At 36.9% G+C, this 72089-nt stretch overlaps 2 long non-coding RNA genes across 2 annotated transcripts; both read right to left on the reverse strand.

Annotated features, from left to right (window-relative positions):
- Nucleotides 1-4910: 4910 nt before the first annotated feature.
- Nucleotides 4911-7293, reverse strand: LOC129893501 (uncharacterized). Its single transcript, XR_008767503.1, has 3 exons — nucleotides 7045-7293; nucleotides 6505-6581; nucleotides 4911-4955 (listed from the first exon to the last, which is right to left on the reverse strand). It is a non-coding gene; the product is annotated as an uncharacterized LOC129893501 (long non-coding RNA).
- A 27606-nt stretch (nucleotides 7294-34899) lies between these two features.
- On the reverse strand, nucleotides 34900-39372 carry LOC129892733 (uncharacterized). The gene is made up of 2 exons (XR_008767368.1): nucleotides 38987-39372; nucleotides 34900-38776 (listed from the first exon to the last, which is right to left on the reverse strand). It is a non-coding gene; the product is annotated as an uncharacterized LOC129892733 (long non-coding RNA).
- Between the last annotated feature and the right edge of the window lie 32717 nt (nucleotides 39373-72089).

Raw genomic sequence — 72089 nt, forward strand, 5'->3', positions numbered from 1 at the left:
CATTCAAGAGTCATTTTAAGTCATATTTCACAGCGGGCCTCGATATTAGTCCGGAAGTCTCAAAAAGCGAACGAAGGGTCGTTCTAGACTAAAATCAACATTCCGGAACTAACCGCGCTGTCAGAATTTTTATTCGAGCGCATTTTCCAAGAATGTTGACCAAAGTCAACTATAGGCTAAGTTTCAAAGTCAAAAGCGCCAAATAGCCCCAAACTCGTATCGATTGACTCGATAGTCATTCCAACAGTGTTATTAGCCTAATTTGGTCATTCCGGAGCTGATGGAATCATCAAAATTTGAATTCGAGATTTCGTTAGCCCAAAACTCAAAAAGTCGCAACTAAACTAACTTAGGCCTTTAAAATACCAAAATGGACTCGGGACCTCTAAAAATTCAACCAACACTTCTTCTAGACCAAAAACCATCTCCTGAATCCAACGGAGTTGTCGGAATTCCATTCCGAGCATCAAAACTCCAAAAGTTGACCAAAGTCAAACCTTGCCTTAAAGTTCTTCAAATTCTCAACTCAAGGCCTCAAATCTTCGTTACAGCTCCAAAACTGATTCCGTAAAGTCTCCTAAGCCTATTTCGACATTTCGGAGCTGCTGGAATCGACGGAATTCCATTCTGAGACCCGTAGCTCTAATTGACCCCAAATACCACTTTTTAACACTTAAAGCTTATGAAACTCAAAATTTCCAAGGACTTAACTTTTCATAGGATTTTCTAAAAATCAACACCCGATAACAATTAGAAATGACTCGGGGCATCTAAATGGAGGGGTAAAATAGTCATTTTACAAAATTCCAAAAATGACCTTGAGGGTCATTACAATATCCACTACTAAAAGAACTTTCGTCCGCGAAAGTAAAATTACAATCACTCTCTAGAGGCACGAAAGGACGAGGGTTTTGGACCTGCATGCTTTGCCTAAATTTTAGACACCCTCTCGAGTTGAACAACGCCATCACAGAACTTAGGCTGAGAAGAAAATCCTCAATTTCACTTCCAACTCCAAAAACTCCTTCAGTCCTTTCTTGGGCTCCAACTCTCACTCGTTTAGCTCGAACTTGACTCAAAACACTGGATTTCAATTGAGGACAACCAAAATAAACCAAAACCACCGAATTGAGTAATACACGACCATGGCAGATACAACTCACTCAAAATTTCAAGTATTTGTCTTTTGTTTCCAAATCCTTTTCTCCAAGCCACTAAGGGCGTTCTACCAATCCTTACCTATCTCAAAAACCTTCAACGCAATTCGAAAATTGCCTATCAAACCATACAACACCAACCTCTAAGGAGTTACATACTCTACCTGAACATATGAGGATGAAAACAATCAAAACAAGGACACCCCGCGCAAAGCCCCAAATCCCAACCTCAACTTGAAAAACCAAGAACTCAAAATGAAACTAATGTTCTGGAACTGAACACTTCTTAAGCTTCCGAAAGCTTGACTCACACTCCTCGGACCACACAAAGGGATCATCCAGGCGAGTCAAATGGATCAATGGTGATGCAATGGTGGAGAAACCCTCGATGAATCATCGATAATACCCAGCCAATCCAACAAAGCTCTGAATCTCTGTAACAGATGTGGGCCTAGCCCAACCACGAATAACCTTAATCCTTGTCGGATCCACCCTGATACCCTCTCTGGACACCACGTGTCCTAGCAAATGCCACAGACTCCAACCAAAACTCGCACTTTGAGAATTTAGCATAAAGTTGCTGGTCTCTCAAGGTCTGGAGCACAACCCTCAAATATTGCACGTGCTCCTCTCTACTCCGTGAGTATACTAGTATATCATCGATGAGTACAATCATAAAAGAGTCAATATAAGGACTGAATACTCGAGTCATAAGGTCCATAAAAGTTGTTAGGGCATTAGTAAGTCCAAAAGACATCACAAGGAAATCGTAGTGGCCATAGCGAGTCCAAAACGCAGTATTAGGAATGTCGGCTTCTCTAATCCGCAACTGGTGGTAGCTAGACCTCAAGTCAATATTAGAAAACACGGTCGCACCCTGAAACTAGTCTAATAGATCATCGAAACGAGGCATGGGGTAACGGTTTTTCACTGTCACCTTGTTCAGCTGCCTATAATCAACACACATCTGCATAGTCCCATCCTTCTTCTTAACAAATAGGATGGGTGCACCCACAGAGACACACTCGGGCGAATAAATCTCTTACCTAAAAGATCCTCAAGCTGCACACTGAGCTTCTTGAGCTCTGCGGGGACCATACGGTAAGGTGGTATAGAAATAGGTTTAGTGCCCGGCTTCCAAATCTATGGCAAAGACAATATCTCTCTCTGGGGGTAGGCCAGGTAGGTCAGTGGGGAAGACATCAGTATACTGTCTAACCATAGGGACTGAATCAATAGTAGAAGCCTCGCTGGACACATCACAGACATATGCTAAGTACGTCAAGCACCCAGACCTAACTAGCCGTTGGGCCTGCATAAAGGATATGATCCCAGTTGGTGAGCGAATATAAACACCCTGCCACAAGACCGGGGGAATACCAGGCATGGCTAATGTAACGGTCTTGGTATAACAGTCCAAAACCGCATGATGAGGGGATAGCCAATCCATGCCCAGAATAACATCGAAGTCCAGCATATCAAGTAAAATAAGATCTGCTCGAGTCTCATGCCCCTGAATAGTCACTGCACAGGATCTACAAACCTGATCCACTACTAAAGAATCCCCTACCGGGGTCGAAACATGTAACGGGACCTCAAGTGACTCATAAGGAATACCCAAACGTGAAGCAAAATATATAGACACATAGGAATACGTGGAACCTAGATCAAATAAAGCTGAAGCAATCTGCTGACAAATAGGATAGTTCCTGTGATAACATCATCTGATGCCTCAGCCTCTGCCCTCGCCGGAGCAGCAGAGAAGTGGCCCTGTCGGCCTCCCCCATGAACATTCACCCTACCAACTGACCTGCCTCCTCGGGAACCTCCTCGAATACCCTGCTGACCATCGTCGTGGCCGTGACCTTGATCTATACCTCCTAATGGTGGTGCTACTACCAACGATCTAGGACAGCCGGTACATTCCCTAGCCTAATACTCTAGTGAGCCACAATCGAAGCATCCTGAAGCTGAGCGACCCTTGATAACTCATCCGCAGTAGGAATAAAGCAGACTTGATCCCCTCGAGCTCTGCCCTACGGTGGAACTCCCCGAACGGGGCTGACTACCCTCAACTGCTGGCAGGGTGGCCTGAATCGGCCGGTTGGACTGACCCTGCTGGTACCTATCCTGCTGGAATCATTGAAGGGGCCTGTCATAACTAACATGGCCCCTAGATTGGGACCCACTGTAGCTACCCTGATGCCTGGGTCTCTTATCGCTTCCCCCTTGGGCCTGACGATGAATAATATCGATCGTGTGGGCATGATCCACCACATCCAGAAAAGAGCAACCCACAGAAACCAAGTGCTCAGTCCCCACCCTCAGGTAAGGTCTCAATCCGCGCAGAAAAACATCATACCCGCTCCTCCTCAGTGGGTAGAATCATAGTGGCATGTTGGGAAAGCTGATGAAATCTGGCCTCGTACTCCGTAATTATCATGTGACCCTTCTCCAACCAAGTAAACTGATCCAGGAGTCGGTCCCTAACACTCCTAGGGATGTATAGAGCCAGGAAAGCCTCTGAGAACTGGGCCCATATCAATAGTGGTGACCCAGCTAGCCTGGACTGCAAATAAGAGCGCCACCATTGTCTAGCTGCCCCTCTGAACTAGTGAGCAGTGAAGTCGGCGCCTCTGGACTCCACAAGACCTAAGGAATGGAGTTGCTCCTGACAGGTAGTCAAGAACGCTATGGCATCCTCGCCAATAGCTCTAGAATATATCGGGGGTGACAGCCTTCTAAATACCCTAACATCTTCTGATCCTGTAATGACATCACACCCTCCAAAACTATTGGCGGGGGTGCAATAACTGGTGGAGGCGGCTGAACCTCAGGTGCTGACTAGGTGGACGGATCCCGCGGTGCCAGTATGTATGTTACTGGGGTCGAGGCCTGTGGTACAACCCCTATAGCTGTGAGGAGCTGCACAATCGCTACCTGCAGTGCTGGGGTCATAACTGGTGCAGCTGGGGGCTGTGCTGGTGGTGGTGGTCCCTCTGGCTGAGTAGAAATAGAAGCGTCCTGATGCTCCTTTACTAGCTTTGGCTCTATCTCTGGGTCGGGAGCTAGTGCTGCTCCCCTGCCTACTCTACGAGGCCGGCCTCAAGGCCTACCCAGAACTGGTGGGTTATCATCTCCAATAGTACCGTGCGTACGAACCATTCCAATGAAAGAGCGAAACAAATGAGATTTCAGGAAACCAATAAGACACAAGAATGCATGAAATGAAGCAACATAGAGATCGTTCCTAATGACATCCTGTAGCCTCTCGAAGATAAGTTACGGACGTCTCCGCACCCATCCGCGAGACTCTACTAGACGTTAGCTCTGTACAAGTGAGACCAACGAACCTGGGGCTCTGATACCAACTTGTCATGACCCAATTTTGTAAGTCATGATGGCACCTACTATAACCCTCTAGTAGGTAAGCCAACCCGTCAACCCAGAACTTCAAGTAATGTGTTTGAAGGCTAAAACTATATAAGAGCATTGAATTATAAAAGTAAACAGAATGAATAAGCGGAAGTAAACCAAAACATGTTTTAAATAACTAAAGATCCCTCCCAGAACCTGGAAGTCACAAGTACAGAGCTGCTATAAAATAAAAGACGAGTACAAGTCCCGAAAGTGGACCAGACATATATATACAATAACTGGCTAGTCTCAAAAGGCAAAAGACGGGCCATCCATTCTGAAGGAGACAGAAGTGATCCAAAAACGCCAAGTTATCACCCTAGTCTCTGAATCTGACTGCAACAAGCTCGATCTATTCGTGACAGTAGCTGGTACTCGGTCCTGCATCACGAAAGTAGATGCAGAGTGTAGTATGAGTACCAAGACAACAGGTACCCAGTAGGAATCATAGGCCAACTGAGCAGAAAAGGTGAAAACAATATGAAAAAGAGGAATAAGCCTAAATAGGAATCAACATAAGCATCTAAAGTGAAAAGAGTACTATCTACGAGAGCTACAGCTAACTATACCCAACTGGGCCCCCATAAGCCCAGCCGGGACACTCGTACGCAAGTTAAATAAAAACCCGAACGAACCCCCATAAGTTCGCCGAGTACACAGAATAGCTACAACTACCAAGGCTAGGAACCAAGAATATGCGATGTCAGGAACCGAAGTACTGTATCATTTCCAAAACCCAGAATCTCCAAGAGTCAATCGATCTAGGGGTGAGTTAGGGGTCGAGGCCGGAACTGGGACCCAGATGCTCGCCCGAATGTTCAAAGTGGCTAAGGCCGGGACTGGGTACCCGGATGCTTGCCATAATACATAAGTGCGGGACTAGGTACCCGGATGTTCGCCGTAATACATCGGTGCGGTCGAGGCCGGGACTGTATACCCAGATGCTCGCCGTAATACATCGGTATGATCAAGGCCAGGACTGGATACCCGGATGCTCGTCATACTAGCAAGTCGGCAGAGGCCGGGACTGAGTACCCGGATGCTCCCCGATAATTCAGAACGGAGGCCGGGACTGGGTACCCGAATGCTCATAGATAATTTATCCCATGGTTTCGAATATATCCTTTCCAACTAATCAACAACAGTACCGAGAATTTCCTCCCCAATGTGTCAACTGATAAGCCGCCAAAACTTGAACCGGAGCCGAAGCCAAACGATCACGAATTCTAGTATTGCCAACGCATCTCAAAAGTTATGACTATACCGAGTTATGGGTGGGAGTGTTATTAAGAGCAAGGGTATCGCCTAGCTAAGGCCAACTACTAGGCACTAGCCCGCTACACCATTCTACAGGGATCTAAGTCCACCGGAGCGACGCCGGGCATATAAAGCAAGTTTACATCCTATACTAAGGCCAACATACTCCACAGTATTAACAACATGCTCATTCAACTCTCCTTATAATACTAACAAATAACGATAGATACACATGCTTCTAAATACTTGAAAAACCTGATAACAAGCCTAAAGCATGATTTCTAACACCTATACTAAGGCCAACATACTCCACAGTATCAACAACATGCTCATTCAACTCTCCTTATAATATTAACAAATAACGACAAGATACATCTGCTTCTAAATACCCGAAAAACCCGATAACAAGCCTAAAACATGATTTCTAACACCTATACTAAGGACAACATACTCCACAGTATCAACAACATGCTCATTCAACTCTCCTTATAATACTAACAAATAACGACAAGATACATCTGCTTCTAAATACCCGAAAAACCCGATAACAAGCCTAAAACATGATTTCTAACACCTGAGATATAAAATTAAACTACCCAACCAAAATCCCAACTATTTCAACATGCTTTCACACATTCCAACTCAATCTAAAGAAAGGTAAACCGTAGCCTACCTGTAGGCTAAACACGCGAGCTTCAAATCACTGTGCTGGAGCTTTTCCCTTTCGAACGACCTCGGAACGCTGCCAAACTGTCAAAAATAGAACCACAACGTCGATACGGTCGTTTAGACACTAATTTCATAATTTTTGGAAATGGACCAATTTTTGGGTCAAAAACGGGAATTGTGGGACCCACATACGAAATTCCGAATTTGACCCCCAAAACAGGTTCTAAACGTCACCCCAAGCTCAAAAATCAGATTTATAATACAATTCGGAGTGGGAAATTATGCAAGACGATCAAACAACCAAAACTCATAAATTCGGACTAAAGGACCAAAAATGGCAGCATCAAAATCAGTAGATTCTGGAAATACGAGACTCTTTCAACCCAAACAAATTATACTATGATGATCCTTGCGAAAAACCCCACAATCTAGCCTCAAGAATTACTCAAAACGAAGTTATATTGACCAAGATACACTCTTTCAAAATTCAATAAAATTTCATTCCGAAAATCACTAAATCTGCAGCTAAAAATCAATTTATTACCTCGAACGACGTGCCAAAAACAGATTCTGAAACTTCCACGATGTTCTCCTTAAATTTCCACGCAAGATAGCCTCTGGAATCACCCAAATCGGATTTATATTGGTCAAGAAATAACTTGTCAAAGTTCTTCAAAAATCCATTCCAAAAATGGATACTGCTGCAAATAAAATCACGATTTTTACCTGAATCGAATGCTCCAAATCAGTTTTCAATCTCTCCAATGCGTTCTCCACGAAAAACCTCACAATTTTGCCTTTTGAATCACCCAATTTGGAGCGCTAGAACTCAAGAAATGAGGGTTCAAAGTTGAGGAGAAAAATCTGAAAATCTGGTGCAAAATCTGCACTATTGCACCAGATTTTTCTGGTTTTCCATTATTTAAAGTCTCCGAATGGACCCTCGGAATTCGTTCGGAATCCGATAAAGATAAACCAGATATGCTACCCTACTAAATTCGATATTTCGGACTCAATGACGCATTCAGAATTCTCATACGAGGTTATTATAATAAAAAGTGGGTCCCACATTCAAGAGTCATTTTAAGTCATATTTCACAGCGGGCCTCGATATTAGTCCGGAAGTCTCAAAAAGCGAACGAAGGGTCGTTCTAGACTAAAATCAACATTCCGGAACTAACCGCGCTGTCAGAATTTTTATTCGAGCGCATTTTCCAAGAATGTTGACCAAAGTCAACTATAGGCTAAGTTTCAAAGTCAAAAGCGCCAAATAGCCCCAAACTCGTATCGATTGACTCGATAGTCATTCCAACAGTGTTATTAGCCTAATTTGGTCATTCCGGAGCTGATGGAATCATCAAAATTTGAATTCGAGATTTCGTTAGCCCAAAACTCAAAAAGTCGCAACTAAACTAACTTAGGCCTTTAAAATACCAAAATGGACTCGGGACCTCTAAAAATTCAACCAACACTTCTTCTAGACCAAAAACCATCTCCTGAATCCAACGGAGTTGTCGGAATTCCATTCCGAGCATCAAAACTCCAAAAGTTGACCAAAGTCAAACCTTGCCTTAAAGTTCTTCAAATTCTCAACTCAAGGCCTCAAATCTTCGTTACAGCTCCAAAACTGATTCCGTAAAGTCTCCTAAGCCTATTTCGACATTTCGGAGCTGCTGGAATCGACGGAATTCCATTCTGAGACCCGTAGCTCTAATTGACCCCAAATACCACTTTTTAACACTTAAAGCTTATGAAACTCAAAATTTCCAAGGACTTAACTTTTCATAGGATTTTCTAAAAATCAACACCCGATAACAATTAGAAATGACTCGGGGCATCTAAAGGGAGGGGTAAAATAGTCATTTTACAAAATTCCAAAAATGACCTTGAGGGTCATTACAGATACCTACTCAGTAGATGTTGTCCTGTACTGACCCTACTTGTATTCTTCTTTATTTTATTTTGTGGAGTGCAGCGAGTGTTCCATCGACTTCGAATCGCCCTCAGCTCTAGCCAATCTCTGATATATCAGATTCTAGGGTGAACTATCCTCCTAACTCTAGTTGGATTCTCTTAGTTATGACATGATGTCTTTAGTTTTCGGACACAAACTAGTTTATTTATCTATATTTGTGTTTGACACTCTTAGACTTGATATTCTAAGATTAGATGTCCTTAATGTGATGACTTTTAGATTTTGGAAATGATATGTAATAGACCCTACTGGATTGTTGTTTCTTATTTCCATAAGTTGGGCTTCTGCATTATTATCGTATTTCATAAGTTGAACAACTAATATAAGTTGGGGGTTGTATTGTTGGTTCTCCTACCTAGGAGGTTAAGTGTGGGTGCCATTCATGGACTATTTTGGATTGTGACAAACTTGGTATAAGAGCTTTAGGTTTAGTGATCTCATCACACAAGGACAGGTCTAGTAGAGTCTTGCGGAATTGTATAGGGACACTTTTACTTTTCTTCGAGAGGCTACGGGACCTTAGGAAAACTTCATTTCTTCTTTCTTTTGTTTTATTACCTGAATCCAATTGGAATCTAGGTGATACAAATTTGTATATGACCTTCTTTACTGTATTTAACAAAAGATCAGAACTAGAGCAACAACAATGACCGAGCCATTCGTTAGGGCTTACACTAAAGTGGAGTACTGTAAGGAGCATGTGGGATTTGATAAATCTAGTATATGTACGATTGTAATGGGGATTAGAATGGTTGATTGTGGATAGCAAATACTCGAAGAGATGTAGTCAGATAAATGGAAATGTTTGATATGGGCACTATTAAAGGAGTATCTTATGTTATTCGACCTTGGTTTCATACATTCTTATATGACCACCTACTTCATTTAGGATATGTATTGGATTATGACTCGCTACATATGCCCGAATTTGTTTCCATATCTATAATTGATTCCTTAGTGGTGGACTAGGTGTACCAATCCTGTGATTGTCATCTTGGTAGGGTGACATCCTTGGGAAAACTTGGGCATTTGAGTTATGGCACATTTGGTGTTGTTTGGGATAGTTGAAGTATACCAATGGTTCTATAAGCACCACTTTTCTTATAGGAATATATAGAAGAGCTATCATATATCCTTACAGTTGTCCTAGAGTCTTAAGATTCATCTAGTTGTCGGGGTCACATCTAGGTTATGTGTGATTGAATGTAGGGACCATTGAGTCTAGTTTTGTCACTCTTAAGGGTTGTTTACAATCATAGATACTGATCTAACATTTTTGATAGTGTTGTTAGAGGTTCTGTATGACTTGGGTAACGTCTTCTGACTTCTTCATAGAGAAGTATATCTCCCAGACCTTGAGGGACTAGAGGGGAGATGAGTTCCTGAATATAGAGCAAGCAAAGATGTCTGTTGCAACCTATGAGGCCAGGTTTTGTGCCTTATCCAATTATGCTACTCAGTTTTGCTTCAGTCCAAAAGAGCAGATTTCTACGCTTTATGTAAGGATTGAGGTCAACATCTCTACTGTGGTTTCATAGATTGAGTGTATATCAAAAAAGATCATGATATGACTATTACAATGATATCGATACTTACTTGGTTAGAGTTATGAATTGTGTTACTTCTGCTAGCAACCTAATCTATGCAAGAATATATATCATTTTGGCTAGAGATGAAACAAATTAGATTTGGTAATGTTTTACAGTTATTCAATCGGTAGAAATGTGTGGGCTATTTGGGTACGATATTCTCAATAGGTATAATGTGTTTTAGTGGTGGATCTTTGATACGATTAATGTATTTAGGTTGTTGAGTGTATCCCAGAGATTTTAAATGAGACCTATGATTTCATCATAAGATCCAAGTGAGTGGACCGATATAGGAATGACAAGATTATGGGTAAAGAAAGTCCCAACAAGTAGACTTAGGTAAAGGCAACTAAAAATTTTAGTAAGAAAGTGCGTGTAAAACTAGGTTAGTCCTTTGAATTTAGTTGGTGTACCTGGGTTTCAGGTGTCATGTCGATGACAAGGTTGACTTGTGGTGATGGAAAGGGCTACTGAGCATGATGGCTACAAGTTTAGTAATAGATTACGATTGTGATATAACTATATGATAAGAATTTTTGGTTAAATAAATTTAGTATGGTAATAACGACTTGCGGGAGTATCTAAAGTTGTGGTTTTCTACTATTTGGTGAGTATTGATCGTATAGAAAGTTATAGGATGTGCTTAGACACCGCTCGAATAAATTTGAAAAGAGATAGAGTCATAAATGAAAATAATTAGTGGGATGTAGTTTAACCTTCATAAGGAGGCGAGAAAAATGATAGTTACTCTGACTGCAAGGCCAAAGATGTATCTTCAGAAAGAGTGGATAATTGAATTCAAAGACAGGTGGTTCCATTTGTTTTTCTCTGATTATGGTAATAGTGTTACGTGTCATTTATATAGGTTAAAAACTGATGGATAAGGTTCGAGAAAGAAGTCTACAGGCGTTCGACTAGAGTATGGTGATAAGTTTTTTTTGTGGTTTTGAGTTTGGTAACTGGTACAATTGGGTTTTTAACGAAGGATATAGTAAGGTCAATGGAGAGGTGATCAATGATAATCTAAGATACGTAAATTCATAAAGATCTTCAAGGTGTGAGCTAATGTTGATAGATAAGAGAATTAGGTGACACAGTTGGAATCAATATATTCAAGCTTTTCATTGTGAGTCTACGTTCATGGTAGTATATTTTTTCAAGGTATGGATTGATAAGGTAAGAAATGATCGATCACATCGGGTACTGAATATTTAGAAGGACTTCTCATGGCTTGGAGTGTAAATTTGGTTACTTCTGATTGTTAAAAAACCTAAGAGGGGTTTCACTTAAAGTTTTGGTGTAGAGGATGAGGTAAAATATCATGGGTTGTTGGTTAAAGTATAACGTTGGTAACCGAGTTAGCAAAAGGAACGAGAGTCTGGCATTTGGAATTCACATCATGGGAAAAATCTAAGAAAGTGAAGAAATAAGACATCTCGTATAGACCCTTGGTTCGAAGTTGAAGGTTGTATGGATTTTTGCCTTTGAATTCAGATATGACCATGCAATGTGAACTAGTTCGGCACAGACTTACTAAGGCTTTATCAATGACTTTTATGAAGTTGGGTTTTGATTTGAGTGACACGCAATGATGTGTGGAAGAAGCTGCATTTTATGTTGGTTTGGATTGTTTGAATTATGCTAGATGACTTTATGAGGCTGGAAGTTACTGAGAAAAGGGAAATATTGGCCCATGTGGAGGCGAGATCTTCTTTTCTTGACGAGATTACAGGAAAGCAGTTTAATGATGAGAAGCTAAGCCGAATTTGTGATATGGTCTTGCAAGGAGAGGCCAATGAGGCTGTTATTGATGAGGAAGATGTACTGAAGATTAAGCGGCGGATATGTGGTCCCCGTGTTGATAATTTGATTCAACCCATTCTTGCAGAGGCTTACAGTTTGAGATACTCTATACATCCTGGTGCAACCAAGATGCATCATGATCTGAGACAACATTATTTATGGAGTAGAATGAGGCATGACAAATTGATTTTGTTGCCCAATGTCTGAATTGTCAACAGGTAAAATATGAGCACTAGAGGCTTGGAGGGACGCTTCAACTAATGCACATTCCTAAATAAAAATGGGAAAGGATTGAAATGGATTTTGTGGTTGGTATTCCAAAGACATTAGGTAAGTTTGATTCAATATGGGTGATTGTTGACAAGTTAACTAAGTTGTCATGACCTGACCTAGGGCCTAGTCATAACACAACGATTGGGATGCGAGGACCCCAACCATAAGCCATCTTAGAATTCATTTCATACATAAGGTAAAGATCAATATAAAGATAAGACGAAGTAATCATAAGTGGGTAAGGGACTTAGGAAACCCAACTCTATAAATATCCCAACCGGACTACACCAATACATCGTCTAAACATTCCTCTAGTTTAACCTTCGATGGGGGCTTAGAACAAGCTCCTAGCTCACCCTAACAATAGGATAAATGTCTAAGCAATAGAAACATGAAATAAAGTCTTGTTCTCGGTAGAATGACGACTCACCAACTCCTTGGAGATCTAAAGAAAACTCTACCCATGAGCAGGGTAGTCATGAGTGTCATCCGTCCCTAAATTATGAGACAATGTAGGCAAAATATGCATTAGTACGTTTGAATGTACTAACTATGTAAGGTATGCATGAAAAGTAATAGAACATAATCAATATGCCATGAGTATAGCTTGAAAGCAATTTCAAAACATAAGAAATTCATGGTCAATGCATATCATAAAACTTCAACTTTCAACTCATAACTTGATATCTTAAATCTTAACTTGAACTTGTGTGGGATAAGACCTTTAACCGACAACTAAGACCATGCTACCTACAATATGGAATCCAATGATTCCTACATTGAGAAGGGTTGATGACTCCTACATCAAAACAAGAGAGGCTACCATGATAGGGTATACTCAAAAGATAACTCAACTAAACTCAATTGGGTTATGTGGATCCACTAGCTATGCCATGAAGGCAATCTACGTGGGCAACGTAGTTTGAGACTTTAGGTTGCTACTAGGATTCCCTTGGATAACCAACTGTGTTATCCGACCGAACCCTATTTAGAAGTATTCTCGGTGCTTAGTGAATAACCTAATGAAAACTCATAAAATAGTAGGAAAAGATAGTAACAACCTATCAATCCATCTTTAAAACATTAGGAATAGCTCATCTAACTTGGTTATTCATAAGAATATATAACTTCGGTGATAATTGTACTTATCACCATCTTTAAACATCTAATGATCTTAACTTTGATCATTATCTCAACTTTAACTTAAGAAATCATAGTCTCAGTTGTAACTCATAAAAAGCTATCTTTATAAATCATTTAGTCATGATTAACTCATAAGATCATCTTTAACTTGATCATCATGGTAACTTTCATTATAGAATCATAATCGCAACTTTAAACCATAAAAAATTTACTTAAAGATCATTGAACTCATAATCTATTCATGAAAATCATCTTTAACTTTATAATCTTAACTTGGAGTTAGCTTCATGCATGGGCATTCATAATTCAACTTAAAATCATGCAATTCATATGAAAACATGCATCTAATGATCATTGACATCATCTAAACACAGAATTATATCAGTCCAATGCAATTCATCAAAACTAGGGTTCATAATCAATTGAAATTGAAAGAAACTATGATAAAATTTTAGGACTTCATGGGTGAAAGGAACTGATAAATCAATCCCTACATACCTTTCTTGAATTCACTAGGAATTGAAGAAAAACCTTGAAGAAATTTGGAAACCCTAGCTTGGATTTGGAGAGAAACCGTGAGAGACCTTGTGAGTTCTTACCTTGGAATATTTTGAGATAATAAATTGATTAGGAAGGGGTTTTGCATAAAAGAGTATTTATAGACTTTAACTTGGCCATAAAAGTGTCTAGGTTCATTAAACTAAATTTGGAAAAGACACAATTGCCCTTCATTAAATCTAGAAAATTGAACCTATGGACACCCTTCTACAAGTCGTCGAAGTAACGATGAGTCGTCTAAATGACTCATCCTGCAGGCCTGAGAAAAGAGCCTAAAAACATAGTCTTTGAAGTTTATGAACGACCATTGTTTACGACCCGTCATCTCAGGAATGATCCATTCTCAACACTTGTCCTGTAGGTCTAAAAACCTACAATTATACTAGTCTTTGAAATTTTAGGACGGGTGTTTCTTACGACCCGTCATTTGTTCTACGAGCCCTCCTGTCAAGTCGTCATCTTGGCCTTAGGGAAACTTTGAAAAAAGCTTACAAACTTTTGGTTGACAAGGGGTTTCTACGACCCTTCTTCTCGGAGATGACTTATCCTAAAAGGTCGTAGAACCTCTCCTGAAGGAAACTTCAACTTTCGTTCGAAGGGTCACTCTACGACCCAACCTTACGAGCCGTGGAAAGCTCTACAAGCCATAGCGAGACTCGTTCATACGGATGGGTTCGAAATTTTGAGACTTTTCTCCTTGGTTCCAACTTTCCAACTTACGAGGTCTTATAATATATCCCCTTTGGAAACATTCATCCACGAATGAGATTAACTTATCAAACCAAGGATATGGAAAGAGGACTAGCAACCCAACATGAAATAATGACATCTTAAAATGCATGGAACATGAAAACTTCAATGTAACATAAAATCATAACTTTAAAATCAACTTTTTCATGAACATGCATGCACTGAATGACATAGGAGGAACTGAATACTTAGGAGTTCAACTAGTTTGAACAAGAATAACTTACTACTTTAGGCTTGGGTAGAGGGAAAGAGGTTCGGGTATCGTTTTATCATATCCGCCTCCGCCTCCCAAGTAGAACTTTAGACTTGTTGATTCCTCCATAACACCTTTGACGGACACAACCTCTTTGTTCCTTAACTTCTTGTCTTGTCGGTCTAAAATTCCCACTGAAACCTCTTCATAAGTCAAATCTTCCTTAACACTAAAATCTTTCAATGGCATAATGGAGTTTGGATCACCCACCTATTTCCTCAACATCGACACATGAAATACCGGGTGAACCATAACTAACTCAAGTGGAAAATCTAACTCATAAGCAATCTTGCCAACACCTCTCAATATCTTGTAAGGTCCTAAGTATCTAGGACTCAACTTCCCTTTCTTGCTGAAACGCATTACACCCTTCATGGGTGAAACTTTCAAATAGACCCAATCGTCCACCTCAAATTCAAGCTCTCTTTTCCTCACATTGGAATAGGACTTTTGATGACTTTGAGCCATCTTCAACCTCTCTCTTATCATATTTACCTTTTCCATAGCATTGATAACCAGATATGGAATAATAAAGGCCATTTCACCCACTTCAAACCATCCCATTGGGGATCTACATCTCCTCCCATACAGTGCTTCAAGAAGTCATTTGGATGCTAGAATGATAACTATTATTATAGGCAAACTCAATCAATGGCAAATGTTCATCCCAACTCCCTTTAAAATGAATAACACATGCCCTTAATATATCTTCTAAAGTTTGGATCGTTCTTTCGGCTTGACCGCCGGTTTGAGGATGAAAAGAAGTACTTAACTTAACTTTTGCACCGAGACCCCTTTGAAATGACTTCCAAAAGTGTGAAGTGAAATGTGTACCTCAATACGATATGATGGACAAGGACACACCATGAAGTCTTACCAACTCTTGAATGTACAATCTTGCATAATCTTCAGCACCATAGGAAGTCTTAACCTATAAAAAATAAGCCGACTTGGTTATTCGATCTACAACAACCCAAATAGATATATGTTGCTTCTTAGTACGAGGCAAACCCATTATAAAATCCATATACACATCTTCCCACTTCCAAGTAGGAATCTCGATGTCTTGGGCTAGACCTTCTGGTCTTTGATGTTCAACTTTAACTTGTTGACAATTTGGACACATAGCTACAAATTCTGCTATGTTTTTCTTCATGCCATTCCACCAATACACTTCTCTCAAGTTACGATACATCTTGGTGGAACCCAGATGAATCAAGTATTGAGAACTGTGTGCCTTATTCAATATCAACTCTCTTAGACCATCAACATTAGGTACACACATACGACCTTGGTAACATAGTACACCATCTCCCCCTTGAGAGAAAGCCTCAACGACGTTTTTGGCAATCGACTTCTTTAACTCAACCAACATTGGGTCTTGGTCTTTCTTGGCTTAACATATACTACGAGAGATGATTCTGAACCCTTACGAACAAGAATATCTCCGTCATTGGAATCAACCAAGAGCACACCTAAGCATGCCAATCTATGAAAATCTTTAATTAATTCTTTTTTATCTTCTTCAAATTATGCCACACTACTCATGGGAAATCTACTTAGTGCATTGGCAACCACATTAGCTTTACCCAAATAATACAACACACTCATATCATAATCCTTTAGCAACTCAAGCCATCTCCTTTGACAAAGGTTCAAATCGTTTTGCTTAAACACATATTGTAGCCTCTTGTGGTCGGTAAACACATACACATGGACACCATAAAGATAGTGTCTCCAAATCTTCAAGGCAAACACAACCACCGCTAGTTCAAGATCATGCATTAGATAGTTTTGTTCCTGCACGTTAATTTGCCTAGAAGCATAGGCTATTACCTTACCATATTGCATCAATACACAACTAAGACCAACTCTTGAAGCATCACAATGTACCACAAAACCATTTTAACTTTTTGGTAAGGTCAAGATAGGAGCAGTAGTGAGATGATCGTTCAACTCTTGGAAACTCTTTTCACATGATTCCAACCATTGGAACTTCGCCTTCTTTTGCGTCAACTTGGTCAAAGGTGACGAGATCAATGAAAACCCTTCCACAAATCTCCTATAGTATCCATCTATGCCTAAGAAACTCCTAATATCCGAAGGAGATAATGGTCTGGGCCAATTCTTAACCACTTCAATTTTCTTAGGATCAACCATAATCCCTTCACCGGACACAATGTGACAGAGGAAAGCCACCTCCCTTAACCAAAACTCATATTTTGTTGAACTTTGCAAATAATTATTTGTCTCTTAGAGTTTGCAACACAATCCTCAAGTGATTTGCATGATCCTCCTCATTCTGAGAGTATACCAAAATTTCATCAATGAATACAATCACAAACATATCTAGGTATTTCTTGAACACCCTATTCATTAAGTCCATGAAAGTCACGGGACCATTGGTCAAACCAAAAAAACATGACTAGAAATTCATAATGGACGTACCTTGTCTGAAATTCCATTTTGGGAAGGTCAGCCTCCCTCACCCTCAATTGGTGATAACTGGAACGAAGATGTATTTTGGAGAAGTAACTTACCTCTTGCAATTGGTCGAACAAGTCATCTATTCTCAAAATTGGGTACTTATTCTTGATGGTTACCCTATTCAATTGTTGGTAATCAATGCACATATGTACTGAACCATCCTTCTTTTAAACAAACAATACGAGAGCACCCCATGGAGAAATACTTGGCCTAATGAACCCTTTATCTAATAAGTCCTTCAATTGATCCTTCAACTCCTTTAATTCCACCAGATCCATCCGGTAAGGATGAATAGAAATAGGATGAGCATCCAGAAGAAGGTCTATACCAAAATCAATTTCCCTTTCAGGAGGGACACTAGGTAAATTATCAGGAAATAAATCAGGAAACTCATTTACAATAGGGAATGACTCTAAGATAGGGGCTTCAGAATTCTCATCCTTAACCCTCACAAGATGATAAATACAACCCTTGGAAATCATCTTCCGAGCTTTAAGGTACAAAATGAATTTGCCCTTAAACTTTGAGTTGCTACCCTTCCATTCTAGGACTGGATCATTTGGGAATTGGAACTTAATCACTTGGGTTCTATAATAAATAGAAGCATAACATGTATATAGCCAATCCATCCCATAGATGATATCAAAATAGGTCATCTCAAGCTCAATTAGATAACATAAGGTAACTTTATGGAAAACCGTAACCAGACAACTTCTATAGACTCTTTTAGCCAAAACCGACTCACCTACGGGAGAATAAATAGAGAAAGGCTCTAATAATGTCTCAAGACTAACATCAAATCTCATGGCTATATAAGGGGAAAAAAAGATAAATTTTCACCCGGATCTAGCAAACTATAAACATCATAGTGAAAGATCGTAATATACTCGTAACAACATCGGGCGTCTACTCCACCTCTTGCCTACCATGAAGAGCATAGAAACTATTATTGCGTTGACCACCCTTTGGTTTCACTTGGTAACCTTGAGTAACTTGGCCTTGAGGACGAACATCTTTATCGTTACATTCCTTACCATGATGACCCGGCTTACCACAGTGGTAGCACACATTCAACCAGGCTAGGCATTCACCTTTGTGGTTCTTACCACACTTCTTGCATGCGGGAGTAGCTTGGCCAATGGAAGCACCTCCTTGAGGTTTAGGGTTGGGCACCCTATCTTTGTCAAATCTTGGAGTATTAACATTAGAATACACTTGGATAGAGTACCTTTGGCGAGAATGAGAACGTCCACCACTTCCATACTTAGCACGAGAGAATTCACTATCATCGGTCCTTGGCCTCTTAGACTTTCTATTCTTTAATTTTAACTTCTCACTTTCTACTTGATCCGCATAGGTCATAAGTCTAGATATATCAATCTCTCAAATTAACATAGCCATTTTGCACTCCGTTGTAACTATATCCAACACACCTGATTAAAATTTGCTCATACAAGCTCTTGAGTCAGTGACCATGAATGGAGCATATTTTGAAAGTTGAGAAAACTTGAGGGAATACTCCCTCATACTCATACCACCTTGCTTGAGGTTAATGAACTCTTTCAGCTTAGCCTCCCTCAACTCTATTGGGAAAAAGCAATCACGAAACACCCATTTGAACTCATCCTAAGTCACGAGCTCTACCTCTCTGGCCTCTCACTTTTCCATTGATCAAACCAAATTTTTGAAACACCCCTAAATTGGTATGTAGCCAACTCCTCCCTTTCAACTGGACTAATCCCCATGATCTCAACAATCTTATGAATAATATTAACAAACTCTTGGGGATTCTTATCAACTTTAGAACCCCAAAACTCTGAAGGATTCATCTTTATGAATTCACAACCTTTGTTGCAGCCATGCTAGCATTCAGATTCATGAGATCAACCACTTCATGATTCACTTGAGCCGTAACGGCTTGAGCAAGTCCTTGAAAGGCCTGTCGGAACTCGGCATTAGAAAATTTATCATTCATAGGGTCATTCAGATCTTGTTGCTCCTCTTCAACCTTGCTCCTTCTAATAGGGTATCTTCGTGGAGGCATATTATAAAAATTACAAAGAACAAGCATTAGAGGGACTTAACCACTCTACCGCTCGACATATATCATGAAAGAAGTAAGACCTTTCCTAAAAGGTTTCATAGCCTCTTATCCATGGATGTTGCGCACTTCATGCCAATCAATAAGACTCTACTTAACGCGGCATGTTAGACTCCCTAAGACTCCTCTAAACCTTATGCTCTGATACCAAGTTTTTCATGACCCGGCCTAGGGCCTAGTCGTAATACGACTATTGGGATGTGAGGGACCCCAACCATAATCCATCTTAGCATTCATCGCATATATAAGGTAAAGATCAATATAAATATAATTGAAAGTAATCATAAGTGGGGTAAGGGACTTAGGGAAACCCAACTCTATAAATGTCATAACCGGATTACACCAATACATCATCTAAATATTCCTCTAGTTTAACCTTTGACTGGGGCTTAGGAAAAGCTCCTAGCTTACCTTGCAATAGGAGAAATGTCTAAGCAATATAAATATGAAATAAAGTCCTGTCCTTGGTAGAATGAGGACTCACCATCTCCTTGGAGATCTAAAGAAAACTCTAGCCATGAGCGGGGTAGTTGTGAGTGTCTTCCATCCCTACATTATGAGACAATGTAGGTAAAATATGCCTTAGTACGTTTGAATGTACTAAGTATGTGAGGTATGCATGACAAGTAATAGAATGTAATCATTATGCCATAAGATGCATGACCAATCATAATGAGCATAAGTATAGCTTGAAGTAATTTCTAAACATAGGAAATTATTGGTCAATGCATATCATAAAACTTTAATTTTCAACTCATAACTTGATATCGTAAAGTTAATTTGAACTTGTGTGGGATAATACCTTTAATCAAAAACTAAGAACATGCGAGCTACTATATGGAATCCAATGACTCCTGCATTGAGACAGGTCGATGACTCCTTCATCAAAATAGGAGAGGCTACCTTGCAAGGGCATACTCCAAAGATAACTCAACTCAACTCAACAAGGCTATATCGATCCACTAGCTAGGCCATGAAGGCATCCTACATGGGAAACGTAATTTGGGACTTTAGGTTGCAACTAGTATTCCCTTGGATAACCAACTACTTTATCCGACCAAACCCTCCCTAGAAGTTTTCTCGGTGCTTAGTCAATATTCCAATGGAAACTCATAAAATATACTCATAACATAGTAGGTAAAGATAGTAACAGCCTATCAATCCATCTTTAAAACATTAGGAATATCTCATCTAACTTGGTTATTCATAAGACTCTATAAATTTGATGAAAATTGTCCTTATCACCATCTTTAAACATCTAATGATCTTAACTCTAATCGTTATCTCAACTTTAACTTCAGAAATTATAATCTCAGTTGTAACTCATAGAAAATTATCTTAATAAATTATTTAGCGATGATTAACTCAAAAGATCAGCTTTAACTTGATCATTATGGTAACTTTCATCATAGAATTATAATCTTAACTTTAAACCAGAAAAACTTTACTTGAAGATCATTAAACTCATAATATATTCATGAAAATCATCTTCAACTTCATAATCTTAACTTGGAGTTAGCTTCATATATGGGAATTCATAATTTAACTTAAAATCATGCAATTCATATGAAAGCATGCATATAATGATCATTGACATCATCTAAAAATGGAATTATATTAGCCCAATATAATTTATCAAAACTAGAGTTCATAATCAATTGAAATTAAAAGAAACTTTGATAAAACTTTAGGACTTCATGGGTGAAAGGAACCGATAAATCAATCCCCACAAATCTTGATTGAATTCACTAGGAGTTGAAAAAGAACCTTATAGAAATTTGGAAACCCTAGCTTGGATTTGGAGAGAAACCTTGAGAGACCTTGTGAGTTCTTGCCTTGGAATATTTTGAGTGAATGAATTGATTAGGAGGGGGTTTTGAATAAAAAAGTATTTATAGACTTTGAACTTTGCCATAAAAGTGTCTAGGTCATTGAACAGAAATTTGAAAAAGACACAGTTGCCCTTCATTAAATTTTGAAAATTGACCCTACACACACCCTTCTATGGGTCATCGAAGTAATGATGAGTCGTCTAAACGACTCATCCTATAGGCTTTAGAAATGACTCATCTGTTCTCTAGGCTTGTCCTGCAGGTCTGAAAAACTACATATATACTAGTATCTGAAATTTTAGGACGGGTGGTTCTTATGACCCATCATTTCTTCTACGAGCCATCCTGTCAAGTCGTTATCTTGGCCTTAGGGAAACTTTGAACAAAGCTGATGAACTTCTGATTGAAAAGGGGTTTCTAGGACCCGTATTCTTGGAGACGACTCAGCTTAGAAGATCGTAGAACCTCTCCTGAGGGAAACTTCAACTTTCATTTGAAGTGTCACTCTACGACCCAACCTTACGATCCATAAAGGGACTCGTTCATATAGATGGGTTCAAAATTTTGAGACTTTTCTCCTTGGTTCCAACTTTCCATCTTAGGGAGGTATACATAAGTCTGCGCACTTCATTCTACTTAAGGTGACTTATAATGCAAAAAGTTTAGCCAATATCTACATTCGCGGGATTATTTGATTATATGGAGTTTTGATTTCCCATCATATCAAATAGAGGTACATAATTTACTTCTAACTTTTGGAGGACCTTGCAGGCTGAGTTGGGTACTAGATTATATCTTAGTACTGTATTGCATCCTCAGACCAATGGGCAGTTTGAGAGGACAATTCAAGTGCTAGAGGATATGCTTTATGTGTGCGTGATAGATTTTAGTGGTCATTGGGATCAGTTATTATCTTTGATAGAGTTTTCATACAATAATAGATATCACTCAAGTATTGATATAGCTCCATTTGAGGCATTGTATGGTAGGATATATAGGTCTCCCATTAGTTAGTTTGATGCATTTGAGGTGAGACCTTGGAGAACTGATCTTTTGAGGAAATCATTAGAGAATGTGAAATTCATTTAGGAGAAGCTTCAAGCAGCTCAGGAGAGGCAGAAGGAGTATGCAGACCGAAAGGTCAGGGACATAAGTTTATGGTGTTGTTGAAAATTTCGCCCATGAAGGATATGGTGAGATTTGGTAAGCGGGGTAAGCTCAGTCCAAAGAATATTAAACTGTCTGAATTTCTTAAGCATGTTGGAGAGGTGGACTATGAATTGGATCTACCTCCAGACTTGTCTGGAGTATACCCAGTATTTCATGTGTTTATGTTAAACAAATATCATGGTGATGGATACTGCATTATTTATTGGGATTTGGTCTTGCTTGATGAGAATTTATCTTATGAGAAGGAGCCTGTAGCTATTCTTAATAAGGAGGTCCACAATTTGAGGTCAAGGGAAATTGTGTCTATAAGGGTCCAGTGGAGAAATCGTCCTATTGCGGAGTCCACCTGGGAGATTGAGGCTGATATGCGTGGAAGATATCCACATTTGTTCATCGAGCCAGGTGTCGTTTCTTGTTCTTGCTTTTATTTTGACATTTTGAGAACAAACGGTGGGTAAATATGTATCTGTTGTAATGACTCATTAGGTCATTTTGAGTACTAGAGCTTTTTATTTCATAAAAAAATCATTCCATAAATTTTTACTGGGTATTTTGCAATATTCGATAACTACGGTTATTTAGTAGTTGAGTAACTTTAGATATTTAATTTAGTTAATGAGCTAAAGTGGTAATTTATTTAATATCCTATACCTTTTGTTTTATATTTATTAAAATAAATTAATATAATTTGTCAGTTTTAGTACATAACAATTTTAGAAAAGAAAAGAAAAGAGAAAAGGAGAAACTTACATGAGCGTCGAATGAAGAGGAACGAAAACAAAGGCCTTCAGGCAAACCACTGTGCCATTGTAGTATGGGTAGATATATATCCTTATTATTATTATTATTATTGTTGTTGTTGTTGTTGTTGTTGTTAATAAGAAGTTGCAAAGTGTAGTACTATTGTGGTTTGTAAATTGAGGAATTAGGGTAAGGTAATGATGATCCAATCATGGGTAATAATGATACTTTAGGTATTTAATGATTATGGGCATTGTGAATATGTGATTTCCATATATTTGTATATGGTAGACTTTCAAATCATGGGCGTCATTTGTTTTTCATGGTGTATTGGAGCAGGGGTTCTGTCCTCCTTCTTTTCCATTTAAATTGTATAGTCTTTTTGACATTATTTTAAAGAAATTAAATTAGAATTGGATTATGAGTATGTGCAAGTTTCTTTGGGATATTACCATAGATTTGGTTTAGTTTTTTCTTTTCTTTCTTTCTATTTTACTTGATTATCACATTATAATTCAAGTTTTGATATATTGAGATATATACTAAAATAATAGGTGTATTGTGTTATATGAATATACTTAGATTTTTTATATTGGAGGAATTGAGACTTAACCCTTCCTTAAGATTTAGTAATGTGAGACTTAAGATATTAGTTGTTATCAAAATTTAGGAATTTGATTATAGATTTGGATGGGTTATTGAGTCTAGACTAGATACATAGTAATATGGGTGTCTACAGACTCGTGTGTTTATGAATACTATATATTTGATAGATTGAAAATTTTAGGTGGCATCGAAGAAAGGAAAGACATTGGTGGATTAGCTTGCTTGGCTTCGATTCTTCAGTTGAGGTAGTTTATGGTTTATTCTATATCATAGATAGTCTCTTAATAGTGACTGATAGTCATTGAGTATTTTTGTGAAGTTTTCTATGTATTTAGTTTTGTGGTTTGGATGGTTGCTATGTTGTTGTGATTGGTCTTAAATCCCAAGACCGTGAAATCCATAATCTTGAACTTATCCTATGAAAAGTGATGCCTCATATAAACAAGACTTTATGAAATATTGTTAATAAAGTGTTAAGTGATAAGAAAGAATGATAAATTAATTATATTTAGATCAGGTGTCACATTCCGACAAGGTATATTTGGATCGGATATCAGATTTCGACACGATATTATTAAATTAGGTGTCAAATTCTGACATGGTATATTTGGATTGGGTGTCATATTTTGACATGGTGTAATTGGATTGGGTGTCACATTCTGACACGGTATATTTAGATCAAGTGTCACAAGCCAACACGATATTATTGGATCGGGTGTCACGTTCCGATATGGTAATATTAAAGGAAAATAAATTAAAATAACTTAATGCTATCCAATCTCAAATAACTCATTTCCCAAAAGAGAGTGATGTAGAGGCCTGAGTCCTCATGTGTGATATTGATATTGTTGACTGGTTATGTAATTGTTTATTGTGTTGTCACTTGACTGTTAAGTGCTATGGTTGATTTTCCGTTATTACTTTATGCATATTGCTTTCTATTTTGAATCGGCCGATGATACCTACTCAGTACATGTTGTCCTGTACTGACCCCTACTTGTATTCTTCTTTATTTTATTTTGTGGAGTGTAGCGAGTGTTCTATAGACTTTGACTCGCCCTCAGCTCTAGCCAGTCTCCGGTATATCAGATTTCAGGGTGAGCTATCCTCCTAGTTCGTATTGGATTCTCTTAGTCATGACATGATGTCCTTAGTTTTCGAACACAAACTAGTTTATTTATCTATATTAGTGTTTGATACCCTTAGACTTGATATTCTAAGATTAGATGTCCTTGATGTGATGAATTTCAGGTTTTGGGAATGATATGTAATAGACCCTAGTGGATTGTTATTTCTTATTTCCATAAGTTGGGCTTTCGCATTATTATCGTATTTCATAAGTTGAACAATTAATATAAGTTGGGGTTGTGTCGTTCGTTCTCCTACCTAGGAGGTTAAGTGTGGGTGCCACTCACGGCCCATTTTAGGTCGTGATAGTAAGTCTATCACAAAGTTGCACTAAGTTCGTCCTCATGCCATACATGTTCATAAAGTCAATTGAATTATAAGTTGATTCTCCAATTCCATAAAAGTGAATTCTTGATGTATTTACTTGCTTTTTTATTGAATTCTAGTACATATATTACATTATATTCGATGAGTCGACATTTTGAGGTTATGGATTCATGCTTGCTTTCACATTAACCAGAATTTAGGTTTGGAATAAATATCTTATGCATTATTGATGTTGAAAAAAGGATTATCGTCATTGTTTAAATGAGCATGATGTTGAGTTTGAAGGAGTTTATTGATCTGTTTTCAAACACGACTTTTCACACATTTTAAATGTCATATTTTGAGAAGTTGATGTATGTTTTCAAATGCATGGCTGAGATGAGTTGTATCTATATTTAAAAGAATAGATGATGAGTTAAGAAGATTGATGTAAACTTATGTAATAGTCCAATAAGACTAGATGAGATGTATTTTGAGTATTTTACTCACTTGATGTATATGAGCATTATGATGTTTTGGGAGTAGTATTAAGAACTGACTTGGGCAAGAGGGTCACGACCCAAATTCAGGCCATGATGATACCTACTATAACCCCCGAGTAGGCAAGCCAAACACAACTAATGCTTTAGTCAAATCTCAATTTAAATAAATAACTAATAACATAAGAATGCGTAAGTAAGACGAATTTACCAAAAGAAATCAGGCCAAGGTATAGATATGTAAATACAATACAAAATATACCAAACCCCAGACTAACGCTAGACCAAACTCCAAATCTGGTGTGACTTATACAGGAGCTACTAAATAAAAAAACTGACAATATAAATATACAATAAAGAACTGACTACCCTAAAATACAGCATAGTAGTTAGTACAAAAGAAGGAAAGTAGCAAGTCTTTGAACGCCGGGAGCTCACCACAATCCCGATCTAGCATAGCTACGGATAATCAGGCCCGCGCTGGGGATGACTCAAATTAGGAGCTGCATCAAAAAATGTAGAAGTGCAGTATGAGTATCAAAACACGTGTTACTAATTAGGCATCATAGGCCGACCGAGCTCAAAAAGAATAAATATATAATAAGCAGCATGATGATACTAAATAATAATAAGAGAGAAGCATAAAGCTAAAACTATGGTGAAAGAGGGTACGGGAAGAATCATACAGTAGTCAAGTAAATCCAACCAAGAAGTAAAATCACATTAATAATCTCAATCCGCAATATATAGAAGGAGTGCATGAATATAAAGTAGTAGATATGGATCAATATCCCCAAAAGTAGAATGAAGCACCCAGAATAATCCCTGAGCACATAAATAAAAGGGTCGCCTGGAATCATACCTCGAGCTCATCAACATTGAAATAATAACCCAGAATATGTATCAATGGGCCGCCTAGAGTTCACACCTCGAGCTTATCAAATGAAATAAAGTGTAGCCCTAAGTCAATAAAAGGGTTGCCCAGAATCATACCAAAAGCTCATCCACCATGAAATGCCATAAGTAAAATATCACCGATATTTTTCTTAAATCTCTCATATTTATTCATCAACCAAAGGTCCTATTCTCATCTTCTACTCTTTTTAAAAAAAAGGGTTTTTAACACCTGTGAGGTAAATAAGATAAGTAGCATGTCAAAAATCATATATCACTCACTTGAGACTCCGGTGTACCCAAAGAACGGCCTCGGGCCCAACATTTCAATATCATAAGCAAACAAGGCATAAGCATAAGCCAAAAGTCACCATGAGTGGCCAATCAAAACCAAACGAATCAGCATGCGGCATCCTAAGTTCAAATTGCCTAGGAGCAAGTTCTAAGGATTCTAAGCGATGTAAACAAGCCAAGCTAGCCCCTAGACTAAGGCTCCAACAGCAAATACCCCAAACTAGATACTAACGATGATCATCGACTCTAAAATGCTAAATAGGATATGAACACCTAAATCACCAACATAATCACTCGTTACCATCCAAAATATATCAATTCTAACCAAGCCAACTCTAACAAGATGAAGCCATAACCTACCTCAAGACTAAAATCGCACACGAATCGCTAAACCTAAGCCTTTCCCTTCTGAGCCACCTCCGAACGATGACACTCTATCAAATTTTAAAGAGAACATCAAAAGAAAGACAATGATACCAATATTACTATAATTTTGAATGGAAATAAAATCGGGTTAAAATTTGACTTTGGGACTCGTGCATGGAATCGAAAAACTAACTCCATCACATTCCAAATAGCTCAAGAAACTTATGCCCCAAAATGGGCACATTCAGAGCATCGGAAGAGCTCAAAACAACCCTTCCAATTTCAAGACCTAAACTATTCATAAATGTAAGGAAACAACGAATTTAAGCAAAACTTACAAGATTTTTAGGACGGGAAAAGATCTCGGAACATTCCCGCAAGAATTTCCAACACAACAGAACAAGAATGATGAAAAATGTCCAAAAGGTGCTCTCAAAATCCCAAAATTATGAAGTCCTTAAATGGGACTTAGCTATTGGAAATGGGCATTTAATTTCACTGAAGCCGGTGAAATTGCCCTTCGCAATCGCCAACTAGGCCTCGCGATCGCGAGATCTAACCTGACTAACTGATCACTATCGTGATGGTCAACCAAGAGATCACGATGTCCAGGGTCTAGATCCTTCGCGATTGTGGACCCTTGGGTCGAGAATGCGATGAGTAAATTCCCTACACTAGCAGTTCAGCTAGTGCTGAACTTTGGGAAAAAGGTATTTTTTCTGATAGGGGTTCGAAATTCATTCAGAACCCCGTCAACACAAAGTAGACTATACTACCAAACTAGAAATGGCATTTCAGACTCAATGGAATCGATAGATTTTCCAATAGAGGTTGTTTCATTGAAATGTTGACCAAAGTCAACACTTTCTAAAGAAAGCATTCAAAACGCACAAACTGCCTCAATCTCATTTTGGGCACCTTGGGAACCAAACCAAAGGTCATTCTAGACCAAACTCGATATTTTAGAGCTAACCGTGGTGATAAAATTTTTATCTGATTGCGTTTACTCAAAATATTGACCAAAGTCAAACTTGGCCAGAACTTTAAGGTTAAAAAGATAAATCGCATAAACTCAAAACGAAGACTCCAAAACTAAAACTAACTTTACTTATAGAACAAAATGGACCTTCCGGAGCTGATAGAAGCATCGAAATTCTCATATGATGCCCGGATCTCCGAATGTTGACTAAAGTCAACTCTTTCAAATCTTAAGCCTTAAAAATTGCCAAACCACCTCAAAACTCAATCGAACACCTTGAGGAGCATGCCACCCATCCTAACATCATAAAAGAGCTATACAGAAGCTACGGGGAGGGGTAAAATGGTAAAAATATGCAAAAGCACGAAAATAACCTCGAAGGTCATTACAAAGAGTTTAGATAACTCAATCCCCATAAACTACATAGCCAGCACAAGATAGGATCATATCGTTAATTTAGGAAACTCCTCATTTATCCCAAAATAGGACTTTTTATATGGATCCAGAGATGATGTGATATCCCTTACCCTAATAAAGTATTAGATAGATGTGGCAACAACATCGCTTTGTTGTATTGTCACTAGCTCATAAGTAATGATTGTTGGTCAAAGAATCTCCCTAATGAAATAAAAGTACTATATTTTTTAATATATTGAGTTGCATATCTTTTAAAGCACTGTTTTATTACAGCGTATGCTTTATTTAGTTGAGTTATTTTCAGAGTTGAGTTTCTTGAGATGAGTATCTTGATCTAAGTTTCCTTTTTTCCTGTTTACATACTCGTACATTTCATGTACTTACATTATTCAACCTGTATCATTTTATGATGTAGATACAGGTGTTAGAGATCATCAACAGGTGCACCATTGAGGATCTACATTCCATAGCTTTTGGTGAGACCTATTTTTATTTAGAAGAGCTACTTTATTTCAGGTTTTATGTCATTTTATTTTCATTGGGGTAGTTGTGGGCTTGTCTCTACACCTTTTTAGTAGGTAATTGAGGCTTTCATAGACTTAGTAGAGTGGAGTCATATTGAGTCTTTCAGAGTCTGCCTTAAAGTTCTTACTTTCACTATTGAAGTAATGACATTTGACTTATACATTTTAAATGAGTACTTTAAATTATATTTTGAGGATTGATGAGTATGTTATGTGAATTCCCACTAGAGTTTACTCTTTTATTGAGTTAAGTATTCCGCTAAGTGAGTTAGCCAGACCAAATAGTTCGCTTGGGACAAACAATGGTTTTTGAGTGTCGATCATGTCTAGGGTGTAGGCTTGGGGTATGACAGACAAGCTTTAGTCAGGAAAGGAATCCTTGGGATCTTTAGACCTAGTGAAATAAGGATTGTTATACCTCAAAATTCTTTTAAGCTAAGACCCGCGCCTTTCTTCTGATGCGTATAGGCACGAGCCCAATGACTCCTAATTGTATATATGATTTAGGTTCAATTTCTAAGTATTTGAAGTATATTACAGGTGAATTATTGTCATGAGGAACCTCTAGCACTAAGTCTAGTTCAAAAATCCCTTACCGATTGAGTTTTCGTATAAGATTATATAAGGGTCAAATTCAAATGACCATAACTTTCAGATTATTAAGAGTTAGGTAGTCCATAACCTATTAAATTAAAATTATTTAAGACCTCTTTCCAACACTGTTGAGTTTTCCTCATTTGGAATTAGGAGTAAAAAGTTATGACCATTTTACCAAAGACTATCCCTGCAGCAGTTTGGGGCCTGGCGCGGCGCGGCAGTATTGCGCTCGAAACTAGCTATAGTAGTTTGAGCCCTAGCACGGTGCGCCACCCTTCCCAAACCTAACCTTGTACGTTTTGAGACTAAAAATCTGCCTCCTAGTGGTATTTTCTTCTCATTCACCCTTTGAACCTTGGAGAGAAGAGATTAGAGAGAAGAAGAAGAAGAGCTAGATTTCAAGTCATTCCTTCAAGTCTTGATTTTCCTTCGATTTTCAAGTATGTAAGGCTAACCTAAAACATGGATTGAGTTCTTCCATGTGCCCCATAGATGTGTTTGATGGAATTGTGAAAGACTTGAACCTTTCATTAATGTTTTCTTGAATTTTTCTAAAACATAGAATTTTTTTACATACTATTAATTGATTGATGATTTCCATGAATTGAATTCTTGAAAAATTACTTTTCATATTTTATTTGAGAAAATAGTCTAAAAACCCCCTAATCTATACCCGAAATTCTAATTACACACTCCAATTACGCGGGGGTCCTATTACCCCCCTAAACTATTTAAAATCATAATTAATTCCACCCTAAATTCTTATGTGCCAAAGTGAGTGTATTTCACTCTCTTTGAGAGAGTGAACACCACAAATAAATATTAAAACTTTATTTTTAATAATATCTCCTCTTTTTTTCTTTTTTTTACCTCTCTTTCTCATTGAATAACCTCCCCCACCCACCCCCACCCTCGTGCCTTCATCTTCTTCATTTTCACATCTAACCTATACTCTTCATATTCCTCTACAAAATTTCTTCATCAATCCTAACCCTTAAATCTACTTAGTTATCATTTTTCAATTAAAGTTCTGAACATAATAATTACTCGTTCTGTAAGAACCCATATAAAAAAATAAATTCTCTTCTCTCAAATGTGGACTCCAACAAACATGAGAAATAATCTCATTCTTACACAAATTTCCATCAACATTACCCATATAATCTCACATAACATCTTCAACTCATTTAACCCCTATATTCATGCTATACTAATGAACAGTATACAAAATACAAATCAAGACCCAAAAGTAATGGAGAAGTTCTAATTAATTGAATTGGGTTTGCTATTTTCACCAACATTAGAAAGAGGAAAAAAATAAATTGCATTAAGATTGTGAAATGACACAAAAATCTATGGAGTAAATTGTGCAACAATGGAAGAAGCTGTAGAAAAATTCAATTGAAATATCAATACGACGTCTATTGGGAGAGGATTGTTCTGGCCATAGAGAGTACTTTCACTCATCGGAAAAATTAATTGTTCTTTCTCTTCCCCACAGGTTAATCGCGATGAGGAGGGGGGTGGATTTAGGGATGGTGATGGTGATTCCATAAGTTATAATGGAGGTTTTATAATTGATATAAAATGAAAAAAAGAAAGAAAAAAATGTAGTAAAAATAATTATAAATTTATTATATTTATTATATGGCATTGACATGGCGTTGAGGTGGTGTTGATGTGGTATGACATGGAATGCGCGTGTATTACACCACAAGATACATAACTGATTATGGAATTTTAGGGTGATAATAATTACAATTTTAAATAGTTCAAGGGGGTGATAGGACCCCCGTGTAATTGGAGTGTGTAGTTGGGATTTCGGGTATAGATTAAGGGGGTTTTAGAATATTTTATCTATTTTATTTCATAAACCGTAGCTATATATTGACTATAAATGATTATATATATGTATTAATTGGAATGAAAAGCATGAATTGGGATAGCTATGAATGTGAATGACATGAAATATGAACGAGACCTTGGTGGAACTAGAATGTCCTTTGTGTGTCCATCAATTGAACCCAAATGATTGAGCATGAATGATTGTTGTCATAAAAGTATATCTAAACTACTCTTGAAAAATGTGATTTGGGATTGATTAGATATTATGATTGGTTGAGAGGTTTGATTGTGATAGAATTGATGAATTGATAAGGGTCCAAATTAGACTTGTCGAAATGAATAGATTGAACTGATTAGATAGAGTTTTATGAGCATTGAGTCTTGGGAGGAGTATTGAGCACTGATTTGGGTAAGAGTATAGTTACAACTCAAATTCCATGAACTACGTAGCCAGTGTAGGATGGAGAGTTAAACATCTTAAGTCCTAAAATAATGGACTTTGATTGATTGTGGATCTAATGATATTGATTCGTCCCTTATCTTGGCAAAGTATTGGACGGATGTGGCAACGACATCACTTCGTTGTACATCATCGGCCCATAGGTGATGGTTGTCGGTCAGAGAAACTCCCAAGTAGAATATAATCTTGTCTGATAGGATTGTTTGATTGAGATTGTGGGTGATTGAGTCGATTTTGAAAAACTTCGCTATATTATAAATTTGCATATCTTTTAAGTTGAGTCCTTTGAGTTGATTGATGAGGTTGAGGTAAGTGTTGTTGATTGTTTCTCCTTCCTGCCATTTTTCATACGTGTACATTCCACGTACTAACGTTTTTTGGCCTGCATCATTTCATGATGCAGATACAGGTGTTAGATATCATCAACAAGCGCTCCGTTAAAGATCTACTTCTTTTCTGAGAGTGGTGAGACCTCCTTCCTTTTCGGAGGGATCATATTTATTTTATATTTATTTTTAGTAATTTCTTTTGGGTAGCCATGAACTTGTCATTGGCACATTCTAGATAGTGATAGAGGCTTTATAGATGGATAATGATGACATCGAGTCTTTGTCCTGGTTTTCAAACTATTTCTTTGAGTTGAAGTTAAGTTGAGATTGGATTTAAATCGTTTTATACCTCTTCAAATTATTGAGATGGATAGACCATCTGAATTTCTTTTAAATTTAATTTGAGTCTTCCACTGAGTGCATGAATGAATAAATGAATGTGTGATTCGACCAAGTGGTTAGCTTGGGGACCAGCAATGATCTTCGAGTGCCGACCACGCCTAGACTACCCTCTCGGGGTGTGACAAGGATGCTCAGCCATTTTCTCAACACAAATTAATTTAAATCCTGATAACAGAAAAACAACTCAACAGGTAAACATGTTAGTGTCTGTAGATAATCGATAATATAAGATATCACAAATAGAACAATAAACACAGAAGAGTTGCTTCATTCAAAGATAAACCAGCCCATGAATATAGGAATGACAAAATAGACAGAATTTTGTCTATGTGATTTTTGAATTAGTGAATTAGGACGGTTGATTTGCGTTGAGCCAAGGTCTTCTTGCATCTTCAATTGTCGTATTTCGACATTTGTTGATGTGAAATTTATATTTCCTTGTAAAAATAAGAAGGGTGAAACAAAATATTTCAAATATCGAGACCAAAGCTTGAAAGGTTTTCTACGTATTTCACAGAGAAAAATTCAGGTCCTGTGTAGTTCGACTAACTTGAACCTCTTTTTGACTTGAGATGACAAATAGAACTTCTTTGAGAAGAAAGAGTAAGATTTAGGATTTGAAAGTGAAGTTCAATTTATTTTTTTTTTTTTTTGGGGGGGGGGGACTAAAGACTCAAAATATTTTGATACACTTTGATAATGACTTGATATTTGTGATTACGTGGTTCTAGAAATATTTCAAAAAAGAAGTAGGCTAGAATTTCTCATATTAAAGACAGAAACAGTTATAGCATATGGATAAACAGTTATTGCGTGTCCTAAATAGATATGTGACCCTTTTGTGCCTAGGGTAGGCCTATCAATTTAAAAGATGTATAACACCATGTGAAACATTCCATTGCCCCAAAAATCATATTTATACAAGTTCTATAAATAAATTGAATGGAAATATATAATTGGGAAAATTGGATACAAATAATCAGTCAACGCAGGGGAACAATTCTAAACTATGCTTCTATGGGAGATACTTCGCTCTTAACTTCTTGATATTTCCAAACACGAACTCCTTTTGGATAAAATAACAGATCGTGAAGATCTCTTATACTAACAGAAAACTACCAAAATAAAGTCCAAAACTCGAGGGACAATAGTTTGCCAAATACAACTTTTCAATTTAAACACATAAGTATGAGCGTCCAATTGGTTCGTGGGATTTTTGGACTCAAGGTGATCTTTATAATGGACCCAATAAGACTCAACTATTAGGTCATCTTAGGCCAGTGAGCTAAATAAAGGGTTTTCGCTCCACTCTACACTAGTTGACTAAGAGAAATTTATTTGAAGTGGACTGGTGACCCAAGAGGACAATTGGGCTGGGGAAGTTAGCGAACGTTCACCATCTAGGGACCAACTCATTTTGCTAGGGTACCCCTATAAACAATTGGATTCAATGACTGCTACCCGCATAACTGTCTTTAAAGTAAAAAAATAAAAATACCAAGTGGTGAAAATATGTTATACTTGAAATGACAGTTTAATATTCATAATTAAACACATAAAGCACAAAATAAAGTAAATTACTAATTATCTCATTTCCAAATAGTTAGTCAAATAAGTCAAAAAAATCTAATGGTTAGAACCTAATTAAATTTCTAGAGGAGTCATCATTTCTATTATGTTGGGAAAAAACTGTTTAATATTCATGTCAACTTTTTTAGGAAAAATCAACTTTAAAAGTAGTGTCCACTTAATTTTTAAAGGAAAATCAAGAAACATTTTTAATTTTACTTCAAAAAGACTTTAAAATAGAAAAAAAACTTTTCGAAATTTCATAGAAATGGACATGGGTTCTTATTTCCGTTTTAATAAAGTTTTAGGCACTTGAAATGTCCGCTAACATGCGGTTATCCGGCGTTTAAATCATTTGGCTAACTTAGAAAATATAATTTAAAAAAAAGACATTTAAACTCATTTGAAAAAATATTTACTTGAAACATTTGAAATAATTTGGAAGGAGTGATTTTTTTGTCAAAATAACTAAGTAAAAGACAACATTTGAGTAAAATCATTTATAAAGAATAACCCTACACAAAATGGCTCCTCTTTTACGGGAATTTAATAAAGTTAAACCAAACTTGGTTGTCAAATAAAACAAATGAGAATTAAATAAATTAGATACAATACAAGGAAATAAATATTGGACCCAAGCCTGGTTCTATTTGCCTGGGCCAGTACTTGGGCCAAATTGCTGTATTTGGGCTTTTCTAGCCCATTTCTATTTCTGTATATAGTAGATGTATACACACAGCATATCAGCGTATCATTTATGTATCTGCTATGTACAATCCTGTATATCATTCTCTTTTCCCATATTTTAGCTTCCATACCATTGTGACGTTCTTCGATAGACGAGGCAGACTCAAACTCAAAACTCAATGAAGTGAAGGGATGGAGTCCAAGTAGACTCGGATGCGGTTACATGCAACAAAAGAGGGGAATAGCATTAGGTTGATAAATTAAGCATTTAAAAATCATTCACGGCCACTTTGAGAAGGCATTATAAGAAATAAACTCATAAACTATATATCACTAAACTAAAAAAACAAATTGTGCAACCAATAAGCTACCTATCGAGATCTTACTGCCAAAGGAGAACAAGAATAATGCAACAAAAACAATGAACTTCTGGAGCATCAAAACTCAATATTTAAAAGAAAGATGATACATACCACATGATAAATAATTCAAACATGTTCATGTATTCTACATTTTTGTCACGATCCAAAATAGGGCTTAGATGTGACAAGCCGATTAGGATTCTCGAAGAAATCCCAACCAAGCCTCTTCGCATATCATATTAACAAATAAGCAAAAACTCATAAAAATCTAAGAAATCATAGCATAACTAGAGTGAATCAAGACAACATAGACTCCATACACATATCCAACATGCCTCTGTAGGGCTACATATGTGGGGACTAGGACATATTCGTAGCTCACCCTCAAAGAAAGTAATGAAATGACATGGAATAGTCTCAATGTGCCAATATAGTTTAAGAATGGTAAAAGAAAAGATAGACTCGATTTTTCCTCGAAGCATGAGGACTCACTACACAACGCGAAGAGGATGGAGCGTCCATCCCTACATTGTGATATAATGTAGGCAATGAAGTATGCGTTAGTACGTTTGTATGTACTAAGTATGTAGGCAATGCAATGCATAAGAAAACCATGTTGTGCAAATGACCATTTCAAATAGATTGATAAAAGAGGTAGTATAAGTGGTCATAAGAAGAATCAATGCACAATAAATCATAAGAGTATCATATAAAAATAAATATAGGATTAGTCATTAAAACATCGTAAGGACCATACATATGTGGGATATTAAAAATCATTTTGAGAGCCATAAGTCTTTGTAAGAGATATTTTTAACCGACATAAACCATGTGAGCTATAACATGATCGGTGTTTACCACACACACTGAAAAAAGAGGGTTCATACTTGCCAAGGTACGAATCTGATGCCTAAGTGGATCTATTAAGCTACTAAAGAATCAAGCCTCAACTAATGGGTGATCCTTTCTAAGGAATCAAACCTCTACTAATGGGTGGTCCTTGTTCCTACGTGGAAGGTAGTTATGGGACAATGGAATTTCTACTAACGGTCTCATACCTCTAGTAATGGGTGAGCCTCTATCCCAAGGTCCACTTAGTGCTAAATTAACTCTAAGCGGAATATCATATATATAGTATGTAATAATCTTGTCATATATCATAGTTCATAAAACTTGTTAATAGGAATACCTCATCATCATGTGATTCATGTAATGTGGATGATGCCTTCCATCATTACAAATCTTTTTTCATAAAAGTATCATTAGGGTCTTAACTCACCCTCATTCATCAAACTTGATTGAAACATCATTAAGACATCATTTAAAACCTTGCATGAGTCGTTCATAAATATTCATTGAAGATCCCTTGAAATTCATGATCATGACTTATACTTGAAAATAAGGTGAAAACTTGAATACATGATCAATTGACTTGGAAATCATGAGATTGACTTGAAAACATGTATGATCATATACTTTATATCAACACATAATTCACAAAAATAGTATCAATTGAACGTATAATTGCAATACCCATAATCCATATCATGAACCCTAAAGATCAATGTAGAAAATTTATAGAAAAATTCTTCAATTCCATGCAATAATCATCAATTTATATTAAAATAGATTCATAATCATAATTTGAATCATAATTCATGTAATTAAAATATAGATCATTAAACCCATAAAATACATACTTGAATTTATTAAAATGATGAGACTTTGTTGGGCTCCATGGGTGAAAGTACCCTTGGATGAAATACCCACAAAACTTGAATGAGAAGACCAAAAATGCTTGAAGAAATTTGGACTTTTGATGGACAACTTGAGAGAATTCCTTGAATGTATTCAATGGAGTTTTTGAAAGCCTTTGTAGAGATAGAATTATTTGAATAGATGAATTATGGTAGAATGAAGAAGAATAGAGGTTTAGGTTAGTTTATAGAGTCCAATTAGGTCTTAAAAATATCCAAGATCATTAACTAACGGTTAGGAAAATGTATAAAGTGTACCCACATAAAAATTGAATTCGGACGGAAAACTTAACCCAAGTCCGCGACGCGGACTTGTTCCCTGATAGGCTAATTTTGAGCAAATGATAATTTGGCTAGATTTTAACTTGGGGGGAAATTTGCACTATGGGGAAGCAAGTCCACGACGCGGACCTGTCATGCACCCTACTGTAAATGCATTTTTTGAAATAATTTATCTTCCGGAACACTTAACCTAAAAATCCACCGAGACCATTTTTGCAATGCTTAACCTTATTATAACATATTCCAATCTTCAAAAACCCGGATATTACATTTTTTCAAGGGGTCAACCCAATGTTCAACCAAGCATACTAATTTAGAACCACAATGAGGCAACAAAGAAGACAAGTTAAAAGAGTCATGCCTTTAAACAAATAGTGATAGGATATACATGTCAACTTATGGAGTACCCAAAGCACATATATAACACAACTGCAAATTTTGCAGCTATTTTATAACTATTGATCCTCAAGTGAAGAGATAGCTCATCACAAATTGAATCTAACAAAGTAATACAATATTTTACTGTTTAAAATAGATGAAAAGATTTAAATTATGAATCACAACTTATCTTCAAGCGATATGTTGTAGAGTAAATGAACCTAAACAAAATGATGAATACACAACAAATATATGAAACTAGCAAACTACAGTACTAAATTAAGAGAAAATTTTGCATAAAAGGAATAATCTGAACGAATCTAATATATGCATAGGATAATGAGAAAAAGAAAAACTTAAAAGGGGTGGTTACATAATCAACTTAAAAGAAAATAAGGCAAGGGATGAAAATGATATCTTAAACAAAAGAAAATGTGCTAAGATATATTGAGACAAATAGTTGAATGAATACAGAGACATGAAAAATCTAAATTAAGAAATCATGGAATAGGAAAAAATAAAATGCTTCTTCTCTCATACATCTCATACAGAGGAGAGTAAAAGGGACAAAGTGCTGCAGATTTGATAAAAAATGGAAACACATCAAATAAGTATTAAGAACATAAATTATGAAAAACAAGTCTTAATTTAATACAAAATCATCCAAATCTAAACTATTCATACACCCCCGTAGATAATATTCTAAGTCATGCTATAAAACAACTAACTTAACAGAGCCCAAAATATGCAAAAGGAGGATGGATATACCTTTTTCCGGAGCAGCAACGACTGGGACAACGAGCTTAAGACGACGATGTCTCACTCTGACTTGTGAGCTTCGACGAACCTCCAGGGAACGATGAACAGGACGAGAGAAAAATAAGGCTTAGACTTGAGACTTCATTTCTTTAGACTCAATCTGTAAAATATATCTCTTTCTCGCTTAGAATCTGATTCGCTCAAAATAAAACCGAACCCAGAACCCCTTCCAACAGTGAATGAGGGGGTTTAAATATGAAAGGATTTGGGGGATATTGGGGAAAACGATAAAAATTTGAGGTTTTTTTGAATGAAATGTCAAATTCAAAATATGAATTCCTTCTTTCAGAATAAGGAATATGTCAAATACCTCCTACAAATGCCAATCTCTCAACGGATTTGGACGAAAGAAGGAGAGATGGATGGTGAGATTAAATCAAAACTTCTCGAAGCTCTACGTAGAGAGATCTCCGTGAATCACAACATCCATCACGCATAGAAGGACAAGAGCAACAGGTTTCTTGTACTGTTGTCGGGTTTGTTTGGAGAAGACGATGCATGAAGGCGTCTGGGTGTATGTATACGCGTATGTGTCCGTTCTTTTGTTTTTGGAAAGAAGATCGGTGAAGAGTGGGGTTTAGTTTTGGGTTGTTGTAGGAGTATTTTTATGTAAGGGTATGTTGTGGGTTTTGTATAAGGGATAAGGGGAAATGAGTCGGTGGGAGTGTGCTACTATTAGCCTGAAAATTTGTTGGGTTGGGGAATGGGCTGAAAATTGGTCTTAAAATTTGGTTGAGAATGGGTTTAAAATGAATGAAAAGTGGTCATATTTGGATTTAAGAAGCCTAACGAATTGCAAGTTTGCCAAGTGGATTAAGAATTTAACCAAAATTTGATTTAATTGGTGAATTTAGCTAAAATTTTAATAAGATGAATTAACACTAATTAATTAGAGAACTTCTTAATTCTAACAAAAGAAAGTATTAACTTAATTATGAACTAATTAATTTAAAAATATTAACTTCTAATTTACGAAATAGTTAATTAGAAACAAAGTCTTTTTTAGATCATTTTTGAATATTTATAAAAGTTAATTATATTTAATTTAAAAATTATAAAAATGAAAAAATTACTTAAAAATAACTTGAAATATTTTTTGGATTTTTAAAAGATTATTTCAAATTGTTTAAAATTGAAGAAGTCCGATGAGTAATCCCTATTACAGAGGGTCAAAATTGGGTGTCAACAGAAGTCGAAGAAGATGCTGAGCCAGAGGTAGCGACATAGATTGGGGGTACAGGTTTTCCCCTTCATCTATTGATGTAGTCTAGGAGGTTTTAGCCCTTTTAGTGAGCTGGTAGGTACTGGAACCACTCCCATGGTATAGGTTGCTCAGGGTCCAGTTACTTTGTTCTATTGTTACTACGATTCCTAAAATGGATGAAATGTTCGGTACAAATGCATTCTTCTGCCCACTCATGGGCTCTGTGATGATTGGCACAGAACATGAAATCTTGACTAAGTTCCTCAAGTTGAAGCCTCCAGTTTTCATGGTCTAGAGAGTGAGGATGCTTTTGAGTTCATCTTGTATTACTATGAGAGACTGCACAAGTTGGGCATTTTGCAGCAGTATGGGGTTAAGCTCATGACCTTCCATCTTCAGGGTGAAGTAAAATAGTGATGGAGAGCTTTTGTAGGGTGTCGATCATTAGATTTTCCTTCCATTGACTTGGGAGACCAAAAGAAGCATGAGCTTATGGCTCTTGAGTAGGGCAACATGACATTAGTTGCTTATGAGGCTAAGTTTCATGTCTTGTAATGACCCTAAAGGTCATTTTTGATATTTTTGATAAAATTATCATTTTACCCCTCCGGGTAGTTTCCTCGAGTCATATTTGAATCATATTCATAATTGATTTAGGGGTATTATATGAAAAAGATGAGTTTTGAAAAGTTTTGAGTTTAAAAGACTTTAAGTGTTCAAAAGTGGTATTTGGGACCAACTGGAGCTACGGGTATCAGAATAGAATTTCATCAATTCCAATAGCTCCGAAATGTGGGAATTGGTCTAGGAGAGTTTACGAAACCAGTTTTGGAGTTGTAACGAAGATTTGAGGTCTTGAGTTGGGAATTTGAGGAATTTTAAGCCAAAATTTGACTTTGGTCAACTTTTGGAGTTTCGATGCTTGGAAAGGAATTTCGAAAACTCTATTGGATTCGGGGGATGATTTTTGGTCTAGAAGAAGTGTTGGCTGAATTTTTAGAGGTCCCGAGCCAATTTTGGTATTTTGAAGGCCAAAGTTGGGTTAGTTGCGACTTTTCGAGTTTCGGGTCAAGGACACCTCAAATTCAAATTCTGATAGTTCCATCAGCTCTAAAATATCCAAATTAGGCTATTAGAATTATCGACACGAGTAGAGAGACAATCGATGCGAGTTTGGGGCCATTTCGTGCTTTTGACTTTGAAAGTTAGTCTATGATTGACTTTGGTCAACATTCTTGGAAAATGAGCTCAGCTGAAAATTATGACAGCACGGTTAGTTCTAAAATATCGAGTTTAGTTTAAAAAGACCCTTTGTTCGCTTCTCGAGGCTTCTAGTCTACTCTCGAGGCCAGTTGTGGAATTTGACTTTAAATGACACTTGGATGTGGAACCCACTTTTTATTAAAATTACCGCATATGATAATTTTGAATGCGTCATTGAGTCCAAAATGTCAAATTTAGTAGTGTAGCATATCTAGTTTATTTTTATCGGGTTCTGAATGAATTTCAAGGGTTCGTTTGGAGACTTTAAATAGGGCAAAACCAAAAAGATCTGGTGCAAAATTGTAGATTTTTTAGGTTTTTCTCTCAACTTTGAACCCTCATTTCTTGAGATTTTCAAGTCCAAATCTAGCGATCCAAGAGTCTATCTTCAAGAGATTTTCGTGAGAATTTTTTTTGGTAAGCAATCTTGAGGGGAGGGATTCATGTGAGGAAAATCTCAAATTTATCCCCTATTCTTCTCATTATCAAGCAAGATTTCCTATGAAATTTGAAATTCAATTTTTGTGGTCATTTTAACTTCATTTTTAGCGATTCTTAAGGCTAAGTTGTGGGTTTTTTCACAAGTCACATCGTGACGTGATTAGTTTCGTCCATTGAAGCTTCATTTGAGGTAAATTCCATCCCTACGGGACTGTCATCTTTCTTGAATTTTCTATTAATAGTGAAAATATTGCATGGGCTATTTTCCTTGGTTTTGAGCATTGATATGTGTTGTGAATTGGAACACAAGTTTTTAAATCTCAAATACACCTTTTCATAGAGTCGAATTCAAGATTCCCAGTGTGGGTCCCACAATCCCGTTTTAGACCTGATTTTGGGTCCGACTCTGCAAAATGTGATTTTGGTGTCGTTAGCTCCATAATTTGATTGATAATTCATTTTTGATAAAATTCTTACAAATCAGAGCACTAAAGGAAGGGAAAGTCCAAGTTCTGGAGTAGTTGGGTGCGATATCGAGGCAAGTAGAATTCTAAAATTTTAAAAGCTTCATAGAATGTGTATTCTTGATACGTGCTATGTGAATTGATTGAAATTAGTATCAACTTGATAATAAATTGTGAAAAATTCTTAGAATTGATTAATTTGAGTTATAAATGAGAGATTAGCCTAATGAATTGGTCGGCCAATTGAATTGAGCTAACCTTGTTGTCTCGTTGTGAAGCTTACTTGGTGATTATTAGAGACATGAATTGCATATGATATTGGACTTCATTTTTTTCCATTGATTGCATGATTATTCTCATTTGCATTTGGGTTAAAATATGTATTGAAGTCTTCTTTTGGTTCGAGCTAAATGAATATGGAAAAGAGTAACAAAGAGGATTCGAGGGACGTGCCATGCACCGTGGTTGTTATATTATTGCATAGAGAGATGTGTCACGCATCATGGTTGCTATATTATTATATCAAGGGACATGCCACGCATCGTGGTTGTTATATTATTGCATCAAGGGACGTTCCACGTATCGTGGTTGGTATATTATTGCATCGAGAGATGTACCATGCATCGTGGTTGTTATATTTTGCATACGTGGGGCGTGCCACACACCGTGGTTGTTATTTTAGCATCAAATTGGGAATTCATTGTATTGTATTATTTTCATTGGCTTGATTATCTGATTACTTGCCCTTATTTGTGAGTTGTTGGGACTGAAGTATGTGGGGTATTGATACCACCTGTTGAACTGTGTAAGTGTATTTGATTTACTTGCTACATGAGATATACCTGTTCATAAACTATTAGATTGGGTTGTTCTGCTTGCAGGTTGTAGTTATGGGAGGTTCGGATGGAGTGTTAGGAGTACTCATTTTATTTAGCTTTAGATTTTTTACTATTTTACTTGCTGGGTATGGTGTTGTTTGATACTCACCCCTTTCTAACTACATCTGTGTAGGTTCTGAGCACGTACAGTGATGTAAATTCCCCTTTCTTCATTCGTGGCTTTTGGAGATATTTGAGAGGTAGCTGTTGATACCGGCGATCTCTCTTGCTCATTTTTATGCTTTTGTTCTATTCGAGAAACCAATGCACTTTTGAGACTTATGTTTATTTCAATTCTACTATTTAGAGGCTTGTACATGTGGAAACCAATTCTTTGGGGTTTTATAGATGTTTAAGACTTCCACATTTATCATAGTTCTATTATATTATTTTCAAGTTTAGCCACTTTTATTGAGTTTTGGGTTGACTTGTCTCGGTGGGTCGAGACTAGTGCCATCACACCCAGATTTGGGTCGTGACATGTCTTTTCATGTTATGATATACAACTAGTAAACACTGAGGAAGAGAACATTCGCTTGTTCGTCAAAGGTTTGAGCTCTGAATTGCAAGTATTGTGTGTTCACTTGACCTCTGCTAGTAAAAGCTTAAATGAAGTACTAGATCATGTTAAAAGAATTGACAGAGTTCGAGATGCTGAAAAATCCAAGACATTGGCTAAGAGGCCGATGAATACAGGTAATTACAGTGGTTCCTACTCTAAAGGTTCTGGCCAGCAGGTGCATTTTTCCGGCCCAACTCAGTCAGCTATGCCCTTTTTTATGAGTGGTTATTCTGGTGTTCCTCAATAGTCCTTGACTTAGGGTGGTCAAGGAGCTTCTTATGCATTGGCAAGTAGGCCCTCAATAGAGCGCAGTTGCTTTAATTGTGGGGAGAAAGGATATTTCAAGAGGGAATTCCCTCACAGGCAGATAGTTGAGTAGGTCCAATGGCATAATAGAGCATTTGTACCCACAAGAGGAGGAAATGATGGTATAGGACATCCATAGGTGGGCGAAGAGGTAATCAGGGAGGTCGAGAAAATGGTAATTTTAGAAGAGGAGCGGCGCATAAGAGTAGAGGGGTTGTTCTTCCTAATGGTAGGGCTCAGTGCTATGCTTTTTAGGAAAGACCAAAGGCTGAGTCTTCAGACGTTGTGATAACCGGTACTATTCTTGTTTGTATCTAGATGGCTATAGTTTTATTTGATCCATATTTTATGTAATCTTATATATCCATTAAGTTTACTTTGAATCTTGACTTGATATGTGAAATTCTTGATGTCCTTATCCATGTGTGTACCTTAGTTGAAGAGTGCAGTTGTTACCCATGTACATGGTACTTGCTCCGTTTGTTTAAGGGATTTTAGACTTGGGTAGACTTACTCATTGTGTATATGGATGATTTGATATGATCTTGGGAATGACTTAGCTATCCCCCTATTTTGATATGCTTAATTATAATGCTAAAACTATGACTCTAGAGATCCGGGATAGGGAACGATTAAAGTGGGAAGGGGTGTACAAGACAAAGCCAATTAAGATCATATCTTTTGTTTAGGATGGAAAGAAAGTAGGGTAGGGTTGTTTGGATTATTTGGCTCATCTCCAAGATGTAAGCGCAGAATCCTCTTCCATAGAGTCTATTTTGGTGGTTTCTGAGTTTAAGGAAGTATTTTCTACAAATTTACCTGGTATGCCTTTAGCTATAGATATAGACTCCTGCATTGATTTGGTGCCAAGAAATCACGCATTTTCTATTCCTCTCTATCACATGGATTTGACGAAGTTGAGAGAACTTAAAACTCAAATCCAGGAACTACTTGATAATGGATTCATTCTACCTAGTGCTTCTCTTTAGGGTGCTCATGTGTTGTTTGTAAAGAAAGAAAGATGGTAGCATAAAAATGTACGTTGATTATAGGCAGTTGAATAAGGTCACCATCTGAAATATGTACTCCTTGCCTCGTATCGATGATTTATTTGACCAGTTGCAAGGTGATTCAGTTGGGAATTTCAAAGAAGAGTGGAGTGTTGGGGTACCATCGTCTAAAGATTTGTCCTAAGGACATACTTAATATGGACTTTAGGACTCAATATGGCATTATGAGTTACTAGTAATGTCGTTTAGGTAGAACAATGCATCGATAGCCTTTATGAGCTTGTGAATGGTGCATTTAAACTGGCCCCGGAATTTGTTTCGTGATTGTATTTACTAATGACATCTTGATCTATTCTAAGAGCAAAGAAGAGCATGTAGAAAACCTTACAATTGTTCTAAGTATCCTTGGGAAACATAAGTTTTATGCTAAATTTTCTAAGTGTGAATTCTGGTTGTCTTTGGTTGCTATCTTAGGGCATATGGTTTCAAAATAAGGGGTGATGATAGATCCCCAAAAGATTGAAGTAGTCAAGAATTGGTCCCGACCTAGCTCTCTGACTAAGTTTAGAAGTTTATGGGGTTGGTAGCTATTACCGCCGATTTATGAAGGACTTCGCTTCTATTGCTACGCACCTGACAAGGTTGACTCAAAAGGAGGTACTATTTGAGTGGTCTAACAAGTGTGAAGAGGGCTTTCAAAAGCTTAAGAACCTTTTGACTACAACACTTATATTAACATTGCCAGTGGATGGTAGATATTTTATTGTTTATTGTGATGCTTCATATTTAGGCTTGGCTAATGTTTTTATGCAGGACAGGAATGTCATAGCCTATGCTTCAAGGTAGTTAAAGATCCATAAAATCAACTACGCGACCCATGATTTAGAGTTGCCAGTGGTAGTGTTTGCTCTCAAGATCTAATGGCACTATCTCTATGGTGTCAAGTATGAGGTGTTCACTGATCATCGCAGCTTGCAACATATGTTCACTTAGAGGATTTGAATCTAAGAAAGAGAAGATGGATGGAGTTTCTCAAGAATTATTATGTGACCATTAATAACATTCACGTAATGCCAATGTGGTGGAAGACATATTGAGCCAGAAGACATTTAGCATGGGAAGCTTAGCTTGCTTGGGGTGTCCAAGCAACTCTTAGCCAGAGAGATTCAGACCTTGGAATCTAAGTTCATGCAGTTGGGAATTTCAAAGAAGGGTGGAGTCTTGGCCAGTATTGAGGCCAACCCCACATTTATTGAGGACATCAAGGCTAAGCAATTTGAGGATGATAACTTGAATAAGCTCCGAAATAAGATGGTGTATTGGGGAACTCATGAAGAGACTCTTAATGTAGGAGGTATGCTCAGTTTTAGAGAGAGGATTTGTGTCCCTAGGGTTGATGATTTGATCAAGAATGTATTAGCAGAGTCACACGATTTGCGATATTCAATTCCTATAGGTTTGACCAAGATGTATTGGGATTTCAGGTGGCTTTATTAGTGGCTTGGGATAAAGAAAGACATTGCTGAGTATGTATCCAAATGTCAGAACTGTCAGCATGTGAAGTATGAGCAAAGGCCTGCAACGTTACTTCAGAGAATGTCTATTCTTGAATTGAAGTAGAAAAAGATAGCCATGAATTTTGTAGTGGGTCATCCTAAGACCTTGGGTAAGTATGATTTAATTTGGGTCATTGTAGACAGGTTGACTAAATCAATTCACTTAATTCCAGTCATAGTGGATTACAATTCTCAATAGTTGGCTAAGATTTATGTCATGGAAATAATAAGGTTGCATGAGGTGCCCCTTTCTATCATCTCAGACTGTGGAACTCAGTTTACTTCTAAGTTTCAGGGTAAGTTACATGAGGTGTTAGGCACTCAACTCACTTCAGTACAGCTTTTCATCCACATACTGATGGTTTGTCAGAGAGGATGATTCAGGTATTGAAGGACATGTTGAGAACTTGTGTAATAGACTTTAGGGCCATTGGGATAAGTCTTACCCTTGTGTGAATTTTCCTAAAATAATAGTGACCACTACAGTATTGGTATGGCACCATTTGAAAAACTCTATGGGAGGGGATGCAAATCATTTATAGGGTGGTTTAAGGATGGGAAGATGGAACCTTTGGGTGTTGACCTAGTAAGGGAAGCTCATGAGAAGGTAAGGAGCCTCCAAACCAAGTTGTTGGCAACTTAGAGTAGACAAAAGCAGTATATAGATCATAAGGTAATGAATATGACTTTTTAGGTTGGTGAGAAAGTGTTGTTGAAGGTGTCACCTATGAAGGGAGTCATGAGTTTTGGCAAAAAGGGTAAGTTTAGCCCTAGTTGCATTGGTCCTTTTGAGATTCTTAATAGTGTTGGGACATTGGCTTACAAGTTAGCACTTCCACCCAACCTGTATGGAGTTCACCTAGTTTTTCATGTGTCTATGCTAAAGAAGTATCATAGAGATGGAGATTAAATATCAAGTAGGACTCAGTAGTGCTAGACAAGGATCTTCAATATGAAGAGGAGCCATTTATTATTCTTGGTCTGTATGTCCAAAAGTTGAGGGAAAAGGAGATCAAATCGTTAAAGGTTTAGTGGAAGCATCATCCAATTGAAGAGAATACTTGGGAGACTGAGAGGGACATGCAGGACATGTACCCTCAATTGTTTGAGGATTCGAGAATTCCTCCTTTTCTAACTTAGCCCAGTTTTTCTTATTTGATCACTCAGAGAGGAGTGATGAGTAAATTAGTATCTATTGTAATAACCTATTTCGGTCTTTATGGGTACACCAAAGGTGAAAAAATTGGGGCAAAAAAATGTTTTGGGTATTGATTTGAAAATTTGAGTCTAGGCCAGACTTGAATGGAATTTGTGTTAGGTGAGGTCTAGAACATTTTTGTGATGAGTTTAGAATGATTTCAAGGTATTTATTGGTTTTTATAATAGCCAAGCCATTAAGAAGTCCATACGGTTTTACGGAATTGAATTCGGGTGAGTAAAACTCCCAAAAATTAACTACATGTGAAAGATATGGTTTGGAACGTCAATAATTGAAGATGTGTTGTAAAATAGGGCATTTTGGGGGAATTCGGAGTTGCAGTACCGTGAAACCTACTATAATGGGCTCTCTATAGTGGGCCAGACCGCTATAGTAGGTAACTCAAGATTTAGTGCAGAAAACTCACAAAATCAGCCATAATTTGGCCATCTCATTTTGGAGAACTGCAGTAGTGACTTAGTCAGTTTTTCACCCATTTTTCATTGTGTTCATCGATTAGGATAAACTAATTACTTCTCCAACTTGTAAATTTGATTCTTAAGCTTTAGAATCCATGTGGGTAACCTTGGAAAGGGTTTTAACTTAAAATTGATGGTGGGAATCCCTAATTTGGTGGAAATATAATGACCCTAACTTAAAGTACATTTTTGACTTATAAATGTCGATGCGTCGATGTGATATTGGGAGAATATTGTGAAAATGATTATGAATACCAGATAATCATTATAGTAAGTCATTTGTAGTGTTACACCAAAGGTATAGCCCAAAGAGATCATTAAAGAAAATGTTCAAGTATAAAGGTTCATTGTGGAGGAATATTTTAAATGATAAAATTTATCATCTAATTTTGAACTAGAGTATCTCCTAATATATACAAAAAGTTAGAGGACCTACAACCTATCAAATCAAAGGTATTTGAGTCTAGTTTCCAGTAAAATAAATTGCTCATCAATACAACTTCAGAGTAAAATGTTATGTCCATTTTATGACAGAGAAGCTCACTGCCCAATCATTGTGGGACATGTGGCACTTAAAGGAATTTCGGCCAAACTTGTTGTTTTTTATATTAAGACTTAGGAATTTTATTTTCCATAAGATCCAAATTGGTTAGGGACTGTTTCTTAGTGTTTTCTTCAACTCTGGGTTATCTCCAATCCTCCCAAGCTTAAGGTAAGTTGGTTTCTTCATGAATCAAGTGTATTCCTCTCCAAAGATCATATATATGTACTTAGCAAAGTATTTTCTTGATGGAAAATGTGTTGTTATTGAAGATGAAAAAGGGGAGGGGATCTCTTCTCTTGATCATAAAGGTATGGAACTTGTTCTATCTCCATAGATATGATTTTAAAAGATGTTTTAAGCTTAATTTATGGGTAGGATTGATGGGATGGTGATAGGAAGCTGTGAGTCCATGTTTCACCGATTGTAATTGATGTAATTGGTGAGGAGGGAGCATGTAGATAGATGTATTGGCTGTTTTATTGATTAAACAAAGATTTAGTTGTATTGTATTGTGGCAGCAACTTCGTTACGATAAAATGGAAGGCTGGGCATAGAAAACATGACTTGTATCATTCTTGCAAGATTATCACTAACAAGTGTTTGATGAAATGCCTAAATTGCTAAAGAATATGTTGTAATGTTTATATGAGCTCCTATTATTGTCATTGATGGTAGTAGTTCCCGACCAACTTTAACTATGATCTTATAATGGAATTTAACGTCGTTTGATAAAGAACTCATGAAATGGTGTTCGGAAACTATCAGTTTAAGTTTGTATGTATAATTTGAATGAGTAAGGGGTTGGTTCCTTGAAAGTATGGATTAGGGTGTAATATTGACCTCATAGGTAAGTCATGAGCCTACTTAGATAGTATATAAGGAGAAGGGTGTTGCGATATGCCATTTATCTACCATAATTATGTTTTTAGCCTTTTTGTAGTTTTTAATTAGCTTCTTATAATGCCCTATATCATGCCATGTTATAGATAAAGTTGTCTGCAAAGGCATTTTATGACCCGACGTAAGATAATAAGTCCCAAAATAAGGTATGTAAAGCTAAAACCTCTTTCGCCATTAAGGAATGATCCATAGTCGCATGTTCCTAATACAAATGTCATATGAGATTACATGATGAAGTATTCCTATCGTGCAAATCTTTCCGTATTGGTTGTCTAAACCTATAGAATTGTAGTACTCTTTTGCTAGTCAGAAAAGTCATATGTTTCACGTTACCATATGTGTCTTTAGTTAAAACTCCTAGAAGCTATAGGGTACATATGTATCATAAAGTTAAAAGAAGCAATTGGCCACAGATTATCCATATGAGTATATATCACATAACTATACAATTCTTAAGCTAAAGAAACTAATTAACAAATGTTTCACAAGTTATATGATTCATGAGTTACTTATTACAAGTCTTTGTATGAAAGTTGATAATATAGCCTACTCTGCAGTATAAAGTGGGTATTTTTAGGTCTACTACATACGACGCTATTCTGTGCACAGAATGCAGATAGAGTCAGTCGGAATTTCCCATTGTGGATTCACCTGACTTATACAGGCCTGCGGGCAGACTATACAGGAGTCTATGAGGGCGTACCTTGATAGACCTTGTTACCCAAACTATAAGATTTCATGAATGGTCATGACAGTGGGCTACATATTCCATACAGGGTTCACATATCATAGACAGTAGGCCATCATGTGACTCCCAGAGACTTAGTTTTACAAAGAGCCAAAAAGTTATATAATGAAGTAAAGATATCACTTAGGCAAATTATAGTAATCTTGCATAGATAAATGAATAATTCATCTAATGCTAGATGAGGACCCTTGAGATTAATCACAGCTCCAATTTTGGATTATGTCTCTTGCATACATATGCTCAGATTTTCCTATCTTGATATTTGATTCATTTGAGCATTCTTACATATCTACTTGTTATTCAGTCTGCTTTGCATACCAATACATGTTTTATATGTACTAACATCCCTATTTTTTTGGCACTGCATATCCATTGATGCAGGCTTAGGTACTCAGGATAGTAGACATTCCCAGTAAACCAGAGACTTCCAATTTAGTAGTGGTAAGCTCCACCTCTACCTGGAGCTATAAGATATCTAGAGGCTATATTTTGCTATATATGTACATATGTTATAATGGGTATGTCGGGGACCTATCCCGACTAGTTATTAGATTGTCAGATGCACTCTTTAGAGGCTTCTTAGACTTAGTTTTGTTTCACTTGTAAGTAGCCTAGTGGTCCCTTTTGTTATCTATGTTAGTGTGTATCTTGGTATATGTTTTTCTTCTTATGAGTATATAACTATAGTATAAGTTTAATACATATATTAGCAGGTGCTCGAATAATTCCTCGATATCCGCCCCTTTTTAGCTGGGGGCATGAAAAAACTTGGTATTAGAACACAAGTTTAATGTGTCTCTGAGAGTCTATGAAGCCGTGTCTAGTAGGATCTTTCTTATAAATATGTTGCATGCCATATTTATAACATGGGACTATACAGACATTTAGGAATTTGACCTTCTTTCATAATCTAGATCGTGCAATAGAGCTCAGTTATAAATAGTTAATTTTAGCTCATACACTTTTTAATTGTGACACAGATTATGCCTATTACAAAGAAGGATAAAGTAGGCCGAAATTCCACTGCTAGAATTACTGAGAAGGCAACTATTTCAGAGTAGAATCAACTACTAGGTGATTGAACCAGCGATCAGGAGAGATTTCCATGCCCTATACTTCCAAGTCCTCATATTACAATGACAGAAGGGTTTGTGGGAGTTTCTACACCTCTAGTAGCGACAATGGTGGTTCATGTACTGCCTATACCACCACCAAGTACCTCCGAGCAAGATTTTAGAGGGCAGTACAATTTCTCACTCAGTTGGTAGCTGCTCAAGGCCCAGGATAAAATGTAGCTACACCTAGAATTATCTAGGGAGAGGCAGCTGGATCTAGAGTACGTGATTTCCACCATATGAATCCCTTATTATTCACCAGATCTAGTATGACAGAGGACCCACAATAGTTTATAGATGAGCTCACTAAAATTTTTACGGTCATGCATATCTCAGAGACTGAGGTAGATGAATTGACCTCCTATCACCTGAAAGATGTCTCCATTGCACGGTACGAGATATGGGTGGATTCTATGGGACCAAATGCTCCCCCAACACTTTGTAAGGATTTTTCTAAAGCCTTTATGGAGCACTTTTTTACCCAAGATCTCAGAGAGGTGAGCATTGAAGAATTTCTTAACTTTTGACAAGGCAACCTCAGTGTTAGGGAGTATAACATGCGATTCACTCAGTTGGCTAGATTCGCTCCAGAAGTGGTCAGCACCCAGAAAACAAGAAATCATTGATTTTTCGTTGTCCTTGGAGATCATTTGATTTGTTCTTATGTGGTTGTTGTATTAAATTGAGAAATATATATTGCAAGATTGATGGAATATGCCCAGTAAATAGATGAACGAATATAAAACTATAAGGCTGATAGGGAAAGAGAACAAAATAAGAGGGCTAAAACAACTGACATGTTTCAGGGAGGAGATAGAGATTATTCTAGTAAAATTCCACAAAGGAAAGTCCAGTCAGTAGACTGCTCCACAGCTAGTGCCCCAGCTTAGTCATCAAGACCAAGGTAGGAGCAGAGCCAGACTTCGAGGGCACCAAGCCTCCACTATCAGAGAGGTTCTAGACGAGGACTACCACCACGACCTACTTGTAAACAATGTGGTCGGTCTCATTTAGGAGAGTATCGATTTGGCTCTACTGCTTACTATAGGTGTGGAGTTGAGGGTCATAAGATGCACAATTGTCTTAGGCTTGTAGCTTAGGGTAGAGGTGATAGACCATTGTATGTTGGATCGACAGAAGCATCCTCATCGTCAACACCTTCTTCATTATATGGTCCTCAATCATCAACAGGTAGGAGTTCAAGCAGAGGCAGAGGATCTGGTTCTGGAGCTGGCCCAAACTGTATGTATGCACTAGCCAGTCAACAGGACTCTGAGGCATCCTCAATGTAGTTACAGGTACTTATCTATTTTTTCTTATGACATGTGTGCATTGATAGACCTAGGAGCTACCCTATTTATGTTACTCCATTCGTTGCTAAGAACTTTAGAGTAGAGCCAAAGTTATTACGTGAGCCATTTGCAGTATCAACTCTGATAGGAGAATCTATTATAGCTAGAAGGGTCTATTACGGGTGCCTGGTGACAGTATATGGACGTGACACATTGGAAAATTTGATAGAGCTAGAAATGGTTGATTTTGACGTCATTATGGGCATGGATTGGTTGTCCTCTTGTTATGCTATAGTTGATTGCCGATCTAAGATAGCTCGACTCCATTTCCCTAGAGAGCCAGTTTTGAAGTGCAAAGGCAATTCTTTGACGCCTAGAGGAAGGTTTATTTCCTATCTTAAGGCACAAAAGCTTATAGAGAAAGGCTGTTTATATCACTTAGTGTAAGTAAGAGACCTTGAAGTCGAGAAGCAGATTCCAATACTTCAATCTATTCTCATTGTGAATAAATATCCATATTTTTTTCCTGATGAACTTCCTAGATTACCTCCAACCAGATAGATTGATTTTGGTATCGACGTAGATCGTGATGTGCAATCTATATCCATTCCACATTATAGAATGGTGCCTACAGAGTTGAAAGAGTTAAATGAGAAATTGAAAGATTTACTTGACAAAGATTTTATTCAACTTGGGGTGCTCCAGTACTATTTGTATGCAAGAAGAATAGCACAATTCGAATGTGTATTGATTACAGGAAACTGAATAAAGTGACTATAAAGAACAAATACCCCTTTCCAAGGATAGATGATTTATTTTGGTTAATTGCAAGGAGTTAAATGCTTTTCTAAGATTGACTTGAGATCTGGGTATCATCAGCTAAAGATTCAGGAAGTAGATATTCCCAGAACAACCTTCTGGATGAGATATGGGCACTTTAAATTCCACGTCATGTCATTTGGACTAACGAATACTCCAACAGCCTTCATGGATATGATGAATAGGGTTTTCAAACTCCTTCTTGATTTATATGTGATTGTATTTATAGATGACATATTGATATATTCACGTGATGCCGCAGAACATGCAAATCATTTGAGATTAGTCCTTCAAACACTTAGAGAACACCAACTATATGCCAAGTTTTCTAAATGTGAGTTTTGGATGAACTTAGTGACTTTTATTGGCCATGTGGTGTCTGGTGAAGGCATTAGTGTAGACTTCTAGAAGATTGAGGCTGTTAAGAGTTGGCCTCGAGCTACTACTCTGATAGAGGTGCATAGTTTCTTAGGACTAGCTGGCTATTATCGAAGATTTGTCGAGGGATATTTTTGCCCCATTGACTAAGTTGACGCAGAAGGAAGTCAAGTTCTAATAGCCAGACGCGTGTGAAAGAAGATTCCAAGAGCTTAAAGATAAATTGACTATGATGCCAGTATTGGCCTTACCAAAGGGTACAAAAGGGCATGCAATTTATTGTGATGCTTTAGGAATTAGCCTAGGGTGCATCTTTATGCAGCATGGTAAGGTTATAGCATACGCTTTTCAATAATTGAAGAAACATGAACAACACTATCCAACTCATTATTTGGAGCTTGCAGAGGTTGTATTTGCACTTAAAATTTGGCGTCACTATTTGTATGGTGTATATGTCGATATATTTATAGATCATAAGAGTCTCTAATATCTATTCAAGATAAAAGAGTTGAATTTGAGGCATTGAAGGTGGTTAAAGTTGCTAAAGGACTATGATGTGAACATTCTCTACCACCCAGGAAAAGGTAACATAGTAGTACATGCACTCAGTCGACTATCTATGGGTAGCCTAGTACATTTACCATGGGTACAATAAGAATTAGTACGAGATGTTCACAAATTAGTTAGCCTAGGAGTCCGATTACTGGAATCTAAAGATGGAGGCATACTTGTGCAAAATACTACAGAGTCATCATCAATGGCATTGGTGAAAGAAAAAAAGTATAATGATCCTTTATTGCTCCAGTATTGAGAAGGGATTTGAGAACACCGAATTACTGTATTTGATTTGGCAGGTGATGGCACCTTGAGATGCCAAGATAAACTATGTGTTCCCAATATAGATGGGTTGAGGCAACATATTATAGCTGAGGCATATTGTTCCCGATACTCAATTCATCCAGGCTCCACAAAGATGTATAATGACCTTAATGAGGTCTACTGATGGAACAACATGAAGATAACTATAACGAAGTATGTAGCATAATGCTTCCATTTCCAATAAGTTAAAGTAGAACATCAGGGACCCAGTGGCCTAGCTCAGACTATGGACATTCCAATATAGAAATATGAGGTTATTAATATGGATTTTGTTACAGGTTTGCCTTTCTCTTTTAAGAGACATGATTCCATTTGGGTGATTGTTGATCGATTGATGAAGTCAACCCACTCCTTGCCAGTTAAATCCACCAGCACATCTGAAAAAAATGCCAAGCTATATATAAGTGAAGTTGTTCACTTGAATGGGACTCCACTATCCATTATTTTAGATAGGGGTGTCCAGTTTACCGCCCATTTTTGGAGTTCATTCCAGAAGAGTTTGGGCATGCAAGTGAACCTTAGCACTGTATTCTATCTACAGGCAGATGCCCAAGTAGACCCCAGTATTCAAATAATTGAATATATATTGAGAGTGTGCATTCTAGATTTTAAAGGTAATTGGAATGATCATATGCCCTTGATAGAATTTGCCTATAATAATAGCTATCACTCAATCATCGGCATAGCTCCTTCTAAAGCTCGAGCGATGATACAGATCGCCTATCGGTTGGTTTGAAGTAGGTGAAACTCATATATTAGGACCAGATCCCATGCACCAAGACGGTGCGATGGTAAAACTGATACAAGAGTGCTTGAAGACTGCTCAAAGCCGATAAAAATCATATGCATACATACGGCGTAGAGACATAGAGTTTAAGGTTAATGACTAGGTATTCTTGGATATCTCACCTATGGAAGGTATTATGTGATTCAGGAGGAAAAGTAAGTTGAGCCCCAGGTATGTTGCTCCATACAATGTTATACGAAGAGTTGGCCAGGTAGCCTATGCAGTAGAATTGCCTCCAGAGTTGGTTGCAATACATTCGTTCTTCCATGTGTCTATGTTATGCAAATACTTAAAAGACCCTACACAGGTTATTCCCATATAAGGTATTGAAATCTTAGAAGAGTTATCATTTGAAGAAGTCCGAGTGACAATATTAGACTGACAGGTTAAGAAGTTGAGGAACAAAGGCATAGCATCGGTCAAGGTACTTTGGAAAATTCAAAATGTAGAAAAAGCCACTTAGAAAGTGGAGGCTAACATGAGGTCCAAGTATCCCCACTTATTTAAGTAGCTGCCCAAAGGTTCTTAAAGTCATCACTCCTTTTTTTCGAGTATCGATTTTATTTGTACCTTGTATTTCTGCTTAACTTATATATTATATGTTCAGGTGCTTGATACAAACATACCATTTTAGTATAAGATATGTTCCTCAGAGTTGAGATGTCCATAGTATAAGGTATGTTGTATTAGTTAGTGTAGTTTCCATTCGAATAAGGCCAAGCATAGCCTTGTGGATTTTTGTTAAATATTATTTCATTGTGATGCTCTGTGAAGTATATTGTATGTATTCTGGTCAGCTGACAAGTTTCGAATACGCCTGTTTACAAAGCAAACTCTACAAAAAAAAATTAAAACTAATACAGTTATAATCATTTTAAGGTGCAACCCACATTCGAGGCGAATGATCCCAAGGGGGGATAATGTAATAACCCATAACTTAAAGTATGTTTGTGACTCATAAATACTGATGTATCGATATGTTATTGGGAGAATATTGTTGTAAATGGATATGAATACCAAGTAATCCTTATATTAAGTCATTTGAAATTTTACACCAAAATTATAGCCCAAAGATATCATTAAAGAAAAGGGTCAATATTAAAGGTTCATTATGGAGGAATGTTTTAAACTATCCAATTTATCATCTAACTTTGAACGAGCGTATCTCCTAATATATAAGGAGTTAGAGGGCCTACAGCCTATCAAATGAAAGATATTTGAGTCTAGTTTCCAGTAAAACAAACATCTTGTCAGTATGACTTTGGACTAAAACATTATGTCCATTTTATGATAAAGACATGCACTGCCCAATCATTGAGGGACATGTGGCACTTATGGGAATGTCGGCCAAATTGTTGTTTTTATATTAAAACATAGGAATTTTATTGCCCATAAGCTCCACAATGTTTAGGGACTGATTATAAGTATTTTCTCCAACTCTTGGTCATCACCAATCCTTCCAAGCTTAAGGTAAGATGGTTTCTTCAAGAATCAAGTGTATTCCTCTCCAAAGATCATATATATGTACTTAGCTAAGTATTTTATTGATGGATAAGGGTTGTTATTGAAGATTAATAAGGTCAGGGATCTATTCTCTTGGTTATAGAGGTATGACACTTGTTCTATCTCCATAGATATGATTTTAAAAGAGGTTTTAAGCTTAATTTACAGGTAGGACTCATGAGATAGTGATAAGAAGTCGTAAGCCCATTCTTCACCTATAGTAATTGATGTAATTGGTGATGAGGGAGTATGCAGATGGATGTATTAGCTATTTTATTGATTAAATAAAGGTTTAGTTGTATTGTATTGAGGCAGCAACTTTTTTACTATAAAATAGAATGCTAGGCAACGAAAATATGAATTATATCATTCTTTCAAGCTTGTCGCTCGCTAAGTATTTGATAAAATACCTAAATTGCTAAAGAATATGTTGTAAGTGTTTATATGAGCTTCTGTTATTGTCATTGCTGGTAGTAGTTTCCATCCAACTTAAACTATGAGCTTATAAGGGAATTTAACATCGTTTGACAAAGAACTCATGAAATGGTGTTCGGAAACTATGGGTTTAAGTTTATATGTATAATTTGAATGTGTAAGGGTATGGTTCCTAGTGAATTACGGATTGGGTAGTAATATAGACATCCTAGGTAAGTCATGAACCTACTTGGAAAGTAGATAAGGAGAAGGGTGTGGCGATACATTATTTACCTACCATAATTGTTGAGCTTGGCACTCGTACACCGTTATTGTGCTTTTAGCCTTGTTGTACTTTTTGATTAGCTTATTATACTTCCTTATATGATGTCATGTTATAGAGAAAGTTGTCTGCAAAGGCATTTGATGACCCAACGTAAGATAATAAGTCCCAAAATAAGGTATGTAAAGCTAAAACCTCTTTCGTCATTAAGGAATGATCCGTAGTCGCATGTTCCTAATAAAAATGTCATATGAGATTACATGATGAAGTATTCATATCTTACAAATCCTTCCGTGTTGGATGTCTAAACCTAGAGAGTTATATTACTCTTTTGCTAGTCAGAAAAGTCATATGTTTCATGTCACCATATGTGTCTTCATTTAAAACTCCTAGAAGCTACAGGTACATAAGTATCATAAAGTTAAAATAAGCAATTGGCGACATATTATCCATATGAGTATATATCGCATAGCTACACGATTCTTAAGCTAAAGTAAATAATTAACAAATGTTTCACGAGTTATATGATTCATGAGTTACTTATTACAAGTCTTTCTATGAAAGTTGATATTATAGCCTACTCTGCAGTGTGGGGTGGGTATTTTTAGAGCCACTATGTGTGACAATATTCTATGCATAGAATTCAGATAAAGTCAATCGGAATTTCCCATTGTGAATTCACCTGACTTATATAGGCTTGTAAGTAGACCATACAGGAGCTCGGGGGCGTACCTTGACGAAACTTGTTACCCAGACTATGAGATTTCATGCATGGTCATGGCAGAGGGCTACAGATGCCATACAGTGTTCAAAGATTGTAGTCAGTAGGCCATCATATGACTTCCTATAGTTAGTTGTACAAAGAGCCACAAAGTTATATAATGAAGTAAAGACATCACTTAGGCAACTTATAGAAATCTTATATATATAAATGAATAAGCCATGTAATGATACATAAGGACCCTTGAGATTAATCACAACTCTTTGTTTTGGATTATGTCTCCTACATACATATGCTCAGATTTGCCTATCTTGATATTTGATTCATTTGAGCATTCTTACATGTCTACTGGTTATTTAGTCTACTTTACATACCAGTACATGTTTTATATATACTAACATCCCTATTTTTGTGGTGCTGCATTTCCATCGATGCAGGCTGAGGTACTTAGGATAGCAGATATTTCCAGTAAACTACAGACTTCCAGTTTAGTAGTGGTAAGCTCCACCTTTACCTGGAGCTATCAAATATCTAAAGCCTATATTTTTCTATGTATGTACATATGTTATTATGGGTATGTTGGGGCCCTATCCTGACTAGTTATTACATTCTCAGATGCACTCTTTAAAGGCTTCTTAGACTTAGTTTTGTTTCACTTGTAAGTAGCCCAGTAGGCCCTTTTGTTATCTATGTTAGTGTGTGTCTTGGTATATGTTTTCGTGCTGATGGGTCTACAACTATAGAATGAGTTTAATACATATATTAGAGGGTGCTCGAATAAGTCCTCGATGTCCGCCCCTTCCTAGCTGGGGTGTGATAGAAATGATCATGAATTATTCTGGTTTAATTAGGCTATTACCATTAAAAAAAATTATTTATATTATTATTTTAGACTCAAAACAAGTCAGGATTCGTAACAAGGTGAAAACTCAGGCTTCATAGAATTTTGAAGGCTTGATTCGAGGTAGGCCATGGTTTGTGTATCTCCAAATTATGTATGTATGCATATCTAATGCTTTGTAGTATTACTTGTGAAATGCATGTGGGGGAAACTAAAAGGTTATTGTGGAATGAAATAATGTGGTTAATCTTATGGAATGAACCTGTTTTATTTACTTATGGCTACAAATGTATTATTTATTGTGATTGTGATTTGGTAGGTTGTTTTTGATTGATGGTTGACTCGGGTACCACGCCTGGTATGGATATCTAAATGGTTGGATTAGGTTCCATGTCGGTACTTCATATCTATATGGTTGACTCAAGTACCAAGCCTAGTATGATTTATTAATGGTTGGCTTGGACAATCTTAGACTCTTTAGCTTTATGTTTATTAATTTTGGGGTTGCAACCCCATAATCTAGTCTTTTGTTAGAGTTTTGGTACTATGACTTTTAGATTCTAGAGGGTATTTCCTACAAATGATTTTTATTTATGATTGAGTTTATGTAAACTCAATCCTAATTGTTTAAATTCTTTTACTTCATATTATGCAGTTTCTATGTTTGATATTGATGGGCTAAGTTTTAGCTAGAACATGGTTCTTCCATAAGAGGGTTAGTGTGGGTGCCACTCAAAATAGATCAGGATCGTGACAAATTGTTAAACCATTCTTTTATATTAGAAGCTTTTAAGAAAATGTTATTTGAAAATAATATTAATACTAAATCTTGTACTCTATTCTTTTAGCTGTGAACTTGTCGAGCAACATTGTTTCTAAAAGAATCATACTCTTACCAACTTAGAATTGTTTATAATAAATCAATTCAAATATGTCAGTCTCCATTTGTAATGACCTGAACCATCGTTACTAAGGAGAGATAAAAATTCATAAAAACTCAGGCCATCTGGACCATACCATCCCACCGGAGTGGGCATAGTCCCACTACAGCGGCACCGTTCTAGCGGGATGTGAGCCACCAAAGTGGGATAATTGGGATAAAAGTTAAATGTGCGAATTCTTATTTCCACTCTTTTCCCTAAGTGCCAAAAGAGGAGAGGGTTACCCCAAAAATACTCAAAAGGCTACTGGAATGAAGGAGAAGGAGATTTCAGCACAGAAAAGGTTCCAACCAGCTGAATTCAAGCCTACTATCACCAGTCCATCATCTGACAGCTTGGATTGGAGCCATAATGCCTCTATATAGCTTCTTAGCAGCCAAGTAGGTTAGGTTTCTCTATTTGAGTAGTTGTAAAGGTATTCCCACACATTCTATATTGTAGTTGATGGGAGATTTCATGATTAAGCCTTCGAGCACAGAGTCTGGATGGTTAACTAATGGTAAATTATTGTTTAGAGTGAGAATGTATGTGGTGGGTCATGATTTATTTCGTGACTAATGATAAAGGTCCAAACTTTGGATGTTAACCTTGTAAAACTGTATATAAGGTCAATTACTCTTGTGAGATAAAGTGTAGACAATAGTTGGGTCTGAATGAAATCCTGAGACTTGGGGGTTATTGGCTATTGATGTATATAATGGGATGTGTTTATATAAATAATTGTGGGGGTTGCTAATAATTCCCTATGACTTACTTGAGTAATGCGAATCATGAAATAAAGGGTGAATATAAATGGCTTAGGGTTGATAAATCCCATGACATGAACCTATGTGATTACTTATAGTTGCAGGTTATAATTTAGTCTATATCATAAAGGGACTTTTATAGTGAGTGAGTAATGTTGTGAAGTTTTTTATGCGTTTAATGGTAGTGGTTGGGTGGTTGATATGTTGTAGTAGAAGACCCCATATGTCAGAAAGTCGAAACCAAGGAGAAAATTATCAAATCTTGAACTGAACCCAAGTTTACGACTGTCTCTACGAGTCGTAAGAGTTTACATGAACTGTTGAAATGATTTGTGGAGAGAGTCATTATTGGTAGTCATGACCAACCTTAAAGGGAGGTCTTACGACTCATGTTGACGAACCGTTCTCACCTAGATGACCCGTAGAAACCACTCGTAGGAAGAGTTCTGATATTAAGTTCCAAGATTCCCTCAAGGTCAAGTTTACGACTTGATAGGATGGCTCGTAGAAGCTATGACAGGTCATAAAAACTACCCATCACAAAACTTCAGAGACTTTTAATTTGCAGGTTTTTGGGACCTACAGGACGAGCCAATAGGATGAACCATAGACAAGCTGACAAAACCTTGCTATTTCCCAAACATCAGAGACTTGATTTTTTATACTTTTCTTAGACATGCAGGATGAGTCGTTTAGACAAATCATCAATACTTCGACAACCCATAGAAATGGATCCATCGGGCCAAATTTCCAAATTTTAAAGAAGGGCAATTGTGTCTTTTTCCAAGTTCGGATCAATGAACCTAGACACTTTTATGGCCAAGGTCAAAGTCTATAAATATTTAATCCTTCAAATTCCCCTCCTATTCAATTCATTCTCCTAAAATTTTCTAAGGCAAGAACAAAGTCTCTCAAGGTTTCCTCTTCAAGCTAAAGCTAGATTTTCCAGATTTTTACAAGGTTTGTTCTTTAATTCGTAGTGAATTCAAGCAAGGTATGTGGGATTGATTCAGGTACTCTTTTCAACCATGAAGTCCCAAAGATTCCTCAAGTTTTCATTCAATTTTCAATTGACTATTAACCCTAGTTTTGATGAATTGCATTAGGCTGGTTTGATTTTATTTTTAAATATTATCAATGATATTTATATGCATGTTATCATATGAATTGCATGATTTCAAGTTGAATTATATATGTCCATACATAAAGTTATATTTTCAAGCTATGATTATAAAGTTTAGATGAGTTTTCAAGCTATGATTATAAAGTTCAGATGAGTTTATGAGTTGATCATGAGTTAAATGTTTTTCAATAAAAATTTTATATGAGTTAAAGTTGAGATTTATGATTCTAAAGTTAAAGTTATGTTTATGATCAGATTTCAGATCAAAAGATGTTTAAAGATGGTGATAAAAACAATTCTCAAAGAAGTTATGGATTTTTATGAATCACCAAGTAGATGAGTTATTCCTAATATGTTTTAAAAATGGATTGATGGGCAGTTACTATCTTTTCCTACTATGTTATGATCATGTTTATGAGTTTCTGTTAGGATATTGACTAAGCATCTAGAGGGCTTCAAGGTGGGGTTCAGTCTGGTAACATAGTTAGTCACCCAAGAGAATTCTAGTAGCAACCTAAAGTCCCAAACTACGTTGCCCACATAGGTTTCCTTCATTTCCTAGCTAGTGGATCCACATATAGCACATTTGAGTTGAGTTGAGTTACTTTTGGAGTATGCCCTAGCAAGGTAGCCTCTATTGTTTTGATGCAAGAGTCATCAGCATGTCTGGATGTAGGATTCATCGGGTTCTATGTATAAGGTCGCATGGTCTTAGTTGTCGGTTAATAGTCCTATCCCACACAAGTTGGAGTTAAAGTTATGAGATGTCAAGTTTTGATTTTATGATAAAGTTTTATGATATGCGTTGGCCAAGAGTTTCTTATGATTTAAATTGTTTTAAAGCGTTACTCATGTTCATTATGATTGGTCATGCATCTTATGGCATATCGACAATGTTCTTTTACTTATTCATGCATATCTCAAATACTTAGTACATTCAAACGTACTAACATATATTTTGCCTACATTATTTCATAATGTAGGGTTGTACGACGCTCGCAATAATCCCACTCGTGGCTAGAGATTTCTTTAGATTTTAAAGAAGTTGGTGAGTCGTCATTCTACCGAGGATAAGACTTTTATTCATGATTAATATTGTCTTAACTTTCTTTTATTGTAAGGGTGAGCTAGGAGCTTGTCCTAAGCCCCCATCAAGGGTTAAACTAGAAGTATGTTTAGACGATAATGTGATGTAGTCCGTGCGGGCATTGATTGGTTGATTTTATCCCTTAGTCCCATACCATTTGATCCTATTACTTCCACTTTTCTTTATCGTATTCTTTACCTTATGTATGTAATATATGATAAGATGTCTTATGGTTGGGGTCTCTCACATCTCAATCATCGTATCATAGCTTGTCCCTAGTTTCGATCGTGACAAACTATGTATCAGAGTATAAGGTTTAGAAGATTTCTAGGGAGTCTAACATGCTGCGTTAAGTAGAGTCTTACTTATTGGTGTAAAGAGCACCATATCCATGAATAGGAGGCTACACAATATATTAGAAAAAGACTCACTTCTTTCATGATCTATGTCATGTGGTAGAGTGGTTAAGTATTTTCCCTCTAATGCTTGTTCTTTGCAATTTTCAGAGTATGCCTCCACGAAGATACCCTGCTAGAAGAAACATCGTTGAAGAGGAGAAAAAAGCTCTGAATGACCCTATGAATGATCAAGTGTCCAATGCCAAGTTCCAAGCGGCCTTTCAAGTACTTGCTCAAACTGTTATGGCTCAAGTCAACCATGAGGTGGTTGCTCCCGTGAACCCAAATATTGATACGACGGTGATAAGAGTTCGTGATTTTATGAGGATGAATCCTCCAGAGTATTGGGGTTCTACATTTGATGAGGATCCATAAGAGTTTGTAGATGGCATCCATAAGATTGTCGAGATCATAGGGATTAGCCCATTGAAAGGGCAGAGTTAGCTATATACCAATTAAGGGGTGTTGCCTAAATTTTGTTTGATCAATGGAAAAGTGAGAGGCCTAGAGAGGCGGAGCCCGTGACTTAGGATGAGTTTAAGGGGGTGTTTCTTGATCATTTTTTCCCATTAGAGTTTAGGGAGGATAAATTTAAAGAGTTTATAAACCTTAAGCAAGATGGTATGAGTGTTAGGGAGTATGCCCTCAAGTTTGCTCAATTGTCAAAGTATGCTCCATTCATGGTTGTCGACTTAAGAGCTCGTATGAGAAAGTTCATATCGGGGGTATCGGATATGGTAGTGATGGAGTGCAAAATGGCTATGTTAATTTGGGAGATGGATATATCTAGACTCATGACCTACGTGGAGCAAGTAGAAAGTGAGCAGCTGAAGGTGAAGAACAAGGAATCTATGAGGCCAAGGACAGATGATAGTGAATTCTCTCATGCTAAGTCTGGAAGTGGTGGACGTCCTCGTTTTTGCCAAAAGTACTTTGGTCAAGGGTCTTCTAATTTTAAAAATCTAAGGTTTGACAAAGATAGGGTGCCCAACCCTAAACCTCAAGGAGGTCCTCCTATAGGCCAAGTTACTCCCGCATGCAAGAAGTATGGTAAGGACAACAAGGGCGAATGTTTAGCTGGATTGAATATTTGCTACCGATGTGGTAAGTTGGGTCATCATGCTAAGGAATGTAAGGTCAAGGATGCTCATCCTCAAGGCCAAGTGCTCAAGGTTTCCAAGTGCAACCAAAGGGTGGTCAACACAACAATAAGTTTTATGCCCTCCATGGCAGGCAAGAGATGGAGGAGACTCTTGATGTTGTTACCGGTATGTTATGGGTCTTTCACTATGATGTTTATATTTTGCTTGATCCGAGATCAAATTTATCTTTTATTTTCCCTTATATGGCCATGAGGTTTGATGTTAGTCCCGAGACACTGTTAGAGCCTTTCTCTATTATACTCTCATAGGTGAGTCGGTTGTGGCTAAAAGAATCTATAGAAGTTATCCATTTATGGTCTTTCATAAAGTTACTTTATGTGATATAGTTGAGCTTGAGATGACCGATTTTGTTGTTATCCTTGGGATGGATTGGCTATATGCATGTTATGATTCTATTGATTCTAGAACCCGAGTGGTTAAGTTTCTATTCCCGAATAAGCCGGCCCTAGAATGGAAGAGTAGTAAATTCATGTTTAAAGGTTAATTTACTTCGTGCCTTAAAGCTCAAAAGATGATTTCCTAGGGTTGCATTTATCATCTTGTGAGGGTTAGGGATGAGAATTCCAAAGCCCCAACCCTAGAGTCAATCCCCATTGTAAATGAGTTTTCGGATGTGTTTTCCAATGATTTACCTGGTGTCCCTCCCGAAAGGGAGATTGATTTTGGTATAGACCTTCTTTCGGATACTCAACCTATTTCTATTCCTCCTTACCAGATGGCGTTGGCAGAGTTGAAGGATCAATTGAAAGACTTGTTAGACAAAGGTTTTATTAGGCCAAGTATATCCCTATGGGGTGCTCCCTTATTGTTTGTTAGAAAGAAGGATGCTACGTATGTGTATTAATTATCAGCAATTAAATAAGGTAACCATCAAGAATAAGTATCCAATTCCAAGAATAGATAACTTGTTTCATCAATTACAAGGGGCAAGTTACTTCTCCAAACTAGATCTTTGTTTCGGTTATGACCAATTGAGGGTGAGGGAGTGTGACATTCCCAAAATGGCATTTCGGACAAGGTATGGACATTATGAGTTTCTAGTCATGTCATTTGGTTTGACCAATGCTCCCGCAACTTTCATGGATATAATAAATAGGGTGTTCAAGCAATACCTAGAAATGTTCGTGATTGTATTCATCAATGACATTTTGGTTTACTCTTGGAATAAGGAGGAGCATGCAAGTCACTTGAGAATGATGTTGCATACTCTAAGAGACAAGCAACTATTTGAAAAGTTCAACAAATGTGAGTTTTGGTTAAGGGATGTGGCCTTCCTTGGTCACATTGTGTCAAGTGAAGGGATTATGGTTGATCTTATGAAAATCAAAGTGGTTAAGAAGTGGCCTAGACCATTATTTCCTTCAGATATTAGGAGTTTTTTGTGCCTAGATGGATATTATAGAAGATTTGTGGAAGGGTTTTCATTGATCTCGTCACCTTTGACCAAGTTGAGTCAAAAGAAGGTGAAGTTTCAATGGTCAGAAGCATGTGAAAAGAGTTTTCAAGAGTTGAAGGATCGTCTAACTACCGCTCCTATCTTGACCTTGCAGGAAAGGTCTGATGGTTTCGTGGTATATTGTGATGCTTCAAGGGTTGGTCTTGGTTGTGTATTGATGCAACATAGCCTATGCTTCTAGGAAACTTAAGGTGCATGAACGGAACTATCCAACCTATGATCTTGAACTAGCAGCGGTTGTGCTTGCTTTCAAAATTTGGAGGCACCATCTTTATGGTGCCCATGTGGATGTGTTCACCGACCACAAGAGTTTACAATATGTGTTTAAGCAAAAATACTTGAACCTTATGCAAAGGAGATGGCTTAAGTTGTTGAAAGATTATGATATGAGTGTGTTGTATTATTCGGGAAAGGCAAATGTGGTTGCCGATGCACTACGTAGGTTGTCCATGAGTAGTGTGACACATATTGAAGAATATAAGAAAGAATTGATTAAAGATGTTTATAGGTTGGCACGTTTAGGCGTGCATTTGGTTTATTCTAATGATGGAGGTGTTCTTATTCATAATGGTTTGGAATCGTCTCTTGTAGCGGATGTCAAGTCCAAGCAAGACCAAGATGCAATATTGGTTGAGTTAAAGAAGCCGGTTGCCGAAAAAGCCATTGAGGCTTTCTCCCAAGGGGGAGATGGTGTGCTACATAACCAAGGTCATTTGTGTGTACCTAATGTTGATGGATTGAGAGAGTTGATATTGAATGAGGCTCATAGTTCCCAATACTCGATTCATCCGGGTTCCACCAAGATGTATCATGACTTGAGAGAAGTGTATTGTTGGAATGGTATGAAGAAGGACATAGCAAAGTTTGTAGCTACGTGTCTAAATTGCCAATAAGTCAAAGTCGAGCATCAAATACCTGGAGGTCTATCCCAAGACATTAGAATTCCTACTTGGAAGTGGGAAGAGTAAATATGGATTTTGTAACAAGTTTGCCTCATACTAAGAGGCAACATGATTCCATTTGGGTTATTATAGATCGAATGACCAAGTCGGATCATTTTCTACTGGTTAAGACTTCTTATGGTGCCGAAGATTATGCTAAGTTGTATGTACGTGAGTTGGTTAGACTTTATGGTGTGCCCTTTTCCATCACATTGGATCGAGGTACACAATTCACTTCACATTTTTGGAAGTCATTTCAAAAGGGTCTTAGTAAAAAGGTTAAGTTAAGTACCGCTTTTCATCTTCATACCGATGGTTAAGCTGAAAGAATGATCCAAACTTTAGAGGATATGTTAAGGGCGTGTGTTATTGATTTTAAAGGAAGTTGGGATGAACATTTGTCATTGATTGAGTTTTCCTATAATAATAGTTATCACTCTAGCATCCAAATGGATTCTTTCGAAGCATTGTATAAGAGGAGATGTAGATCCCTAATGGAATAGTTTGAAGTAGGTAAGATGGCCTTGATTGGTCTAGATTTGGTTATCGGTGCTATGAAGAAGGTAAGACTCAGAAAGGAGAGGTTGCAGACGGCTAAAAGTCATCAAAAGTTCTATTCCGATGTTTGGAAAAGAGAGCTTAAATTTGAATTGGATAATTGGGTCTATCTCAGATGGGTACGACGGTGATAAGAGAGCTTAAAACCGACACTTGAGCTTTCTCTCTCAGATGGGTCTCCAAATTAATACAATCTATTGAAATATGAAATCACAATAAGAATATGAGAACAACAATACTCAAATCATAAATTTTGAAGACGGGGACCAAATGATCCAAATATCCATTCCCGAGAAACTACAGGTAAATGGAGAAATTTACATAAAATTATGTTACCCAAGAGATTTGGAACTCACTGGTAAAAACCAACTCCAAAATGAGTCAAAAATGAGTTCACAATCCCAATTTTTACAAAAATCATGTTTTTGAGAAAACCCAAAAATTTTGAAATTGAAATCACCATTTTTGATGTTAAAATCATGCAGTTATATGTGGGTGATAAAGGTTTAAGGTCAAAAACACGTACCAATGAAGAAATTTGAAAAACCTTTTGAAAACCATATCTATCAAGCTCTCAAAACTCAAAATAGTGAAATGGGGGTGAAACCCTGACTTTGGAAATTAAAATTTTGTCCAGATAGTTCCTTCTTCGCGAACGCGGCCTCCTCCATTTGCAAATACTGAGCTTACTGTTCTAAATCTTTGCAAAAGTTGAAAGGCTTCTACGAACACGAAGGCCATCGAGCCAGCATCCCGAGAATGCGGCAAGATGCACGTAGTCATTGAGCACATGCCACCCTACCCTTCATGAAAGAAGAAAAGGTGTTGCGAACGCGAAAGGGGACACCAGACAATAAAATATTCACCAAAAAACCCTTAAGATTCATTTAGAATATTATACTCACAAATCATATATACTACCCTATCAAATTCTATATTTCAAACTCGATAGAATCGTTGAAACATAAAATTCGAGGTCTCCTTGACCCCAAAACCTATTTAAAGTCGCAATAAACTAACTTAATACTCAACATTACCAAACTGCCAATGAAACCTCTAAAAAATTAACAAGACCTCACCTAGGCCTAAACTCACCTTTCGAATCCAACGAAATTGATGAAAATCTGATATGAGCATTCAAACTCCAAATGTTGACCAAAATAACTCTTAATCTAAATTCCCTCAAATTTCCAACTCAAGAACTCAATTCCACATTAAGAATCCAAAACTGAAAATGACAATACTCCTAGACTAAATTCTATATTTTGGAGCTGATGGAACTCATGTAGTTTCATTCTAAGATCCAAAGCTCTAGTTACTACCAAAAACCACTTTTGAACAACTTACATCCTCCAAACTCAAAAACTTTCAAAAGTCACAACTTTTAAATAATACTTCAAAACCAACGTCACAAACTGATCAAACATGACTCGGGACAACTATCAGAAGGAGTAAAATGATATTTTTCTAAAAATTTCCAAATTTGACCTTCATGGTCATTACAATGCTATAGTTGGATCGGATCTGTCATGACCCAAACTAGGGCCTAGATGTGACACGACAATCATAATTCCAAAGGACTCTAATCAAGACTTCTTACATATCATACATGAACACATACAAGCCATAATAAGCATCAACTCAAATAGACTAGAAGAAACTTGCAGAAGTACTATAGACAAGTCAAAATGACAACATAAGCCAATACACAAAACGTCCAACAAGCCTCTACATAGACAATATGGGCGGGGGATAACACAATTTCCTATCTCATCCTCAATGAAAATAAAGTGTTTGACATGAAAGAAACACATAACCTTGACCTCGACAAATGAGGACTCACCAATAGTGGAATATAGCAACTCAACTCTAACCATGTGAAGGATGATATGATCATCAACCCCTACATTATGATACAATGTAGATAAATATGCGTTAGTACATATGAATGTACTAAGTATGTGAGATAAATGCATGAGAAATGAAATAAACATATGAAAAATATGTACATAGGATGCATGACCAAGGTAATGAAAAGCATGAATAAGATTTAAAAGCATTTAAATTCATATTGAAAGCACATGGTGAATGCATCATGAATCTCAAAGTAAAACTTATATCATTTCGTATAACTTGTATGGGATAAGACTTTTAACCGACATCTAAAACCATGTGAGCTATAACATAGAATTTGATGTAACTCCCACATCGAGAAGAGAGACTACTTACCAAGGTAAAATCTGTGAGAACAACCTTAACATAGTGAGCTATATGTGGATCCACTAGCTAAGGTAACCTATGGTGACAAAGTATTTTAGAACTATAGGTTGCTACTAGGATTCTCTTAGGTAACTAATTGTGTTATAGGACTGAAACCCAACTAAAAGTCCTCTTGGTATTTCATCAATATCCCAACGGAATTTGTTTAAAACATTAAGACATAATCAATAACATCATGATGAAAATAGTCATTACGAGTATCTCATTAAAACTTTGATTTGATCAATGCGAGAATTGGACTTATCAATATCTCAAATCTGTGAATAGGCGAGTTCAACTTAAAAATTTGATTATATCAATGTGAGAATTATAGTTATCAACACCTTGAATCCATGGCATAATATCTCATCATCTTTAACTCATTCTTAAGGGACTTTAATAAAACATGATTGAATAACTTCCATAAATTTGAGTGAAGACCTTATCATTCATAAAACATTCTTTCATAAAAAACTTTCTTTGAAAATCATTAGAAATGATGATCATAGTTCATAAATCATACTTGAATAGTCATCGAAAATAACATCATGAATAAGTGTTTGTAAATCAAGTTAACATCATGCAAGCTAGTAGTAATTTATGCTTAGATGAGAGATTAAATCATAAATGAAACGTGATTCATTAACTTTGAAAGAGTAATTGATGAGAGGTAAGAATCAAATACGTAAAAGGAGTAGTACAGGGAACAATCAGTGTGGTGGCGCACTGCCCTAGGTCTCAAACTTCATAGACCAGGGCATGGTGCACTGCTGGCATGCCTCTCCAGCCTGTGAACTTCAGAGGATTCTTCCCAATGCTATGGTGGCACGACGTCCCATAGTTTTCCCCAACAAATTTCTAGATTTTTCATCATTTTTCATGAGTATTCATCCCCCATAATGAGATCCTAAGTCCTAATTAGAAATATAATGAATATATATGAAGAATATACCAATCCCAAACAATTTCTTATCAATTCATGCCAAAATTAGATTTGAATTCACAAGATATATCATAGTTCATGCAATTAAAATTGAAATTGAGAAGATTGAAAGAGGTAATTGAAATTCATGGAGAATTTAAGGAATTCTTTGAACTCCATGGGTGAAAGGTACCCATGGATGAAACTCACATACCTTGAATAAGAATTTTGAAGAAACTTGAAGAAAAACTTTAAGATCAATGAGAATTTGGGAGAATCCTTGTTGTCTTCAATGGAGATCTTGAGAGCCTTTTGTAGAGAGAGAATTTTATGATGGGTGATTTATGAATGAATGGGGGGAATTAAGAACTTTAGGGATTAAATAGATTAGGAACCTAGCCCCAAAATTATCTAGGTCATTCTATACTTAAAATAAGGAAAAGTCTATAATGCCCTTAATGAAAATCTCCCTTGACCAGTCAATGAATTCACCAAGGCTAATTATTTACCTTATCATATCATACTCTTTCACATACCCGAGATATTATAATATCTCTCCCTCGGAAATATTCTTCCTTGAATAAGATAAAAGCTAGCTTGAGTATGCAACAACCCAACATGAATGCAACAATGCAACTTCTTAACATCAACACCATTTAAAATTCATTTTCATGGTATGCATGCATATGTCATGACACGGAGAAGTCGAAATGTAGAAGTTTGGAGGATTCGAGCATGAATAGCAAAATACACTAGACTAGAATGGTGGGAAGGGGATAAGGATATCATTTCATCATGTCTGCTTCCACTTCCCATGTAGCACTTTCAACTTCTTGGTTTCTCCACCATACTTTAATGGATACGACTTCCTTATTTCTCAACCCTTTAACTTGGCCGTGTGAAATTTCCACTAAAACCTCCTCATAAGTCAAGTTTCCTTCGACACTCACATTACCCAAAGGAAAAATGGTTTTGGGATCACCATCACACACACTCAACCTCTAAACCTAATCAAGAAGCACTCAATGCACCATACATTCACCCACTTTCCATCAACACTACATTCAATCCTAGTTCTACAACCATTTTGATATACTCACTAGAAATCTTTAACAAGATGTCATCAATATCCTATTACAATTACCTATAAATTGACAACCACACATTCAAGCTTACCATTCTAACCACTTTATGGTTCCCTCAAAGTAAACATCTCTTAAGAATTTTCATGTCT

Source organism: Solanum dulcamara, chromosome 6, assembly GCF_947179165.1.
Source record: "Solanum dulcamara chromosome 6, daSolDulc1.2, whole genome shotgun sequence".
NCBI lineage: Eukaryota > Viridiplantae > Streptophyta > Magnoliopsida > Solanales > Solanaceae > Solanum > Solanum dulcamara.